The 68,035-nt window shown below is 51.8% G+C and overlaps 5 protein-coding genes and 1 long non-coding RNA gene across 9 annotated transcripts in view; 4 read left to right on the top strand and 2 right to left on the bottom strand.

Annotated features, from left to right (window-relative positions):
• S1pr2 (sphingosine-1-phosphate receptor 2) overlaps positions 1–29 on the bottom strand; it is a 10,270-nt gene extending 10,241 nt beyond the window's left edge. Inside the window, exon 1 of the mRNA XM_021652475.2 lies at positions 1–29. This exon is cut by the window's left edge and continues 169 nt beyond it. The gene's annotated coding sequence lies outside the window, so the exon portion shown is untranslated.
• A 23,520-nt stretch (positions 30–23,549) lies between these two features.
• Positions 23,550–29,644, top strand: Mrpl4 (mitochondrial ribosomal protein L4). The gene is made up of 9 exons (XM_021649211.2): positions 23,550–23,744; positions 23,837–23,906; positions 24,009–24,159; positions 26,245–26,296; positions 27,324–27,441; positions 27,951–28,057; positions 28,148–28,257; positions 28,342–28,418; positions 29,014–29,644. Exons 1-9 carry the CDS (start codon positions 23,688–23,690, stop codon positions 29,157–29,159), a joined length of 888 nt encoding a protein of 295 aa, XP_021504886.2. The 5' UTR covers positions 23,550–23,687; the 3' UTR covers positions 29,160–29,644.
• A 932-nt stretch (positions 29,645–30,576) lies between these two features.
• On the bottom strand, positions 30,577–35,377 carry LOC132648505 (uncharacterized). The gene is made up of 2 exons (XR_009586896.1): positions 35,250–35,377; positions 30,577–34,988 (listed from the first exon to the last, which is right to left on the bottom strand). It is a non-coding gene; the product is annotated as an uncharacterized LOC132648505 (long non-coding RNA).
• Positions 35,378–35,461: 84 nt separating this feature from the next.
• Icam1 (intercellular adhesion molecule 1) lies at positions 35,462–47,886 on the top strand. 2 transcript variants are annotated; one of them, XM_021649201.2, is made up of 7 exons: positions 35,462–35,669; positions 38,675–38,935; positions 45,020–45,334; positions 45,619–45,906; positions 46,157–46,411; positions 46,511–46,759; positions 46,849–47,886. In XM_021649201.2, exons 1-7 carry the CDS (start codon positions 35,603–35,605, stop codon positions 47,028–47,030), a joined length of 1,617 nt encoding a protein of 538 aa, XP_021504876.2. In that variant the 5' UTR covers positions 35,462–35,602; the 3' UTR covers positions 47,031–47,886. The 2 variants fall into 2 exon arrangements, with proteins under 2 accessions (XP_021504876.2, XP_060226080.1); XM_060370097.1 differs by lacking the exon at positions 35,462–35,669 and adding an exon at positions 36,895–36,928.
• Positions 47,887–48,024: 138 nt separating this feature from the next.
• Positions 48,025–49,798, top strand: Icam4 (intercellular adhesion molecule 4 (Landsteiner-Wiener blood group)). 2 transcript variants are annotated; one of them, XM_021649206.2, is made up of 3 exons: positions 48,025–49,014; positions 49,126–49,431; positions 49,582–49,798. In XM_021649206.2, the coding sequence occupies exons 1-3, from the start codon at positions 48,645–48,647 to the stop codon at positions 49,698–49,700; spliced, it is 795 nt and encodes a 264-aa protein (XP_021504881.1). In that variant the 5' UTR covers positions 48,025–48,644; the 3' UTR covers positions 49,701–49,798. The 2 variants fall into 2 exon arrangements, with proteins under 2 accessions (XP_021504881.1, XP_060226089.1); XM_060370106.1 differs by having other exon boundaries at positions 49,126–49,391; positions 49,582–49,705.
• Positions 49,799–50,777: 979 nt separating this feature from the next.
• On the top strand, positions 50,778–58,438 carry Icam5 (intercellular adhesion molecule 5). Of its 2 annotated transcripts, none has more exons than XM_021649204.2 (11): positions 50,778–51,450; positions 52,327–52,596; positions 52,766–53,086; positions 53,550–53,837; positions 54,039–54,293; positions 54,409–54,657; positions 55,638–55,880; positions 55,960–56,238; positions 56,344–56,583; positions 57,045–57,308; positions 58,045–58,438. In XM_021649204.2, the coding sequence occupies exons 1-11, from the start codon at positions 51,369–51,371 to the stop codon at positions 58,305–58,307; spliced, it is 2,754 nt and encodes a 917-aa protein (XP_021504879.1). In that variant the 5' UTR covers positions 50,778–51,368; the 3' UTR covers positions 58,308–58,438. The 2 variants fall into 2 exon arrangements, with proteins under 2 accessions (XP_021504879.1, XP_021504880.1); XM_021649205.2 differs by having other exon boundaries at positions 52,330–52,596.
• The last annotated feature ends 9,597 nt before the right edge of the window (positions 58,439–68,035 follow it).

Here is a 68,035-nt window from a genome sequence, read left to right on the forward strand (position 1 = left end):
CTCCCTGCTCGCCCCGCCCTCCTCTCCTCCTCTTTCCGGCGGCGACTTGCAATGAATTCCAGATGTGGCCAGCCAGTCAGCACAGGGGAAGAGCAGGGCCCCTTTGTCCGCACCCCCCCCAACTCCCGCCCTGTCCCTCCCAGCCCCCACCTGTGAGAAGAGCCGTCGCATGATGTCACAGCCTCGTGACGTCATAGCTCTCTTAGGTAGCTCTCCCAGGTAGCCTAGACCTGAAACAACTGTGTTCCTTTTGGGATATACTCAAGGCTTAGCTCCCGGCTGATGCCTGGGACCTAGAAATGGAGGAAATCATCGCTTACCTACTACATGAGGACTCAGTAAACCAGGATTAAGCACCTACTATGTGTTTCTACAAGAAATCAACTCCTATTTTGTGCCATGCCCAGGCCCCAAAACAGACCTGTTCTTTGACTTAGTAAGAACCTCAAAACCCAACTGGCTGTGGTCTGTCGTCCCAGCACCTGGGACGGGGGAGGTAGAGGGATCAGGAGTTCAGGGTAGTCCTGGAAGCCCTAGCCAGACTGACTGAGGGAGACCCTTTCTGGAAAACAACAGGCTGGAATGTGGATTCAGGTGATAGACTGTTTGCCTAACCGCGCAAAGCCCTGGGTTCCATCCTCAGCACTTCGTACATAAACAGGACACGGTAGCTTGGGCCTCTAATCCCAGTACCTGGGAAGTAGAGGCAGGAGGTTTGTTCTATAGTTTGAAGTCAGCCTTGACGACACCATCCTGCTGATTTCTTCCCTCCAAACAACTCAGAGTGAAACAAATTTCCAAAATTAAAGAGTAACACCAGGTCAGCTCACTAGGCGGGGGAAAGTGCTTGCCTGGAAGCCTGGGCTGAGTTCAGTCCCCGGAAGCTAAGTTGGCCTCTGACCTCCACAGGACACCATGGCACTGAGGCACCTGCATTCCCGATACATTTGCAATGGTAGTAAGTGCATTTTTAAAAAGACTAGCAGGCTGCTGAGCTGTCAGCAGTAAAGGCTGCCCGGGAACCACATGGTGGGAAGTGAGAACCCATTCCTGCCAGTTGTCCTCTGACCTCCAAGGTCTGCTGTGGCACACGCACACACACCCAGATAATAAAATTAAAATTAATATACTTTTTCAAGGTACGGTTTCTCTGTGTAACGGAGCCTTGGCTGTCCTGGACTCCCTACATAGACCAGGCTGGACTCAAACTCAAAGAGCTCTGTCTGTCTCTGCCTCTGGAGTGTTGGGATTGAGGGCAAGTGCCCCCATGCCCAGCTTAAAGTAATACATTTTTAAAAGGCGCTGAGGAGGCGGCTCAGTGCTCAAGAGCACTTACTGCTCTTGTAGAGGGCAGAACTTCCCAACAGTCACAGGCCTGATACCGTCTTGTGACTCCAGCCCAGGGGATCCAACACTTCCAGCCTCGAGCACCTGTACTTCCAGGCACATACCCACAATTACACAATTAAAGACAAAAGACATTAAACACGCAGAAAGGAAGGGTAAAGTGTACACCCAAACATAAACTCCACAAGAACAAAGAACGTGTTCCTCTTGACTTGTTCAACAGTACCCCTCATATCTGCGTGCAGACATTTGTGGGGGCACAAATGTTGCTCACTGTTGCAGCCCCTGCCTCTCGTGCACAGGGGCCAGTGTTCAGTCTCCAGCACCCCAAAAAAATAAATATGTACGCGGGTGACTGTTGGCAAGCCTATAATCCTAGCACACCAGTAGGTGGACACAGGAGGATCAGGAATCCAAGGCCTTCTTCTGTTAGCAGCAAGTTGTTGTAAGGTTCGTGACTTGCTAAACAGGTTAAGCCTTTCAATAGGGTACCAGAAACTGTAGAACAGTGGACTAGAATCTCCTGGTTGAGAGGCTGGGGGTGTGGCTCAGGGGTAGAACACCTGCCATGATTCATAAAGCCCTGAATTCTGTACCCAGCATGGAAAAGAAGATAAAGTGAAATCAAATAAATAAGTACCACTGTGCAGGTGAAACCGAGTCCTCGAATTTGCCAAGTAAGCACTCCCATGTTTCAGAAACTGAAGGCTGGAGGCAGAGCAGTGAACAGCATGTCCCCACAGAGCTGAGGTTCTATGTGAACATTTAAGTGCGGAGAGTTCACAACTGCACGGGAAAAAAAGTATTCAGCCTCCTGGAAGAGGAACTGCAGACTGGAGCTAGGATGGGAGGGAGCTCTGTCTGTGTTATAGAAATCCTTTGTGCTCGCTGGCTCGGCTGACAAGTGCACACACGTTATATCCCAGCAATAAATTAAAACTAAAGAATCGGAGGCAGCTTGGGAGCCAGGTGAGGAAAGCAATGAAATTAAAGGAGTGACGAGTTCCACTCCCAAACTTTGGTTAATAAATATATATATATATATAATATATGTAGTTCTTCCAGAAAGTACTTAATTTTTTTTCTTGGCCTTTTTTTCATTGTGTAATGAGTTGTTCGGTTTCCATGAGCCTGTAAGCTTTCTGTTGTTGATACCAAGCTTTAATCCGTGGTGGTCTGATAAGGGTACAGGGGATTATGCCAAATTTCTCGTATCTGTTGAGACTTGCTTTGTGTCCAAGTATGTGATCAATTTTGGAGAAAGTTCTATGAGGTGAAGAGAAGAAGGCGTATTCTTTTGTGTTTGGGTAAAATGTTCTGTAAATATCTGTTAGGTCCATTTGGTTTACAATGTCTGTAGGCTCCAGCATTTCTCTGTTTAATTTTTGTCTGGAAGACAAAAACTCATACATGTATCTGAAGCTGGACTTGGCTGCCTGTTATCCCAGCACTCAGAAGGTAGAGGAAGGGTCAGGGGTTCAAGGTTATCTTAGACTACAAACCTATTAGAAGCCATCTGGGCACCACCAGTCCCTGTCTCAAAAAAAAAAAAAAAAAAAAGAGTAGGGCCAGCTAGATAGCTGATCAAGTTTAGGCGCTTGTTGCCAGTCCTGACAACCTGACTTCTAGCCCCAGGACCCACATATAAAAGGAGAGAACCAGTCCTGCAAGTTGTCCTCTGACCTCCACACACACAAGAGAGAGGGGTGGCTGGAGAGATGACTCAGCGGTTAGAAGCACTGGCTGCTCTCGCAGAGGACCTTAGTTCAATTCCCAGCACTCCCATGGCAGCTCACAATTTCCTACAACTCCAGTTCCAAAGAATTCAATGCCCTCTTCAGGCCTGCAAGAACACGTGTGTGCACATGGTACATACACACAACAAACACATAAATGCAAGACATTTATATATACTTAGAATAAAAAAAAAATCTCCCAAACCAATAAATAAAACATTTTTTTTTAATTGGGAGGCAGGTGAAGCATAGCTCAGCAGTGTGCTTGGCATGTGCGGGGGGGGGGGGGGGGCGGGGGTGAGGGCACTAGCCTCTGTCCTCACATAGACAAAGGGGTAAATACTGAAGTGAAACTGGTACGGAGGACTATATCGGGAAAAGCAACCTGTAATTAATACGAATTGGTTTTCCTCACTTCTGAGGGTATTTATAAGAACGGTATAAATACATCCACATTTGCCTGTGTACTCATGCGGGGGAAAAGGCAACAGATGAATTGTCGTACTTGTCACCTGGGGCACGGAGGCTGGGGACAGGGAAACCAGGAGAGGACGAGCCACTTCTCAGGACACTAAAGGACTCTCCCAACACGGCCACTCCTGTAAACTGACTCCAAACTTTACAAACATGGGCTGACTGGATGACTCAATGGGTAAAGGTGCCTGCGACCAAAGCAGATGACCTGAGTTTGATCCCCAGGACCCACGTGGTTGAAGGCTGCTGGAAGCCATCCTCTGACCTCTGCAACTACACCATGGCACATGTGTGGGCGCACACACACACACACACACACACACACAGGAAAATGAGTATTAAAACATTTTAACCTCAAAGACGAAGAAAAGTATGAAACCATGAAAGACAAAAAGGAGCTTACTGGACTCCTAGTTACAGAATATTTGTAGCAATCACATTAATAACAAACCTTAATTACCAGCTTGTTTGCAGTGCTGCAATGGAACCCCGGACTCTGGCACACACTAGGTCAGTGCTCTACCACTGAGCAACCCACCCAGTCTGGAAACAGTGCTCATGTATTTTCATTTAACATAGTGAGCACTGGGGGCTGGAGAGCTGGCTCAGAGGTTAAGAACACCGTCTCTTCCTCTTCTGGCACACAGGTGCACATGCAGTTAGATCAGTCATGTATAAAATAAATAAATCTTTAAAAATCTTTAAAAAAAAAAATTGAGCATCTTAAAACTGAAGAGATGGCTCAGTGCTCCAGAGGACCTGAGGTCAGGAAGATCATAGCCAGCTTTGGTTCCAGGGAAGCCAGCGGCCTCTTCTGACTACAGAGAGCACCGGCACATACTCACATGCACGGGAATTTTTTTTAATTGAATATCCATTTTATGTGATTTTTTTTTTTTTTGAGACAGGGTCTTGCTATATTAAGAATATTTTAATTGATGATAGAAGAGCTGGGGTAAGGCTGACTTAGGGTATGATGGGCCCTGAGTTCTAGCCACAGCATTGCAAACATAAACAAACAAGAAGGAAATGGATATTAAGAAAAACAAGGTTGGGGGAGATTTACCTGGGGAGTGGGGAGGGATGACAACACAAAAGAAGAGGGGGGGGGAGGATACATGGTTACATGCCCCTAAGGATATTCGAGAAAGCCACAGGGAATCATGCTGTCTATGTTTACAATTATGTGTGTGTGTGCCTATGTATATAGTTTAAATGAAGTTACAGCACTAGACAAAAACAAAACAAAAAGCCACCCAGTGCCAGGTGTGGAAAACTCCCCTTCAAGTTGTTGGTCTGAGAAGGCTAAGACCTCCAAAACAATACAGGCTTTTGCCATGTCCCTTGGTAGCTGCCCAGATTGTGAGGGTACATCCCTATGGCACTTCAGACAAAGGACTTGAAGGACTCAAGCTGGCAGTGACCTAGAAGTGTCCTCCCCAACGACTGGCTCTTATGATACAGGAAGGTGATGTGCAGGCTGCCGAGGGAGAAAAGCAATTTAGAGTCCTATCCAGCCTCCGGGCGTGGTGCCTCTCACCTTTAATCCCAGCCAGCACTCAAGGAGGCAGAGGCAAGCAGAGGTAGCTCCGGTCCTGAAAGAAACAAAAAACAAAACAAAACAAAAAAGAGTCCTATCCGACAGTAAAGCCTATGAATCACAGCAATGGCCAGAACAGCAAGACATTCATCAAGATGCAGAAGTGGCATTTTCATCCTGGGCTAACCAATACCCATCTAATTGGTCCTAAGAACCACTTAGCAGGAGAGGATTCATGCCTGGTACTGTAACCTAACCTACCACCTGTGTTTGACAAAGTCACAGACTCTAGAAGGAGAGCCTATTACTTCCACTGCCGCGTTCCTAAAACAGTTTAATTCCTAACTGCTTTCTTTTATTATTAGTATTTTTCTTCTTTTGGTTTTTCAAGACAGGGTCTCTCTGTCTATCCCTGGCTGTCTATCCCTGCTGTCCTGGAACTCACTCTGTAGACCAGGCCGGCTTCAAACTCGCAGAGATCCGCCTGCATCTGCCTCCTGAGTACTGGGACTGAAGATGTGTGCCACCACCACCCAGCCCTAACTGCTTGCTGAACACTTAGCCTTCTACCCATGGAGAAGCTCCCACCCCTCTTCAGAGAAGCTTCTTTTTGCATCCAGCAGAGATCATCACAGAAAACCACAACTGGTCAAAATGCAGAGAACAGCTGACCTCAGGGTGCCCAGCCCTAATCCATGCATCTACAGTATAATCCTACCTCAAAAGCTCTGGAAACATTGCAGAAGAGAAGGTGGGATGACTGTAAGAGCCAGAGGACCAGGGCATCTACTGAGAGATAGTGTCACCCATACATGATAGGACAGCCGCACTCGTGACATCTCAGTGATAAGGTTACTTACCAGCACAAGGACAAGCCCAGCGGACAGTATGGGTCTCCCAGTAAGGAGCTGGGGACACGGCTCAATGGGAGAGCACCTGCCTAGAATCCCTCAGTTGAGGGTAAAAAAGTCAGAGTTAGTGGTTCTAGATTTTAGTCCTTGTCCTGAGCAAGTTTCAGGATGAGTGTGCTATCTTACCCCGAACCCCCAGCATTCAGGGAGGCAGGGGCAGAAGTGTCATGGATTTGAGGTCAGCTAGAGATGCACAGCAAGATCTTGGCACCCAAGGTGGGGGGGCGTGTGGCATGGGGAAAGGGCATATGTGATGTGGTGTGTGTGTGTGTGTGTGTGTGTACGAAAAAAGCCAGTCTTGGTGCAGGGACACGTAATCCCACTCAGGAGATGGGGGAAAAACATCAGAAGTTAAGGTCCATTAGCTTCAGCTCATTCCAGGCCAGCCTAGGCTACACAAGCCCCTGCCTACCTCAAGAAAACCAAAGACAGGGCTAAAAAGATGGCTCAGGAGTTAAGAGAACTTGCTGGTCTTATAAGGGACCCAGGTTCAGTTGCCAGCACCTACCTGGCAGCTCACAACTTTCCTTAGCTCCGATTCTAGGGGAATCGATGCTCTTTTCTAGCCTCTGCTGGCACCAGTCATATATGTGGTACCCAGGCATACATGTTGGCAAAACATTCATATATGTGTTTAAAGAAAGGATGAAAAACTAGGCAAACAAAACAAGAAAAGTTAAGCTCTCTTTTCTTTAACTGTATTTATTTTGGGTTGTGTGTGTGCGCGCATGTGGGCGAGTGTGCTCCAGCAAGTATGTGTGCTGATATGCATGGAAATCAGATGACAACTTGTGCACAGTCCCATCTGCTCGGACATGTACTTCCCACTGCACCACCCAAGCAGATGCACTGCCAGGACAGAGTCTAGAGTCCAGGTATTAACCAGAGAGCAAAGGGGGTGGGGGAGACTTGGGTTCTGTCCTTGGAGGAAGAGCAAAAAGCCTGGGTTCTGTCCTTGGAGAAAGAGCAAAAAGCCTGGGTTCTGTCCTTGGAGGAAGAGCAATTTGAACGGAAATATTGCACTCTGTGGGGGAACCTGTAGCAGGGAGGAAGTCCCCCCTCCACCCCCCATGCTAACCTCAGCTGGCTCAGCAATATACTATCTCCCTTGAGGCCTCAGGGTGGGGGTGATGTCAAGGTTGCAGACACCTCTGGCTGGCTATCAGGAAACTTTCAGACAAAGGTGATGTCCCCAGGGAGAGACAGACACTTCCTCCAGTTACCTTCCACCTGCACCTTTCACGTGCAGGTGGATAAGGTGTCACACAGGTCACTAGGAAGAGACTTGAGAACCTAGCTGCCCGGTAGTTTAGGAAGGTCAGAGAGGGAGCTGAGTGCAGGAGAAGGGAGCAGGCAGGGCTCTGTTCATTAAGAGCTTTCAAGTGGAGCAATAGAAACCAGGAAGAGCTTCCAGAAGCTTCTATTAAGAGCTCACCAATGGTTTTAGATGGTGCTATGTATGGAAGGAGGACTTTCAACTCCTCATTCTCCTGCTTCCATCCCTGAGTGCTGGGATCACAGGGGCCCTTCACCATGCCCAGTTTATGAGGTGCTCAGCATTGAACCCCGAGGTTTAAGCACTTACCCACTGAGCCATGTCTGAAGCCTGCTCCATCATCTTTTGCTTGTTTGTTTTATGTATTTTGTTTGTTTATTAAATATTTGTTTATTTTATTGTATTGTATATGAATATTTGCCCGCATGTATGTCTATTTATCTCCTTAGTGTCTGGTGCCCATTGAGGCCTGAGAGGGTATGGGATTTCCCCAGAACTGGAATTACGAGTGATTTTGAGCCACCATGTGGGTGCTGGAAACCAAATCCTTGTCTTCTGTGAGAGCAACCAGTGCTCTTAACCCCTGAACAGCTCGCCAGCCCCCTGTTTTTTTGTTTTTTGAGACAAACCCTTGCCATGTATAGTAGGCTGGCCTCAAACTCACAATCTTCTCACCTCAGCCTCCAAGTGCTGACATTACAGATGTGGGGCTGTCCTGCTATGGGGATCTTATTTATGTCTTTCCCTAATTGTTTAGTTTTTTTGAGTCAGGGTCTCTCTACATAGCCATGACTATCCTGGAACTCTGTAAACCACACTGGCCTGGAACTCACAGAGATCCTTCTGCCTCTGCCTCCCAGTGCTGGGCTTAAAGGCCCGAGCCACCATGCCCTGCCTGTTGTGTTGTAGTGCAAGCAATTCAGCTGGCCTGCCTTCAGGGGCCTCCAGAGTCCCCGCAACGTCTTATGTCATCATGACCTATGCCAGGCGCTCGGGATGTAACCAGCCCACCACCCTGCCATCTCTTCTTTCTGCCTTTCTCTCTCCTCCTCTTCTTTCTGCCTGTTCCTGTCTGTCCCTCTGATGCTCTGTCTGTCTGCTCCCTCTATTCTCTTCTCTCTTCTAAGCTCTCCCACTGTTTCAGTTTCGCCTTTTCTACAATAAACCTCTTTGTAACCACAACGTGTTGCGCAGCGTGTAACTTATATCATAAAACAGCCTCTTCCCCATTTTTTAGGCATCACTCCACTTAAAAAATGAGGAAAACAGCCGGACATTGTGGCCCACTCAGGATGTAGAGGCAGGCAGATCTCTGTGAGTTTGAAGACAGCCTGGAGCCTGGTCTACAGGGAGCTCCAGGACAGCCAAGGATACACAGATAAACTGTCACAAAAGAAAGAAAGAAAGAAAGAAAGAAAGAAAGAAAGAAAGAAAGAAAGAAAGAAAGAAAGGGAAAAAACAAACTAACAAAACAAAAAAACAAAACAAGCAAAAAAAAAAAAGCTGCTGAGCTATGAGCTAGCAACATGGCTTAGCACATAAAGGTGTTAAGACACCCACAAGCTGACAACTGACCCACGTGTGCACTGTGGCAGGCATGGGCCTGCTCACGAGGGTCACACACATACACACAGAGACAATAATAATAATTAATAAAGTGAAGTTTTGGATTCTGTGGTTTGAGCATGTTTGCGTGAATCTTTCAACGGTTCATTGTTAACATTTTTGGGAATTTGTGAAGAGAAGACACTTGATCCTGAGATGTCTACAGGTGCTGCCTGTGGGTAGTGACTAGGATTAAAAACATTAGTGGGGAGTCCCCATGAGTGAACTCAAGTGGCTTTATAAAAAGCGAGAAACAGAGGAAATATCTCAACAGGAAAATTTGTGCCCAGAATCCCTCAGTGAGAACCCGGGAGGGCAGCAGGGCAGGGCCTCGGAAGTGGACACCAGGAGGGTGGCTCAGGGTCAGAGACCCTGCCAAGAATTCCCACTGAGGGGCTTTGGGCATGGCTCAGCTATGAAGTGAAAAGCCTGGCTTGTGTTAACTCCTGGGATTCATCTGCCACATGAAGGAGGAAAAAGTGAAGAAGGAGGAGGACGAAGAGCAACTAGCAGAGCAGAACACACTCTCTTCAGGACAAATTCCCACGTCCTAGGACTTTATCACTCTGCAATCCTAGCCCTTGGCAGGCTGAGAAAGATGATGGTGAGGTAGATCCTAGCTACATGGTGAGATCCTGTCTCAAAGAAATCAAACAGTAAGAGACTGGTGAGACAGTTTAGCACATAAGGAGTTTGCTCAGGTCAGACCACCTGATAGTGGGAGGACAGATTTTATTACTACCAATTGTCCTTGACATCAACACACACACACACACACACACCACAAATTCTGATTTTGCAAAAGACCCAGGTTCATCTATATCTTCAGGGGATCTGATGCTATCTTCCAGCCTCTGTGGGAACCAGGCACACATATGTTGCACACACAGACATGCAGGCAGATACTCATGAAACAGAGTAACTGTTTAACAAAAATAACAGAAAAAAAAGAGGAGGATGAGAAGAAGAGAAGACCATCAATCTGTGTACAGGCCTGGCCTTGGACACATCATGCACCAGAATGAACACTCTTTCTTATAAGGAAGAGCGTTTGCACTGAATGAACAAGAACCTAAGTTACACAGAGGCGTTGGATTGGAAGAGCCATCAGGCTCTTTTTAACTCAGCATCCCTGGCTAGCTGGCTGTTCTCCAGCTCACCTGGCTTCCCACCCTGGTCTCCTTTGGTGGCTCCTGTCCCTGTCTCCAGTAGATTGTAACGGGAGCGTTGAGGTTAACATTCAGGACCACATGAGTTAATGGAGAAACTGTGGGGTGTTCTTCATAATCTAGGTTTACGGCTAATAAATTTGTTTATTCATTTAGAGACAGGGTCTTGCTGTGTAGCCTTGGCTGTCCTGAACTCACTGTGTTGTTAAGTGAAAATGTTCCCTGGAGGGTGCAACACACACACCTACTCACCCCAGAGAGGGAGCCCATGACAGACCCAAGTATGGACACCACCCAAGTCCAAGCAGTGGGTTTTCCTGGGGTTACTTACAGGAGTGAGAGGTATTTACAGGAGCAAAAGTGACTCAAAGACAGATGCATCACCAAGGCCCACCCCAGCATGAGTGACAGCTCAGGAGTGACCGGGAGCACACTGCACAGCCTGCAGGCTGCCCAGCAGGTTGGACACTGTCCTTTGCAGCTGTGCAGCTGCTCTGAACCTCTGCCGGGCAGCTCTGTTAGTTTCTGCTTCATTCCAGCGGCTGCTCTGGCCTGAGTCTTCTTTGCAGGTCTGAAGGGGATGCTCAGCTTTCATTACTTACTCTGACCTAGTGAATCTGGTCAGTTTCAGGGACTTCCTGAAGGTATTTTGAGTTAACTTTCTGCTTATGGAGATTCACCGGCAGGATGAACTGTAATGGGACTTTCTTTGGACCGCCAGCAGATAGAATGATGACACAGAGACTTTTTATTATTTATGAAAGCTTAGCCTTGCTCCCAACTAGCTTGTATTACTTAATTAATCCATTTATTCTACTCCACATTGACACATGGCTCCTTACTTCTCATCAGACCCTGTGTCTGGCTGGTGAATTTCTCACTCCTGATTCTTTCCACAGTTCCTGTCTCTGCCCAGAAGTCCCACCTTTTTTTTCCTGCCTAGCTGTAGGCTTCAGCTCTTTATTAAACCAATCAGAAAGTGAGGGAAGTGTGTTTACAAGACACTGAGACAGGTGATATTTCATAAAAATATCAAAATCAAAGTCTTGGTCAGTATTTAGCTCTCTGCTTAGTACAGAAATCATTTGAATGATAAAAAACTACCATCCACAGTGCATTAAAAGATTATCCAAAGAGTGGATGGTTCCAATTGCAGAGGAAACTCTTATAGAAGCATATGGAGACCATGCTGGCCTTAAACTCCTAGAGATAGACCTGAGCCTGCCTCCCAGCGCTGGGATTAAGGTGTGCGCCAACACTGACCAGCTAGTGATAAACCTTAATTGTCGGTTTGACAGGCCCTAGAATCGCTTGGGAGACAAACCCCTGGGCTTGGCTCTAGGTTTCCAGACCAGTTTGCCTGAGGCTGGAAGAGCCCACCTCCACGTCAGTGTCACCATCTCTGGCTGAGATCCTGAACTGAGTGAAATCAAAGCCATCTGTGCACTGGCTTCTGTCTTTGCTTCCTGACCGTGGCTGCTGCAGCGGCTGCCACCGTGCCTTACCCACCACCACCGACCATACCCTTGACCTGGGAGCCAAAGTACACCCTCCCTTCCTCGAGTCGCTTCGGTCAGGCCCTTGTAAAGTAACTAACATAGCAAATGCTGGGGAGCCCTTTGACTTCCAAAGTCCCACCCCAAGCTCAGCTATCACAAACTCCTCCAGATCATGGGGCCTACATCTGTTTTCCACCCTCTGCGGCCCCCACAGCCCTCCCACCCCTGTTTTTTTGGAGGGAAGAACTGGTTGGAGATGAGTCTCCACTTGGTCGTCCCAGCCCCAGTCTGAGGACAGAGGCCCAGGGCTGCAGAGAAACCTTCCAGATGTCGGCCTTGGCGGCTACAGAGCAGAAAACGCCTCTCTCAGCCGGCTGTGGGCTCGGTGCCCGTTTTCAACTGAAGAGTGGATAGAGACCAGTGTGCCACGTCCGCACCAGATTTACTCTTGGCCCTGGGAGCCCGGACAGGGTGGGAGTTCGTGTTCAGTCCCGGGGAGGTAGCAGGGAGGGCGGAGCAGAGACAAGGTTCCCAGTCAGTTCCCACCATCCTCACACAGTAAAAACAGCCAGGCTGAGAGGGGCTGGCATGCAGGTTGTGATCCTAGCACCGAGGAGGCTGAGGAAGGATTGTGAGTTTGAGTCGAGTCAAGCTACATACAGAGTTTACGCTCACACCTTGTCTCAAAAATTGAAAAGAAAAAGGGGTCGGGGGCAAAAGCTGGCATGGTGCTATCCCCCTTTAGTCTCAGCACCGGGGAGATGGGCACGCATTATCTCTGTGAGTGCGAGGCCAGCCTGGGCTACAGCTACACAGGTGAGTTCTGCACCAGCCAGACCTACGCAATAAGACCCTGTCTCAGAAAAAGTGAATGCGTTTTAAGATTTGCATTTGTGTGTGTCTGTGGAGGTGTGTGGGCGCTGGTAGCACAGGGCAACTTTCTGGAGTCACAGATGGGTCACCGGGCTTGGAGGCGAGCACCTTTACCCACTGCGTCCCCTCCCCAGCCCAGGAAAATCTGACTGTGCAGACACCTGGCTTCCCAAAACCACAGAGCCTTTCAAGGCCCCTCTCCGCCTTGCCAGTTGCTCACAGAACCACAGACAAAGGAAATGATTATGCAAACAAGCCCCTCCAACTCCTGGCTGGCCCTGAGGGAGGCTCCCCCCACCCCATGTTTGGCAAGTTACCCACAAACGGTGCCCAACACAAACCCACAGCAGGTGTTCCCTGTGGCTGATGGGGGAGGGGAGCTTTTAGGCCAAATTGTCTCTCCTGAGACCCACACCTCCTACCTAGTCCAACCTAGTCCCCAGTGTCTCAACTCTGACCTCTCATTTGAATGAAAGGATACAGGAAACTAAAAGAGGCCAGAGGCTAAGGGTCCCTCTAGTTTCCAGTGAGAACCCCTAAATGGCTGTGATGCCCACAGCCAGCACAAATGGACAGTCTGAGAAGTCAGATAGCATCTGGCTTCTCACCAACAGAAACAGAGGTCATCTGCATTTGAGCCTTTCACCCACAGGATGAGCCTGGTTGTCACTGCCTTTAACCTACTTCCCCTCTACCAGGCTTGAACCAAAGTGGTCAAACTTTGATCACCACCTCCTGTTTGTTTATTTATCTATTTATCCATCCATTTCTCCATTCTGCCGGGCTGGCTGGCTAGTGACTCCCAGCGATCTTCCTGTCTCCACCCTTTACCAACATGGGGTTCCAACCATGTACTACCATACCAGGCTTTTAATCTGGATTCTGGGGATCCCAACTCAGGTCCTCATGACTGTGGATCAGGCATTTTACCTGTAGAGCCATTGCCTCAGCCCCTATGTACAGCCTGATTTTTTTTTTTTTTTTTTTTTAGTTTTAAAATTTTTACTCCTAGCTGGCTTAGAACTCACTATGTAGCCCAGGTTGGCCTCAAGCATGTAGATCCACCCGCCTCTGGCTCCCAATTGCTGGTATTAAAGGCATGCACCAGCACACCTACCCGTATTTATGAAATTTTTGCGACAGGGTCTTGTGTAGTCCAGAGTGGACACAAAACTCACTATATAGCCAAGGCTAGCTTGGAAGGCCTGCTCTTCCTGCCGCCACCTCCTATGTGCTCATGAGAGCTGAAGATGGACCCAGTACTCATTCCAGCGAGGCCAGCACTCTACCAACAGAGACACACCCACAACCCATGTTTATTGTCATCATTGTAGTTGTAGGGGACATTTCTCGTTTTGTTTTATTTCTGAAGGCATTTATGTGTTTGATGTGTGCTTGCCACAGTGCAGGGCCAGAGCTCAGAGGATAACTCAAAGCTATTGGTTCTCTCCCTCTTCCATGTGGGTCTCAGGGATCAAATTCAGGTCACTGAAATCGCTAAGTGTGCTCCCTACACGCACAAAAACAAACAAGCAAACAAACAAACACAGGAAAGGGCCAGACATCCCAGCACACGTGGTCATTCCAGCACTCCAGAGGCTGAGGCAGGAGGATTAGCAGGTCTAAGGCAGCCTGGGCTACTGAGTAAAGTTAAAAAGATAGACCAGAAGATAGAGATGGAAGGAGGAGAAGGAAGAGAAGACTAGGCTGGGTTAGTGCCCATTGGCAGAGCACCGGCCTGCCATGCACAAGGCCCTGGGTGCCATGTGGGGAGATGGTTCGGTGGGTAAAGAGCTGCTGTACCGGCCTGTCAGCCTGACGGTGGTACACACCCAGCATTTGGCAGGCTGACAGGTGGATCTCTAGGGCTGACTGGCAAGCCAGTCCAGGCAAAAAGAGGCTCTCCGGGTTCAGTGAGAGACTGAATTGAAATGAATAAGATGGGGTCGGGGCAATGGCCCACTGGGTAAAATGTCTACCTAGCAAACCCGACGACCTGGATTTGGACATCCAGAACCCACATAGAAGCAGGACACAGCAGAGTTGTCCTCTGGCCTCTGTAAGCATGCTGTGGTATACAGACCCACCCATGAATACAACTCACACACGCAAGATAAATATCAATAGAGAATGGGCTGGAGAGATGGCTCAGACGTTAAGAGCACTGGTTGTTCTTCCAAAGGTCCTGAGTTCAATTTCCAGAACCAGCTCATAACCATCTTTAATGAGATTTGGTGCCCTCTTCTAATGCACAGACAGAACATTATATAAATAATAAATAAATCTAAGAAAGAAAGAAGAGAACAATAGAGAAAGCACATAGCGCCATGCATGCCACAGGTGATTTCTCCTGCACATGCACACTAACAAATAAAGTGAGGGTCAGCAAGATGGCTTAGTGGTAAAGAGACTTACCACCAGGTCTGACAACCTGAGAACCAGTTTCCAAAAACTGGTCTCCGACCTTCAAATGAACACCATGACACCAAAAATACGCACTAAATAAGAACACCATGACACTAAAAACACATACTAAATAAATACATGTTAAAAAACAAAACAAAACAAAACAAAACAAAAAAACAAAAACCCAAAAACTAAAGCAGAGCTAGTAGTGGGGATGCAAGCGTTTAATCCCAGCACCCAGGAGCCAGAGGCAGGCAGGTTTGAGGTCAACCTGGTCTGCAAAGAGAGTCCAAGACAGTCAGGGCTACACAGAAAAACCCTATCTCAAAAACAAAACTAAACAAAAAACAACCAAACAAGTAAACAAAATAATGTAAGCCCAGGCCAGCTCTGTCAGCATGTACCTCTAATTCTACCACTCAGGAGGCAGAGGTAGGAGAATCTCCATGACTTCTAGGGCAGCCTAGTCTTCATAGAGAGTTCCAGAACAGCCAGGAATAAAGAAATAGAGAGCCACTGTAAAAAAAAAAAAAAAAAAAAAAAAAAAAAAAAAAAAAAAGCCTATCTGATATTTAAGAACATCAAATCATCAAATCGGGGCTGGAGAGATGGCTTAGAGGAAAAAGAGCACTGCCTGCCTTTCTGCAGGTCCTGAGTTCAATTCCCAGCAACCACATGGTGGCTCACAACCATTTGTAAAGAGATTTTGTGCAGTCTTCTGGCATACAGGTGTGCATGCAGATAAAACATTTATACATAATAAATAAATAAATCTTAAAAAAAGAACATCAAATCGACTGAAGATGGAATTCTAAAACATTATTGGTTAAAATAAAAATGAAAATCCTCGAGAGAAAGTAAGCATGGATGGCAATAAAAGCTGTGGCAGGAAGAGGAGGGATTTCAGCCAAGTGGGCCAGGTTCCAGCCATAATGGAGAACGAGTGGACCTGCTCCAGGTGGAAAGAACTCATGACCAGGACAAACACTAAGGCTGAAATGTTAGTGGCAGAAGTAAGAATGGATTCAGCACTGAATGACTGAGCGAGGGGGTGGGAGGAGGGAAAGGTAGGGGCCTGGGGCTGTCAAAAAGGAGACGTGATCTTGCATGAGCATTCATGGACTCCTTGAGGGTAAGGAGGGAGGTTGGAGGGAGGCTAGGCTGGGGAGGATTGGTGAGTGGACCTTTGAGAGATCAGGAAGCCAGGGGCTGGGGAGATGGCTCAGTGCTTGCCAAGCAAAACTGAGGAGCTGTATTTGGATCCCCAGGAACCACACAACTATGACATGGGCATGGGGACCTCAGAAAGTAGAGAGCAAGCTGGTTAGGGAGACTAACCATATCAAGGAACTCTGGTTTTGAATGACAGAGCTTGCCTCAAGGTATAAGGTAGGAAAGCCACAGACATCAACCTCCACAGGCATACATACCCCACCAACACACACACACACACACACACACACACACACACACACACACACACACACACATTAAAAACAGACAAAACAACCAGAGCTCCAAGCTTACCACTTTTTCAGAGGCCCCAGCCAATACGTGGCAGGCAGTCTCCTGGGTTTGTCACTGTGTCTATAAGACTTAAGGGCCAGTCTGGACACTGGTGGTGCATGCCTTTAATCTCAGTACTTGGGAGGCAGAGGCAGAGGCAGAGGCAGAGGCAGAGAGATCTCTGTGAGTTCGAGGCCAGTCTGATCTACAGGGTGAGTTCCAGGACAAACCAGGGCTACACAGAAAAACACGGTCTTGAAAAACTGAAACAAACAAATGAACTTCAGGGCATTGGTTCATATTTATTTGGGTGAGGTGACAGCTCAATCAGTTAAGCACCTCACAAAAAATGAGGACCTGAGTTTGAATTCCCCAAAAGCTGGGTATGGATGCTGAAGAGACGGCTCAGCGGTTAAGAACAATGGCTGTTCTTCCAGAGGACTGGGGTTCAACTCCCAGCTCACATGGTGACTCATAAACATTCATGGCTCCAGTTCCAGAGGACTGGATGCCTTGCCTGGCCTCCCAGGGCTAGGCATGCATGCGGCATACATATACATATGCAGGCAAAACATCCATACACATAAATGTCTTTCTTTCTATCCATCTATAAAATGGGTGTAGTGGCTCCTGTCTGTAATCCCATGTTGGAAGACAGTGGCAGGCAGGTCCCTGAAAGCTCTCTGGCCAGCAAACCTAGCCTGCATGGTGAAGTTCCAGGCCCATGAGAGAACGTGTCTCAAATATGAGGTGCCTGAAGTATGACATCCTGGGCTGTCTCCTGACTGCCACATCCATGACACACACATGTGTGCACTGCACACAGACATGTGCACATATACCTAAGTAAGTTATTCACATCTTACTTGCTAAATGACTACAGAGGTAACAGGGGTTTGAAAGCTAGGCTCTTGGGGCAGTGAAAAAGGGATAAGGTGCTTGTCCGAAGCATGACCTGCGTTAGGTCACCCGGTGGAGGGAAAGCCATGACTCCCGCAGGTTATCCTCTGGCCTCCAGAGAAATTACCCTTCCTTTTGCCTTTAAGGGGAGTGCCACCATGCTGCGCTTTATTTATTTCTCTACATTCACTTGTATGGTGTGCGTGTGTGTGGTGTGTGACCTGATATGCATACAGGCGCACGCACCTGCATCCTCCCATGTACCCAACTGCAGAGGCCAGAAGAGAACGCTGAGTGTCTTCCTCTATCACTCTCTCTGCCCCATTCTCTTGAGACTAACACACAGAACGGGGAAGCTTACTTACCATTTCCTCTAGGCTGGCCTGCCAGGGAGCTCTTGCGCCCCACTCATCCCTCCCTCCCTCCCTCCCCTCAGGGCTTGGGTTGCAGGCATGAGCTGCCATACCCAGCTTTCTGCATCGGTGCTGGGCATTTGAACTCAGGTCTGGCAAGTGTTCTTACCGGCTGGATCACCTCCCCAGCCCCTCACAGCTGTGTCCATTCCCTCAGGCAGGCAAACATTTTACCTTCAGGTCAAAGTCCTCATCATGGATGTGGAGGGGAGGTGTGCGGGGAAGGGAAGCAGCGGGACTGAAGCAGCTGGAGCAGCTAGGGTCCATCACCACGATTGCCAGCGTGGTAGAGAGGGCTCCTCTCACAGATCCTTAATAGGCAGATGTCATTATGACCCAGGAAAGGCTCCCTACTGCCCTGTTGCCCTGCATGACCTCTGAAGAGACCTCACCCCCTGCCCCCACTCCCCCCCCTACCGCAGACTGCACTGAGGCCTCCTCTCCATTCTTCTCCCTCATTCTTCCCCGGTAGGTCACAGCAGGTGGCGGACAGGTCATTAACCCACTGCTTGACATTCTTCTGTGGGACAGGAAAGCAAGATTTTCCCAGCACAGGCAAACATGCCAGTCTGTATGGGAATCAACTGGTGACGGGCATGGTGGCACTAGCCTGTCATCCCATCCCCGAGGCTGGAGAATCACTGAGTTCAGGGCCAACCTGGGTCAACTTGATCCCATCAAAAACAAAGGCAAAAGCCAACAGTGACAACAAAATGAACTGGTGGAGCTCACCTGTGATCCCATGGGGAGGTAGAGGTAGGAGGATGAAGCCTTCAAGGCCAGTCTAGGCCTTCATGAGACCCTGCCTCAAAATAAAAGAACAGAAAGGGCCTGCCACAAGTCTAATGAGCTGAGCCACTTGCCTGAGACCCACAAAGTGGAAGGGAACCAACTCCCACAGGTGACCTCTGACCTCCATGTGTGCTGCGGCCTCCATATCCACATACATAAATACAGGTAATAAAACTGTAAGGTTCGTATATGTACATGTGTCGTTAAGTATTGAGTGCCTACCTGTGAAACATGCAGTAATTAACGTGTTTAATTTTTCACAAACTAGGGAACGCAGGAGAAGGCACGAAGGGTAAGATGCTTGCCACATGAGCAAGACCCGAAGCTGGATGCGGTGTCACATCTTTAATCCCAGCACTGGAGAGACAGAGGCAAGAGGATTTCTTAGTTCTGGGCCAGCCTGTCTACATAGCTGAGTTCCATGTTAGCCAGGGCTACAGATAAGACCCTGTCTCAGAAAGAAATAAGCTGGAGAGTGACTGGGGAAGACATCGGATGTCAACCTCTGGCCCCCCCCACACAGACAAGCATGCACACCTCTAAACACACAATCACATCTTAAGGGACACAGATGCTTCCTACGCTGGTTGGGAAAGAGACTCATAGCTCTTTATGATGTAGTCACAGAACACGCCATAGAAGAGGCAGGGTTTTCATTCTTTTTGTTTTGTTTTGTTTTTTTGAGACAGGGTTTCTCAGTGACCACATCATTGGGGACACAGAGGCAGGAGGCCAGCCTGACATAGATAATGAGTACTAGCTCAGCCTGAGCTGCAGTGTGAGAACCTGTCTCAAAAAATAAAACAAGGGCAGGTAAGATGGCTCAGCAAATAAAGGTGCTAGCAGCCAAGTCAGGTGACCTGAGTTCAATCCCTTAAACTCACGTGGTAGAAAAGAAAGAACCAACAACTCTCTCAGGTTGTCCTCTGACCTCCACATGTGACAAATAAAGAGCAGACACAAACAAAGTACAAAGAGCATGAGTCCAGCACGCACACAGACCTGGCCCTGGGGTCCAACCAGTGATAGAATGAAAACCCTGAGGCAGGCCTTGGTGGCTCATACCTTTAATTCCAGCACTGGGAAGGCAGAGTCAGGAGGGTCTCTGAGTTCAAGGCCAGCCTGGTCTACTGAGTGATTCCAGGACAGCCAGATCTACATGGAGAAACCCTGTCTTGAAAAAAAAACAAAAAACAAAAAACGAACAAACAAAATTTTTAGGGGATGGGAGAGATGGCTCAGAGGTTAAGAGCTGCTGCTCTCCCAAGGGAACTGGGTTCAATTCCATGCACCCACATGGCAGGTCACAATGTTTGTAGCTCCAGTTCCAGGGAATCCAACACCCTCACACAGACAGACATATAGGCAAAACACATAAAATAAAAATAAATTGTAGGGGCTGGAGAGGTGGCTCAGCGGTTAAGGGCACTGAATGCTCTTCCTTAGAGGACCTGGGTTCAAGTCCCAGCACCCACATGGCAGCTTACAACTGTCTGGTAACTCCAAAATCTGACACCTTCACAGGTGGGCATGTGGGCAGAATGCCAATGTACATAAGATAAAGATAAATAAATTATTTTAAAAAAATAAATAAAATAAATTGTATATGAAAATTTTAGATTTATATTCTTTCATATGCATGGATGTTTTTGCATGCATGTATGTCTGTACACTGCGTTTATGAGGTTTCTGAATCTCAGAAGAGGACACTGTATTTCCTGGAATTAGAGATAGAGATGATTGTGAGCCACCATGTGGTTGCTGAGAACTGAACCCTGGTCCTCTGGAAGAACAGCCAGTGCTCTTATCAGCTGAGTCATCTCTCTAGCCTCTAAAAGAACTTTTAAATCACAAACTACTGGGGCTGAAGAGATGGCTCAGAGAATAAGAGTGCTTGCTGCTCTTCCAGAGTTTGTTGGATCCAAGTTTGGTTCCCAGCCCCTATATTGGGTGCCTCACATCCATCTATAACTCCAGTTTCGGGAGGTCCTGCACCCCATTCTGGCCTCTGTACCCACTACACTCCTGTGCATAAAGAATCACTCATACACACATAATTTAAAAGCAAAAATAGCAAGGCGTGGTGAGACACACCTTCAATCCTAGCACCTGAGAAGCAGAGGCAGAGGCAGGCAGATCTCTGTGAGTTTGAGACAGACCTGGTCTACAGAGGAACGACAACAAAAAAGCAAAGAAAAAAAAACCTAAAAATACACAAAATAAAATAAAAACCACAAGGTAAGCCGGCACACAGTATAGATGAAAGCGTGTTCGCTGTCGGCAATCAGACGCAAATCAAAACCACAGAGGAGGGAGGGTATCACTCCTCAGACAGAGGGACCACAGGAGAAGAAAGCAAGAGAGCTGCTGAGGATGCAGAGGAAGGGGAACTCCACAGTGGGGAAAATGCAAATGTGCAGGGCTTTTATGGAAAATAGAAGGAAGGTTCCTCAAAACACTAAAAATAGCATTAACATATGACCCTGCTATCCTACACTGCATACATGAGCAACAAATCTTAAATTGCTGTGACAAGGAGATCTCTCAACGTCCACGTCTGTTTGTGTTTGTTCCTAAAATGCATTTAATGCTACTGTATGTGTGTATGATGCTGGGGCTGGGGCTTAGTGGGAAGGGTGCTTGCCTAACAAGCAGGAGGCCCTGGACTCCAGCCTCAGCACCGCATAACACAGCAGAGTGCCACAAGACAGCCATGTCAACACTGGGGAGGTGGAGGCAGGAGGATCAGGGCTTCATGTCTGAACCCAGCTACATAGTAGGTTTCAGGCTAGCCTGGGCTACAGGAAATCAGTCTCAAAATAAATAATAATAAATGCAGAAAGTACAACAAAAGCCAGAAACACATTTAGCCCAATAATTAAATTCTCCAGGGTCTGAGCCACTAGTGTGTCGTGCCTCTTGTTTCGTTGTAGTGGTTGTCGTCCCCCCCTTTGGTTGTGTGTGTATGTGTGTGGTTGGGTTTGGGAGTTTTGTTTTGTGTTGTTTGGGACAGAGTCTCATTGTGTAGCCCTGGCCTGGAGCTCACTATGTAGACCAAGGTGTCCTGAATGCAAGATCTACCTGCCTCTGCCTAGGACTTCTCTTGTGTCTTTGATCACAAGACTCCTTTTAATATTAGAATCAATAATGCTGGTTCTTGAATTCTCATCTTGTGCCAGGAATTCCACCCCTTTGTATTCCTCACTCACTAAAGTTTCAGAATGTCGCCATTATCCAGGTGGTGAAAAGGAAGTTGGCTCAGAGACCACTGTCCAAGTTCCAAGTTCTGTCCAGACTTCATAGTGGACGGCCGGGAGCCAGGTGTGAGTTCTCAGCGCCCCCTGAAGGTTAAGTGTGGAACAGAGACCAAACCATCACCTTGATCATTTAGATTATTTTTGGAGAGGTTCTTAGTGAGGTGATAAAGATCTGTTCATCAAGTGACTTTTTTCCAGTCCCTGGGGAGTCCTAGAATGTGTGAGAGGGGGTAGGATCCTGGATTGGATGTGTGTGGAGAGATACAGAACTGACGGGAGGAATTCCAGAGGAAAATATTGTCCCCTGGAGAATCTAAATAGGCCAAAGAAGTACTGAAAGCTTTCTGCCAGGAGTCTTTCATTTAAAGCATCAAACACGCTTAGAAAGAGGAGGCTGGAGGATCTCAAATTCAAGGTTACATACTGAAGTCCTGTCCCAACAAATAAGAAAAATCCACAGGGGCCAGAGAGATGGCTCAGCTGGTAGAGGGCTTGCCTAATATTCACAAAGCTCTTGAACTCCAGCACCAAATAAACGGGCACGGAGGCACACACCAACAATCCCAAGGCTCTGGAACTGAAGGCAGCCAGAACCAAATGTTCAAGGCTATCCTGAACTACACAGGGTTTAAGGCCAGCTGAGTCTGACTCCTCACACACCAGAAAGAGAGAACAGAGAAAATTAGATTCAGACAAGCACGTGAGCAGAGGCTGAGGGAGGCAGACTCTGAACTCAAGGTCAGCCTTGGGTACATAGAGAAGCCTTGTTTAAAAAGAAGAGGAGGAGGAGGAGGAGGGCTTTTGACAGGGCTCAGCAGATTAGGTGGCTTGCCACCAAACCAGACGACCTGAGTTCAATTCACAAGGTGGAAGGGAACCTCCAACTCTCTGTCCTCTTCCTTAAACACACACACAAATATAAATTAGGCTGCGTGTGGTGTCAAATGCCTAATCACAGCATTCGGGAGGCAGAGGCAGGAAGATCTCTGTGAGTTCGAAGCCAGCCTTGTCTGCAAAGGAGTTCAGGACAGCCAGCGATATTTCACAGAGAAAACCTGTATAAAACAACAACAAAAAAGAAGTACATATATATCAAAAAAGCAAAGAATAGAAGCCAGATGTTGTGGCACACACCTTTTTATTTTATTTTTTCCTTAATTTTCCAGACAGGGTTTCACTCTGACTGTCCTGGAATTCACTTTGTAGACCAGACAGGCTTCAAACCCACAGAGACCCACCTGCCTCTGCCTTCCGAGTGCAAGGATTAAAGGGAGGCAGGCCTACCACTGTCCGGCCTGGCATACAACTTTAATTTCAGCACTCCGGAGGCGGAATCAGGTGACTCTCTGTTCAGTTCGAGGCCACCCTGGCTACGCAGCGAGTTCCAGGCTGTTCAATAGTGAGACCCTGACTATAAAAGACCAAAAAAGAAAAAAAAAAAAATCACAACAATAACGGTAAAGGAAAAGAAAGACGCCGAAAATAAAAAAGTTGTAGGCAAAATAAGGAGAGCAGCCGGGGGCTTGTCCAGTGTCAATGAAAAAAATTAATGCTGCCGGGCATGGTGGCGCAAGCCTGTAGCCCCAGAACTCTGGGAGGCTGAGGCAGGCGGATCTCTGCAAGTTCGAGGACAACCTGGTTTACAAAGCGAGGGCAGGACAGCCAAGGCTACACAGAAAAACTCTTGTCTCGTAAAAACAAAACAAACAAACAAAAAAGGCTAATGCTTATTGGCCAGGTACTGGCTAAAGCGAAAGCTCATCTCCGGGCTGGAGCAACTTCACCGGCTCGCGCTCTGCTCCCTGGGGGCGGGGCTTCCTGCCGTTAAGCGGCGCTCACAAGCCTCAGCAGGCTTTGCGTTCTGGCGCGGAGGGCCGAGGAGTCGTTTTCGTGACATGCGGCGTCGCACGTGTGGCGTCATCAGTCATCGCCGCAAGCGTCCGCAGACGCCGCGACCTCCCGGGTTGCGGGGTTTGATCCGAGATGCTCCGATTGTACCGGGCCGCTTTGCAGGCCTGTCTTCGACCCTCTGGCTCCCGGGTAAGGGCACCGAACTGAGGTCAGGGTAGGGTCGGAGGTCAAAAGTTGAGACCTTGCGGGAGCATCTCTAGTCCCTGCCTGTCGTTTTCCAGGCCCTTAACTCGCTAGCAGAAGACGCGGCGCGGCCGGACGAGTTTTCGGAGCCGGGAGATAATAGCCCAGGTGACAGCCGGGATTATACCTTGGCACAAAGTTGGGGAGGATGGCACGGAAGGTGTTGACTTTTGATCCTGACCCTTGAGAGCTCCTTCCCCACCCCTCAAGGTCTCCTAAATCCGGTGTTGCGGAAGTGTGAGCGCCGGATCCCAGCGCACCCACGCCCGGTGCAGGCCTGGGTCGAGTCTCTGCGAGGCTTCGAGCAGGAGCGCGTCGGCCTGGCGGAGCTGCACCCCGATGTGTTTGCCACGGCGCCCCGGTGAGTGGGAGGACCTTGCCTCGGATTCTCTACGTGGAAGTTTCCCCACTGCAGGGCGGGAGGGCGAAGGACACAGCCCTGCTACCACCCTGGCCTATTACAGCCTGCCTTGCTCTGTTGTGCTTGGGTCCCCGTTTTGTCAGAACTCAAGAAGTCGGTTGATGACCAAGTTGGTTGATGATTAATCTAGCACGCAGGGAATTCTCAAGAATTCATCAGGGCTGCGGATGTGCACAGTTAGAGGGCCTGCCTAGCACGCACCAGGCCCTGGTTCCCTTCCACTGTCAACACAAAGGTCGTGGTGACACCCACACCTCTAACCCAGCACTGTGGAGGTGGAGACAGGAGCATCAAGAAATTAATGGTCAAGGTTGCATTGTGAGTTTCAGGCCAGCCTGTGCTGGTTTGTGGCGACACCATAAGTAAAAAATAAAAATACTGTTAACATGAACTATCTTTTTCAAAAACGACTGCTAAGAAGGCCAGACTAGTTGGCATGTGCCTGTAGTAACAGTCCTGAAAAGGCTGAAACAGGATCTCAGCACCCATATGGCTGCTCACAACCATCTGAACTGCGGTTCTGTAGGCACTGATGCCCTCTTCCGGCTTTAGAGACACCAGGCAAACATGTGATGCACATATATACTTATATATGCAGGCAGAGCACACAAATACATAAAAAGTTTTGGGTTTTTTGGTTATTTGAGACAAGATTTCAGCGTTTATCCATGGCTGTCATTTGCAGATATGTCCCTGTCATGTAGACCAAGATGGCCTTGAACTTAGAGATCCTCCTGCTTCCGCCTCCCATGTGCTGGTATTAAAGGTGTTAATCCATGCCAGGATGCAACTTTCTTCTTGCCATTTCCATAATGAACTTCGGGTTTTTGTTTGAGTGCATGTGTCACAGTGAGGGGACAACTTGCAGGAGCTCAGTTTCTCTTTTCACTGTGTGGGTGTGGCTTGGCTACAAGTGCCCCACCCACTGAGCCATGTCATTCGCCCACAGGATTGCTTTCATTCGACATACTGCCCCACACAGTTGGCACGAGTAGCATTTGGCCACTGTTTACCTGAAACACATTTGGTGTTGAATACTGAAATGACAAAACGCATAGACATATCAGGCTAAATATATTATAAAGGGCTGGGGAGACAGCGCCGTGCGTAAAGTATCTGCCACATGAAAATGAGTCCCTGAGTTTGGATCCCAAAACCCATGTAAAGGCACGTGTGGTGGAGTGTATCTGTAATGCTAGCACTCCTGCATGGACATGGGAGGCGAAGACAGGAGAGTCCCTAGAAGCCCCAAGGCCAGCTAGTGTGACAGTAGCATCAGCAGGAAAGAGACCCTGTCTCAAATAAGGTAGAAATCAAAGACCAGCACCCAGGGTTGTCCATGTAATGCCAGTCATTTTCACTTGTATTTCTGGGTTCTGTATTATCTGTTGCTTTTGTTTACTCAAAAAATATTGAGACTTTTGTGTGTACAAATGTTTGCCGAATGTGTGTGCCACATGTGTGCAGTACCCTCAGAGGCCAGAAGAGGGAAGATGGCAGAAATGCAGGAAAACAAGCTGTGAGCTATGGATTCTGGGAATTAAACCTGAGCCTCTACAAGAGCAGCAAGTACTCTTGACCACTGAGCCATCTCTCTAGACCCCCTCTCCTCACACACACACACACACACACACACCTACCTACCTCTTGAGTACTTTGAGCTTGAACCTGCAGGAACCAGCCAAGAACATTTCAGTGAGAGAGAGAAAGAGAGAGAGAGAGCAAGTACAAAGGTCCTGATGTTCAACTCCACACTTTGGTTTTTAGAGGTGGAGTCTTAGCGTAAATGACAGGTAGACCTTTAATTTTCCATCCTCCTGCCTCCACCTCCTGCGTGCCAGGAGGTCAGGCACAGGGACCAACCTTGGCCAGCTGGACCCCGTAGTACAGAGACCTGCTTGAGTCGAGGTGGTGTCAGCTGTGGTCTTCCTCCTTTGGGGGGAGAGCCAGGTTTGCTTTACTGGGATGCAGGTGTGGGAGAGTTTGAGCTGGCTGTCCCTCTCAGGGCTCCCTTCCCTTTTCCAGGCTGGACATTCTGCACCAGGTTGCCATCTGGCAGAGGAACTTCAAGAGAATCGTGAGTGCCCTGAGTAGCATGGCAGAGTGTCCCAGTGGGCTCAGAGGGCTCTGAGTGTGCTCTCTGGAAAGAACCCAGCTCAAGCCTTGTCTGCCTGGACCAGTCAGTCACCCTTCGGGTCATAGTTCAGCACCCATCACTGTAGGTATTGTGTTAGGGAGCTGCAGCTCCCCAGATCCCTGCCCTGAGGACTCACAGTCTAGTGGGAGAGGTGGCTGAAAATCAGTAGTGAGACCGGGCACACAGCACTGGGAGCATTCTCCCAGGGACAGGCACTTAGTGAACATGCACTGGGTGATGAGCCCAGGGCCTCAGTGGCCCGGCAGCTGCCCTGTTAATAAGCCAGCAACACCCCACTTGGGGATTTCTACTGCTTAGCCATGCTCCAGCCACAAAGGGACATTTAACTTATTCTGTCTATAGGTCCGACTTAGCTAGCTGACAAGGTAGAGCAACTAGAGTAGAGATTAATAGGGACAGCGTGTGTTAAGGCTCTGTGCGGGTCATAGTTCAGCACCCATCACTGTAGGTATTGTGTTAGGGAGCTGTAGCTCCCCAGATATCTGCCCTGAGGACTCACAGTCTATTGGGAGAGGTGGCTGAAAATCAGTAGTGAGACTGAGCACACAGCACTGGGAGCATTCTCCCAGGGACAGGCACTTAGTGAAAGACCACACAGAGCCTAGCATTACCATTTAGTCAGTGAGAGCAGAGCCAAGAACATTCAAGAGTCAACAAGGAGGCAGGTGGGACGGCTCCTGCCTGTAATTGCAGCACTGTAGAGGCTGAGGGGGAAAATTGAAAGTTCAGTCAGCCTGGGCTATATAGTGAGGCCTTGGTCTCAGCCCAGCAAGGTAGGACTCAGAAATCACAGCTCCTGTGACTGGGACAGCAGAGCCCTGCTTCACAAGGGGGAACTCTGGTCCCTTCACTCTCCCATTGCCTCCCTAAGTGCCCCACACTGTCCCCTGGACAATCTTCACTGCCATTTGTCTGAACCTCACCCCCACACCCTTTGTACCCACAGAGCTATGCTAAGACCAAGACCAGGGCTGAGGTGAGTGGTGGTGGTCGCAAGCCCTGGCAACAGAAAGGCAGTGGCCATGCCCGGCATGGCAGCATCCGTTCCCCCCTGTGGCGGGGAGGTAAGTAGGGCCCGGTTGGAAGGGAGTTCTGTGTAGGTGTTCACTGCCATTGTAGGGGACTCCTGAGTCCCCGGCTTATTGATCCACTGAGGCATTGGCACTGGAGCTCAAGCATGAGAGCCCTGCACCATCAAGGGTGGTTCATGCGGCACCGGATGGAAGCCACATTTCTCTGCACACTAAGCAAGCACTGTCTTTCTTCTTTGAGACTGGGTCTTGCTGTGTGTCCCAGGCTGCTCTTGAATGCTTACTTTTTCTACTTCAGCTTCTTGAACTAGAGTTGGGTGACTACCTTCATGCCTGTCCACAGTCCATGTCTGCCCCACCTCCTGTCCAGTCCTTCTTTGCCCACTCTTCCCATGGTACCTACTGGGATTTTCTGGCCCCTACCAGCTCCCCTGGCTCCTATTCATCACCTGCTCCACCACCTTGTGCCAGCCATCAAGCTGATGTCTGATGTCCTAGAGCAGCAGTGGTCAGCACCTGCTCACAAACCACTGTCCCTGCAGGAGGCATAGCCCACGGTCCCCGGGGCCCTACAAGTTACTACTACATGTTGCCCATGAAGGTGCGGGCACTGGGCCTCAAGGTGGCCCTGACGGTCAAGCTGATGCAGGTATGCTGTAAGTGCCTGGGAGGGAAAATGGCTGCTGGCTGCGGTTGCTGGGCTCTGCACTAGAGTCCAAGGTCCTCCTTTTCTCCACAGGATGACCTACACATTGTGGATTCCCTGGAGCTGCCCACTGCAGACCCCCAGTACCTGACAGAGCTGGCCAAATACCGACGCTGGGGGAGCACTGTGCTTCTCGTAGACTTGTGAGGATGCAGGGCAGGGTGAGGAAGTGGGGGCCAAGTCCCCCTGTCCTGCCAGGCTCACCTCTCAGCCTCATTCTGTTCTAGGACACATGAGGAGATGCCCAAGAACATCGTGGCAGCCACCTCAGGCCTCAAAGCCTTCAACCTGATCCCTGCAGTTGGTGAGTGATAGGTCCAGCCCTTACCCCAGAACCTTGCAACAAACTGGCACCGATCCCACTGTTAATCTTGGGCAGTTCAAACCTAGCACCTCTCACAACATGGTTGAATGGTGTGTCTAAGAATTTATCATTTAGTTGTGATGCTGGGTTGGAAGCCAGGGCCTGGGGCCTCCTGTGCTAGGCTTGGGCTCTGCCCAGAGCCACTCCTCCATCCTTCAGCTGCCCCTTCTGAAGGAAGCACTCCAGGGTCATGTCCATTAAAGTCTGTTCCACATACAACCTGAAGAGGGTGCCCATGAGTCCATAGGTGAGAGCTGATCCTGCTGTCCTCTCCTTTGATTCCTGTCACACTAATTCCAGGTGCTTCTGGTTTCCCAGTGATACAGTTTCTCCACTTGCTAGGTCTTCCTCATTGAAGTGTGACATGGGGTTCACGGGCCCTGGGCAGATGTGAAGGTGGTTAGTTGCTCAGCAACTGATATGGGATCTGAAGACTAGCAGTGTACCCAGAGAAGGGCAAGGGTACGGGCTTAGATAAGATGGGTTGGGGCAGACTCGAGGACAGTGATGCTCTTACCATGTCCTCACATCCCAGGCCTGAATGTGTACAGCATGCTCAAACATCAGACGCTGGTCCTCACCCTGCCCTCCATCGACTTCCTGGAGGACAAGCTACTCTGGCAAGATTCAAGATACACAGCACTCTACCCCTTCCGCCTGCCCTACAATGACTTCCCCTAACCCTGCCCTGGCCACCCACGGGGCTGTCTCCCTCGGCAGCCAGGTTAGTGTACCAGCCATCCTGCAAAAAAAAGCTGTTCCCTGGACATTGCTGGGCCTTTTTGCCACAAGGGGATAACTGCACAGAACCAGGATGAGTACCTGCCTGGGAGCTCTTTTGTTACGTTAAAAGTAAGCCTTATTTTTCACAAGACTGGAATGGAGCTGGTCCCTGCTGTGGGATTCCATCAGCTCTTAGGCTGGACATCCTTGGTACCTCTCCTCCAGGGCGCAGCCTGCTTTGATCTAAACTGCCAGGAGGGATTTCTCCCTGCTGAGGCAGGTGCTGGAGTTTGCTCAGATGCCAAGCCAGCAGCCTGCACTCTCACCTCTCTGAGGTCTGCTACCTGGATGCCAGGCACACCTCCTTATAGCTCCCTTCAGGCCCAGAATCAGACAAGCCAATGGCTTTTGTTCTTGTGATAAATAAACCTGTTTAAAGAGGCCTCTCCAGTATTTTCAGGGTTTTTTGTTGTTATGTTTTTGTTGATGGTGGTAGTGTTGTTTTTTTTTTTCCACACAGGTTTTCTCTGTGTAGCCCAGCTGTCCTAGAACTCCTTCTGGCCTGAAACACAGAGATCCACCTGCCTCTGCCTCCCAAGTGCTGCGATTAAGGAGTGAACCACCCACCACCTTTTAGCTATATTCTCAGTTTTAAAAATGTGGGCTGGGGCTGGAGAGGTGGCTCAGAGGTGAAGAGCACTGGCTGCTCTTCCAGAGGTCTGGAGTTCAGTTCCCAGCAACCACATGGTGGCTCACAACCATCTATACTGAGGTCTTGTGCCCTCTTCTGGCATGCAGGCAGACAAAATGTTGTATGGACAATAAATAAATTAAAAAAAAAAAATGTGGGCTGGAAGACTGGAGTTAAGAGTCTCAGCAGCCACACAGCAGCTCCAGCTTGTAGCCATCTTCAACTACAGTTCCAGAAGTCAGATGCCCTCTTCTGGCCTCTCTGGCACAAAGCACAAACTTGGTGCACAGACATGGCATGTACCCAGAGTACAGAAAACAAATTACTTAAACTTAAAAGGGCGGGCTGGAGAGATAGTTCATAGGTTAAGAGCACAAGCTGTTCTTCCAAAGGGCAGTTCAATTCCCAGCAACCACATGGTGGCTCACAACCATCTATAGTGAGATATGGTGCCCTCTTCTGGTATGTAGGCATACATGAAGGCAGAATACTATATAAATAATAAATCTTAAAAATATTTTTTAAAGGGCTTATGAGAAAAAGTTTCCTGTGGCATTAGGGGTAGAGCCAGGGTCTTGTTACAGATGGGCACTGTAACCCTGAGCTACAACCCCAGCCCCTCCTTGAGTTCTTTGCAGGGGCTGTATCTCCCAAGTACAGAGATTACAGGCATACACAGCTATGTCCGGTTACACATACATAATTTTATTTTTACCAAAGATAACAGAATTATAAGTGAAAAGTGAGGGCTGGAGAGAACCCTCACCAGTTAGGAGCACTGAGTGCCCCTCCAAAGGATCTGGGTTCAATTTCTAGCACCTATGTAGGTGTCAGCTCACAACTGTCTGTAGCTCCAGTTGCAGGGGATCAGACATCCTCACACAGACACACACGCACACACAAGAATCATTTAAGCTGCACAGTGGTGAAACGCACCTTTGATTCCAGCACTCAGGAGGCAGAGGCAGGTAGATCTCCAAGTTTGAGGGCAGCCTGGTCTATAGAGCAAGTTTCAGGACAGACAGGGCCACACAGAGAAACCCTGTCTCGAAAGCTAAGGCAATATTTTTTTTAAGTGAGGAAGATGTGAGGTGGAGGCCCCCAGAGAATGGGCAGGTTTCACAAAGAAAACATCCAGCACTATCTGGCCAAACAAGGACCGAGGCTGACCGGGACAGCTTTCTGTTGCTGTGTGTACAGCTAGGCAGCCTCAGTCACACCCTGCGTCTGCCAGCCCTCTTCTGGCTGAACATATCCACACTGCAACTAGAAAAACAAAAGCCACAAAAGCCGGGTGTGGCACGTGCTCCATGGCAACGCTTTGGAAACAGGCTGGAAAACTGTTATTTTAAGGATAGCCTGAGCTACAAAGTAAGGCCACGCAGGCATGGCTCACTCCTGTCATTCCAACATTGAGGCAGAAGCAGGAGGGAAGGTTGAAAAAGTTACCCTTGGCTACACAGCTTGAAGCCAGTCTGAGCTACCACAGACTTTTTCAAAAACTAAAGAGTGTTCCAGTCCTGGACTCCTCACCCTTGGCGGTTCTTATTTCTTAATAAACTTAAGTTTCCTCTGCTCAGAAATAAACAAGCCAAGTGAACATCTTTAATCCCAACACTCTGGAGGTAGGCACATCTCTGAGTTCAAGGCTAACCTGGCCTACAAGTGTGTCCAGGACAACCTTGCTACAGAAAACAAAAACCCACCAAACAAGGCACTGGAATAAGTCACAGGTGTGCTGATGCTAGCCCAGTCTCTGTTGTGTCTTGGGCGGCTAAAGGTACCCAGCCTAAGTGGAGAGCTGTATAGACACACAGCTAGTTCCGCCCACACTAGAACTTGAAGGAAACAGATCCATCAACACCCACACTGAAAAAAATAAAATAAAAAAGAAGTCAGAACTTGTCCCTCCACACAGAGATCTTCTGCCAACGCCAGGAGGGAAAAGGCATCCTAAGAAAGTGATACTAGGTCTCTAATGTACTTTCTTCTGTTTTGGTTTTTCAAGAAAGGGTTTCTCTCTGTAGTCCTGGCTATCCTGGAATCCCTCTGTAGACCAGGCTTGCCTTGAACTCACGGAGATCCGACTGCCTCTGCCTCCCTGAGTGCGGAGTTTACAGGTGTGCACCCCTACACCCAGCTTCGAATGTAGTTTCAAATTATTGGGATGCAGCCAGACAAGATAGTAAATACACTAGAGAAGTCGAGGCAGGAGGGTTGGGAGTTCAGCCTGGGCTACATATTAAGTCTGAGTTAAAAAAAAAAAAAAAAAAACAAAACAGAGCTGGGCATCCTAGAATGCTCACTTACACCACAGATCGGTCCAGGACAGCCAAGGCTACAGAGAAACCTTGCCTCAAAAACAACAGCAACAAAATACATTCACTCATTAAGCTAAGGGAAATACAAGCAGGGTGTGTCAGTGCATGTCTGTAATCCCAGCTCGTGAGTGTCGGAAGCAGAAGCCGAGGAGTTCCGGGTCATCCTGGGCTACAGACCAAAAGCCTATCTCAAAGTAAATAAATAAAAACTGAGCCGGCTCGGGCTCCAGAAAGGAGGACAAGCCATGTTGACATGATTGGGAAAGCAGGGCAGATTGGGGGAACTACAAGGTATCCCCACCAGAACTCAGAGGGTAACGTCATTCATGGACTAAGTCTGGGAAGGTTCTGATCTACAGAACATCCCTTAGTCTGTGTGAGACCACTTGGCACCAGGGAGGAAGACATGCCCTTCCTGCAGACTGAGGCACAGGGCAGGGGAGGAAACGGCAAAGGAATGCAATTCTAGAAAACGATACTCCGAATTCTGTTGCCTCTTTCCTTCCCACCCCACCCTAGCCAATGACCCTCCAGGATCTCAGGGCTGCACCAAGGGATCATTGTTGACCCTGGCCCCAAACTGCAACAAGTCCAATGGGTCTAGTCTGGGAGGCAGGGTTTCACTGTGTACCAGTTTAGCCTTTTATATAATATATATGTGTGTGTGTGTGTGTGTGTGTGTGTGTGTGTGTGTGTGTGAGTATTCTATCTGCACATACACCTGCATGCCGGAAGAACCACTGATGGTTGTGAACTACTATGTGGTTGCTGGGAATTGAACTCAGGACCTCTGGAAGAACAACCCAGTGCTCTTAACTGCTGCACTCTCTCTCCAAAACCACCACCCTCTTTTCTTTCCTGGAGATGAGTTTCTCTGTGTAGCCCTAGCTGTCTTGGAACTGTCTGCTGGGATTACAGGCATGCACTGCACCTGACTTGATATCTGACTTGATACTGGCCTCCCTGGCATGTGTCTCCCCAGCAGACACATGTCACACACACCTTTAATCCCAGTACTTTCGAGGCTGAGGCAGGTGGATCTCTGAGTTTGAGGTCAGTCAAGGCTACACAGAGAAACCCTGTCTGGAAAAACAAACAAAAAAGAACAGTTGTTCAGTTCCTAGCACCCACATGGTGGCTCACAACTGTCCACAACTGGGAATCTGGTACCCTCACTAGCCTTCATGGGCACCAGCACACACTCAGTGTATGCACACACATAAAGGCAAAATACACACATAGAATCTAATTTTATATTTTATGCTTATGAATGTTTTGCTTGCATGTATCTATGTAGCATCTGTGTGCAGTGCCCATGGAGGCCAGAAGAGGGCATCAGGTCCGCTGGAATTAGACTTACAGATGGTTGTGAACCACCATGTGAGTGGTGGGGATTGAACCCCGGGTCCTCTGGAAGAGCAGTAAGTACTCTTTAACTACTGAGCCATTACTCTAGCCATATACCTATGCATATAACAAAGCCCTGGGAAGGCGGAGGCAGGAGGTTCTCGGTTTCAGGCCAGCTGAGCGACCCATCCAGCCCCCAATTGACGGTTCTCGAAAACAAACTCTCGCGGGGGGCGGGGTGGGGGCGGCCTTAATCGCACTGTGTAGCCGACGCTGACCTCGGCCATCCGGTCTCCTGAGTCGATTCAGGCTGCTGTGTGCTGCTGAGTTTTTCGGTTGAAGTGGAGTTGAGTCCTGCCCATCTCCGCTCCTCTGGGGATCCCGGCAGGATTTTCCACTCTTCGGCTGCGCTCGACGGCGTCCTGAACCCGGGAGGCGCTGCTTAAACAATCGCGCTCTCGCGGCTTGCAAAGGGAACTTGGGGCTGAGGGCTCACACACATCAGGTAGGGACCTCGAGAAAGATCCTCTCCGAGGGTTTCCCCAGACTGCCCTGGGGTCACCCTGAAACTCCAGCACAGTGGTCCCGGGGTCCCCCAGGAACAAAAGGTCCCCGTGGAAATTCCTTAGGAATACCCAGGTTGCGGGGGGCGGGTGAGAGGAGCCGCCCGGGGAGGAAGAGCGCGCGTCGAAGTCCTCTCCCTTCCGCCTCTGCAGCACGACCTCCTGGCCCGGAGCTGGTCTCCACGGCAACTGCTCAGGCTTCCCACAACAGGAAGCTTGGGGCGCGCAAGGTCCCGCAGTGCAAGCTCCCGGGTCTCGGAAGACTAGGGTTTGAGAGCTCTCTTGGCCCGACCTCGGGGTTCAGGGTCTGACTCGGTTTGCCTACTGAAAGCAAAGGTTAAAATAACCGAGCGTGGTAGAGCACAAGGAAGGATCTCGAGTTCAAGGTCATTCTCTATCCCGGAGCGTTTGAGACCCGCCTGGGCTACTTGACCGCCTGGCCTCAAGAAAAGCTACGGATTGAGGGGTCGAGGGGAGAGATGGGAGGGGAGAAGAAAAGGAGGGGGAGGGGAGGAAAGAGAAAGGGGAGGAGGGGACAGGAGACCAGAGCGGGGTTGGGTGGGGGCGGGCACCTCTCGGCCCTCCTCCGTTGCTCTCAGTTTCTCATCCAGCCGGGCAAAGGACAGCGCAGGGCTCCCAGTCACAGGACCAGACTGCTTCCTTTCGGTGGGGCTGTCAAGACGCCCCAGCGGCCAAATCACAAAAGGGGAAGTGAGGCCGCGGGGGCGGGGGACTCGGGGGCGGGAGGAGGGACGCGAGGACGGCGCAGCGCCTCTCTGGCAGGACCCACTGTCGCCGGGCCTGTCCGGGCCTGCTTGCTTCGCTGTTCCGAACAGCCCTAGCGTCGGGTGGACGGAGCGTGGCCCTGGGGAGAGGGGCCCCTTTGAGTGGGTGGCGCCCCCAGCGGTTCCAGGGAGCCTTTACCCCTGGCAAGGGCTTGTCCCGTGGGTTAAGGCGGCCCTGCAGAAGTTTGGGGAGCAGGACTTGATTTCGGATCCCTGCGAAACGCGGAGCCTCAGTTTGTCCCCTCCGGGCAATGGCCGTGCTGATGGCTCAGGGACCCAGCTAACCAATTAATCCGGAGGCGTGAGCCCTGGAGGTCCGGCGCCTTCTTGCCTGGACTCACCTCTGATCGCCGACACCGACCGTATCCCTCACGCGCCCCCCGCCCCCTGCGTGTCATGACTTCAGTTTGGAAATTCCTGGGTCACAGCGGCCGGGGCTAGCGAGGTAGGGCCACCCCTCCAGACCAGGGTAAACTTCATCCGGAAATACCGAAGTCCTCGTTCCGGAGGGGAAGGCGCGAGGTTTCCGGGAAAGTGGCCCCGCCAGCACCGCCCCTCAGCCCCCCGCGGCCAGCGACTATAAAGGCAGCCGCCGCCTGGGCTGCGCCCCGCGCTGGTGCCCTGCTGCGCGCCACCTGCCCTCCGCCCCAGCCGCCCCGCGCTGGTGCCCTGCTCCGCCGCCACCTGCCCCGCTATGGCTCCCACCCGCGCCGGGCTCCTGCCGCCTCTGCTCCTGGCCCTGGTCGCCGCTGTGATTCCAGGTGAGTCCGAGATGGGGTCCCTTTGGGGGACAGGTCTCCGGACTCCAGTTGGACACCGAAACTATGGAAAGCCCTGCTCCCGGGCCAGCGGAGCATCACATGGGTCATTACTAAAGCGGCTGTTAACGGGAAGTGGGAGTGTGGACGTGAAGGGTTGAAAACCAGCAGCCTGGAGTTCGAATCCCGTGTCGCATTACTCCGTGGGTGGGCTATAGAACACAAGTGTTTGTCGCTCCTCTCGTTCTCTTCCCTCTCTCCTTCCTCTCCTCTCCCCCCGCCTCTTTCTCTCTCTCTGTCTCTCTCCTTCCCTTCTTTCGTGTTTTGAGAACGATGCCCTGACATGTAGCCCAGTCTGGTTTTGAACTCTCCAGTCCTCATGGCCTCCCAGCCTTTCGTCCTTCAGTCTGGGATTACAGGCTCAAGACACCCGACTCCTCTATAAATTTGTACGTTTAGAACCTGGGTTCCTGTTCTGTGCAATGGGAGCTGTGGTACAAAGCTGAGTCTCGAGGTCCCGTTCTCTTCCTACAGAACACCCTGTTCCTCATCTGCACCGCTGGGGAAGTCCAGGCTGCTTCTGCGTTGGGGAATTCCAGGGCTGGTGTACTCAGGAGCCAGAGGCTGAGAGTGAAATGCCTCAGGACTCCCCTGCTGCCCTCCCTTGCCGAAGCCTAAGGCAGCCTCTGCCATCCTTCTAGGAGAGGAAGATTCAGAACTTGTTCAGCAGCTCACAGGCCGCTTCTGACCTGGATTCCGAGAATCCATTACTCCTATCTCCATCACCTCTTAGCCTCAGGGTTCTCCGTGGAGCCCAAATAATTCCAGAGGTGCCTGGGAGAGTCTCCAGCTGCTGTACTGCCAACCCAGTTCATCAGTCACAGCACTGGAATCTTTGGGGGGAGGGGAGAAAGCTGAGCTCACAGGCTTTTGTTGTTTTGATTTTTTGTTGGTTTTTGGTTTTTCAAGACAGGGTTTCTTTGTGTAGCCTTGGCTGTCCTGGACTCAATTTGATGTCAGGTAGTCAGGTTGCTTGCAAGCCTTTACCTGCTGAGCCATCTTGCCAGCTCCTTTTAGTGTTTTCACATAGAAACTCCGTGTATTGGCCAGGCTGGTCTACAAGTTGCTCTCCGGGACAGGCTAACTTCGAGCACATGGATCCTCCTGCTTCTGCTTCCCAAGTTCTTGGTTTACCGGCTCCACACCCAGCTGCCCTTCCTCCTCCATTTAGCCTGTGGTGGGGATGGACCTCAAGTCTTTGCGTAAGTTAGTGAAGGGCTCTACTTCTAAGCCACCCCCTAGGGCTGAGGGGCACCCCCCCCAAAAAAAAAAATAAAAACCACCAAACAACAAGACAAACAAAAAACCCAGGATCTCACTCGGTAGCTAAAACTCACTATGTAGATCAGGCTGGCTTCAAACTCACAAAGATCCTCCTGCCTCCTGAGCGCTATGATTTAAAGGTGTGCATCACCACAAATGTGTCTGATGTCAGGGACACATTTTTTTTTAATTATATTTATTTATTATGTATACAATACTCGAATGTGTGCCTTCACATCAGAACAGGGAACCAGATCTCATTATAGATGGTTGGGAGCCACCATGTAGTTGCTGGGAATTGAACTCAGGACCTCTGGAAGAGCAGCCAGTGCTCTTAACCTCTGAGCCATCTCTCCAGCCCCCAGGGATACGTTTTTAATGTGACCACCACTACCCAGAGGATCTTCTCATTTCATTCCCTTCCTCTTTTTCTCTGACAACTCTTTCAGCTCCTGCCTTCCTGCCTCAAGCCATTTGCACTCTGTTCTTTCTGTCTGGAATTGGCTGCTTCTTTTTTTTTTTCTCTACTCAGGCTCAAATCCAGGAAACTATATGAGTTTTCTTTATTGATTTTAAAAATGTTTATGTGTACTAGTGTTTTACCTGCATGTATGTCTGTGCGAGGGTGTTGGCTCCCCTGAAATTGGAGTTATAGACAATCGTGAACCACCATGTGGGTGCTGGGAATTGAACCCAGATCCTCTGGAAGAGCAGCCAGTGTTCTTAACCTATGAGCCATCTCTGCTGAACCCAACGAGCTATATGTTATGTCTCATTCTGTTTTGCTTATGCCAAAACTCTTCTTACCAGCACTCCTGGAGTGGTGGCACACTCCTTTGGTTCCAGCACTCAGGAGGATAGAGGCACAGGCAGATCTTTGTGAGGCCAGCCTGGTCTACAGAGTTCCAGGACAGCCAGGGCTACACAGAGAAACCCTGTCTCAAAAACAAAACAAAACAGAATAAAACCATAAACAATAACAAAAAAAAAAAAACACACACACACAAAAAAAAAGGAAAAATAAAATAACAGCAAAAACTCAACCTCTGAGGCTGGTGCTGGGCTCAGCGCTTGCCTAGCGTGCCTGAAACCCTGGTCTCCTTTCCTAGCACTGCATTAAACTAGGTGTGGCAGCATGTCGGCCGGAGAGATGGCACAGCCCTGTAGTACTGGCTGTCCTTACAGAGGACCAGGGTTCAGATCCCAGCATCCACATGGTGGCTCACAAAGACTCTAACTGTAGTTTCAGGGGGTTTGATGGCCTCTTCTGGCACCTATATGCATGTATCATACATGCATATGTACACACACAAAATAAACGTTTTTTTGAAAGAAAGAGAACCAGTACTCAGTGGGGGAGGGGAATCCCTGTATCCGAGGCTGCCGTTGGATTCCATCTGACACCCAGGATGGTGATCATTTCCTGCTGGAATTACAGGGGTGTGCCACCACACCCAGTTTCTGGGGTGCTGGGGCTGGAACTCAGCTTCAGGCATGCTAGGCAGGCACTCTGCCCATAGAGCCCAGCCCCAGCCCCTCTACACTCATAATTTGTTCTTTTGTGAACTCAGGTAGGACTGCCTCCCACACGGAGGGCAGAACTCTGCCTGGCTCGGGGCTGCATGGTCAGCACCGAGCCCCAAAGTCACGGCTGGACCACCCATCCTGTCTCTCTCTGTCTCTAGGTCCTGGTGGTGCTCAAACTTCCATCCACCCCAAAGAAGCCTTCCTACCTCGTGGTGGGTCCCTGAAGGTGAACTGCTCTTCCTCTTGCAACGAGAGCCTTAAACTGGGCTTGGAAACCCAGTGGCCAAAAGTCGAGCTAGAGGGTGGACAAGGCTGGCAGCTGTTTGAACTGAGCAACATCGAGGAAGACAGCGATCCTCTGTGCTATGCGAACTGTGGCGAGGTTCAGTCCTCAGTGTCTGCCAAAGTCCTCGTGTATTGTGAGTGGCGTGGCCAGGGGCAGGGAGCAGGGGGACTCGCTGGGGACATGACAGCTGGCATGGGGAGGCTGTAATGTTATGGGACATATTAAATAATGACGATTAGACATACAACAGATCTTATATGAAAGAGGTTTATTAGAGGGAGAGAAGGGAGAGCAGAACATGATGGGGGAAGAGGGAGGGGGCGAAAGAGAAGGGGCGTCCGGATAGAGAAAGGGGAGAGCAAGAGAGGGCAAGAGGGGGAGAAAGAGGAAAGAGGCCAGAAGCAAGAGAGACCAAGAGAGGGACCACATGGCCAGCTGGTCCCTTTAAGGGGAAAGGTAACCACACCTGCTACCTGACCAGCGACATGATGACATCATAAGTTGCTAGGCAACCCAGGAGCAGGTTTAGATCCAAAATCCTAACAGAGGCAGCCTTGGAAAGTCCCACTGTCACTTAGCTCTTTAAATCTCGCCAGGAGAGTGTACCATAGGAACTTAGGGCATTGCAGAATGCTCCCATTTGATGCCTGGATTGGTCTGCTTTGCTTACCGGTACTCTATCTATTGTTAATTATTTCTAATGTTTTGGGTTTTTAAAACTTATTTTTTATTTTATGTGCATTGGTGTTTTACCTACATGTATATCCGTGTGAGGGTGTCAGATTCCCTGAAACTTGAACTAGACAGTAGTGAACTGCCGTGTGGGTGCTGGGAATTGAACCCAGGTCCTCTGGAAGAGCAGCCAGTGCTCTTAACTGCTGAGTCATCTCTCCAGCTCCAGTCTTTTGATGTTTCATTGTTGTCAATGTTTTAGGTTTGTTTGTTTGCTTGCTTCATACCAGGCTGGCCTCAAGCTCACAGAGATCTGCCTCCATCTGCCTTCCGAGTGTTGGAAGTTAAGGTGTGTGCCGATGCCCCGCTTTTTGGTGTTTTTAAAGATAGGGTCTCATGTAGCCCATGCTGGCCTTGGACTCACTCTATAGCTGAAGGGGTGTCTTTGCATAGACTCCTGAATTGATCTACTTCTGAGTGCCGGGATGGGACGCTGGTACCCCACACCTAGTTTATCTGGTGTTGGGATTGAACCCAGGACTTAGTGATTTCAAGGCAAGGACTCTGCCACTGTGCTCTAGGCACATTTTTAAACAAGAGGTCCTAGATCTGACCCTTAAATACACCTGCCACCCAGCACTCCAGAGCAGAAATCACAAGGGGCTTGGCAGTTCACAGTCATCCTTGGATACCTATTGGATACCTAATTTGGGGCCAGCCTGGACTACGTGGGACATTGTCTCACAGAAAGAAAGAGAGAGAGAGAATTCTAGCCCTGAAGTGACTTTTTTTTTTTTAAATACATTGGCAACAAGAAGGATTGCAGGACTCTGGAGACAGGGGGCAGGGGTCATAAACCGCCCAGGCAGGAATTTGCACTGCACTTTAAAATTCTTAATTTATTTTTAAAAGTTATGTCAGGTGCAGTGGCACGTGATTTTAATTCCTGCACCTGGGAGGCAGAGGCAGGAGGATCTTTGTGAGTTGAAGGACAGCCCAGTCTACAGAGTTCCAGGAAAGCTGGGGCTACACAGTGAGACCCTGTGTGTGTGCACATGTGCCAGGGTCAGAGCACAACTTGTGGGAGTCATTTCTCTCATTGCACCAGGTTGGTACCAGAGGACTGGAACCCAGGCCATCAGGCGTGGTGGCACTACGTCCCTTCACTCTCTGAACCATCTTGCTGACTGACCATCTTGGTTTTGTTGTTGTTTTGTTTTTTTCAAGATAGGGTTTCTCTCTGTAGCCTTGGCTGTCATGGAACTTGCTCTATAGACCAGGCTGGCCTGGAATTCAGAGATCCACCTGCCTCTGCCTCCCCAGTGCTGGGATTAAAGGTGAGCACCCCCATTACCCAGCCTACTGGCCCTATTTTGTTGTTGTTTTGTTTGTTTGTTTCAAGACAGGGTTTCTTTGTGTAGCCCTGGCTGTCCTGGACTCACTTTGTAGACCAGGCTGGTCTTGAACTCACAGAGGTCTTCCTGCCTCTCCCTCCCTGAGTGCTGGGATTAAAGGTGTCCATCCCCATAACCAGGGCTGGCCCTGTATTTATTTATTTATTTTTAAAGACTTTGTGTGTGTGTGTGTGTGTGTGTGTGTATGTATATGTATGTTTGAGCCTGCATATATGAATGTGTCTACATATGGAGGCCAGAAAAGGGCACTGAGACTTCTGGACCTGGAGTTACACAGGTGGTTTTGAGCCACCGTGTGTGTCCTGGGACACTAATCCTGTTCCTCTGTAGAGCAGCCAGTGCTTTAACTGCTGAGTCACCCCTTCAGCCACCTGTTGCTTTATTTATTTATTTTTTTAAGTAAGCTGGCTTTGCCATCTTGCTCTTCGCCCACCTCCCAAGCACCCAGATTCTAGTTGCGTGCCTCCAAGCCTGGACTGGACATCAGTTCTTTATATGAGATATATTTGTGTGTCCTGCACTCTCCAAAGTCCAGTCTTGGAAACTGTAGATCCATGGGTCCTGTTCTGAACCTTCGGGCCGAGAATGGGACCATCAGGGTTTTGCACATGATTAGGTATGTACTGTGCTGCTGAGCTGCACCCTCAGTCGAAGTGCAGCTGTATTTGAAGGTCAAATATTTACAAACCACTCAAGATAGAGGAGCAGAGAGATGGTGAGATAAGGTTTGGTTTGGGCATACCATGGAATAGTATGCAACTGTATAAAGAATGCAAAAAGTCTCTGCTTGCGCAAAGGAATGTCATACTGATCAAAAGGCCATGCTTGCTGCTTGCCGAGGGGTGCTGTGACAGCTTCTGTGTTGAGAGCAACAGGGACAGTATGAGGGAGGTTATATAGGTGGAACTGAGGGCCTCAGGTGCTATGCCAGCATTAGCTCCAACCCTTTTCGCAGTCTCTCTGGGCATTCTGGGGAGGGGCTCTTTCCTTGAGCCGGGCGCCCAGCCCCTCCCGGAGGAATTGTAGGCGGAGGTTACACGCAGCTCGATTTGGCTTTGGAATTAGCCCGGAGGAACTGGGTGACCCTTGGGCATTTGGCATGGCAGTGTATTTGTTGACCTCAGATTGGTAAGACACAGGGAAACCTACAGGCCATCCATCCTACAGGCCACACACCTACAGGCTGTGCACAGTGGCTGCGCCTGTGATCCCAGCGCTCAGGGAGGCAGAGGCAGGCGGATCCCTTTGAATTTGAGGCCAGCCTGGTCTACAAAGCTGTCCAAGACAGCCAAGGCTACACAGAGAAACCCTGTCTTGGAAAAAAAAAGGGGGGGGGGCATCCATCTTAGTGGTGGCTGGATGGAAATCTCAGCCTTTGGGAAATCTCAGCCTAGCTTGTGGTTTGGAGGATGGGGGTATGTGGGCCAGTGCCGCCCTAGAGGGAGGGAAGTCCCCAAGCATTCCTGGTGGCCTTGGGAAGTCCCCCCTGATGAGCCTTCCCCAGGGTACCTGATCTTGGAAACCCTGGCTTTGCTGCCTCGCCTGTCACTTCACCTGTTCAGCTGAACCTGAGCCGGGTGTGGTGGTGGTGCTTGCATTTAATCCTACTTGTGCTCCCGAGGTGGCAGCAGAGTTCAAAGCCAGCCTGGTCTACATAGTGAATTCCAGTTGTGTGGGTGTGGGTGTGGCGGGGATCACTGACAAACAGCAGCCCAAAATCCATGCTGGGGCGGGGTGGGGTTTCGAGGCAGAAGAAATGGAGGGAGCGAGGCCAGCGGAGGAAAGCCCCACCTCCTGGGCGTGAGGAGAGCCGAGCATGCGTGTCGGCGTGGATGCCGCTGAGAGCTGGTGCTTTCTCTTTGGGGAGCCAGGGAACCCCGGACGGTGTGGAGAGGGGATCTGGACAGCGTAGAGCTGCATTCCCGGAAGCTGGCAGCAACGGGATCCAGCGGCGGCCTGGCGGCGCTTGCTGCTTGTGATGGCAGCCTCCAAGGTGGGAGGGGCGGGCAAATATTTGAAGAATGCAGCAGCCAGGATTTTGTGAAAGACTCAAGTTCAGGGTCAAGAAGTAAGACCGAGAACCTTGCCCTCCCCCGCGTGCCTGTGTTTTAAGACAGGGAAGCAGGCTTGGTCTGTGTGGAGAGTTAGGTCTGAAAGGAGCTCAAATTCTACATGTTGAAATGAATGAAATGAATGTTCTACATTTTCATTTTTATTTACTTTGTATGAAGAGGGGTGGCACAGTATGTGCGGGGAGGTCAGAGGTCAATTTTGGTTGTTGTTTGTTTTGTTTTGTTTTAATTTCGAGACAGGGTTTCACTGTGGAGCCTATCTCCCCTGGAACTTGCTCTGTAGACCAGGCTGGCCTCGAACTCACAGAGATCCGACTGCCTATCCCTCCCACGTGCTGGCATTAAGGGCGTGTGCCACCACTGCCCAGCTTAGAGGATAATTTTTACACTACGACTTGGTTTTGTTTTATGTGTATGAATGTTTTGCCTGTGGCTGCGCCAAGCTTGTGCCCGCTGCCTGAGGAGGCCAGAAGAGGGCGCCAGATTCTCTGAGCCTGTGAGCCGTGGCGTTGGCGCTGGACCTCTGTGAGACCTGCTTTTAACCCCTGAGCCAGCTAAGCCACGAGATCAAGTTTTGGGAATCTGTGTTCTCTCCCACCGTATGGACCCCTCCTAGTGAACTGAGGCCATCATTCCTGGGTGGCAAACATCTTTAGCTCCCGAATACTTTCTCAGCCACCACCCTTTGAGGTGTGTCTGACCTAGCCCAGGCTAGCCTCTTGCTTCATAGGGATGGCGACAGGTCTGAGGCCAAGCTGACTCCTGTGTGTGAGCTCCTACACCCCCCCCCAAAAAAAGGGGGGGGGGAAGAAAAGGAAAAATATAGGAAACAAAGAAAACTAAGACTGGAAAGAGAAAGAAGGGAGGCCAAAGCTTTATGATGAGCTGGGGCTCCACCACAGAGACGTCCCCTCAGCCCCTCACTAGGCAGGGGTCTTACCAACTGGGCTGCAGCCTTAACTCTTAAATTTGGAGACAGGGTCTCCAGTAGCTATGATACCACAAAAACACAGTATTGACCCTGAGTCGGCAACATTCCAACTCTTTATTATCATGAAGATTTAAATCAGTCGTGTAGAAAACTTTAACACACGTGTGGCTTCAATTTTCATACTTCGGTTCTCTTAGTGTTTGCTGGGCTCGGAGTTGCCACCCTCCTGCTTCTGTTGGGATTGCAGGCTGTGCCACCACCTTGGCTTTTATTTTTCATCTTTATTATTTCAGGGTTTCTCTGTGTAGCCCTGGCTGGTTTGGTTTTCTCTATAGACCAGGCTTGCCTCAGACTCAGAGATTTGCCTGTCTTTCTGCCTCCAGAGTGCTGAGATTAAAGGTGTGTGCCACCATGCCGGGCTTACTGTGTGTGTGTGTGTGTTGAGTGCATGCCAGGTCTGCATATGGAGGACAGAGGACAAATCTGTGGAGTTTATTCTCTTTTCTAACATTGCATGGGATCCAGGGATTGTTTGTTTGTTTGTTTGTTTTTGAGACAGGGTTTCTCTGTGTAGCCCTGGCTGTCCTGGAACTTACTCTGTAGTCCAGGTTGGCATCAAACGCAGAGATGGTTTGCCTCTGCTGGGATTAAAGGCATGCACCACCATACCTGGCCTGGGATCCAGGGCTTGAACTCAAATACTCAGACTTATGTGTCGAGCATTTTTACCCACTGAGCCATCTTGTTGGCCCATATTAATTTAATTTAATCTATTTTATTTGTGGGGGCGGGGATGGAACCTGGGGCCTCCTGGTAGGCTCTCTAAGGCTGAGCCATCAGCCCCTCAGTCCTGAAGAGTCAGATCAACCTCTAGCACACCCAGCTACTTACAGTCCTATTTATTTGCACATTTGCTGGTGATGGAGTTTCTCAGATATCGCTACCGGGAATGGCTGACAATGCTCCTGCAAACACTCCTGGCCTCCTCTCTAGCTTTCCCAGAGGCTCTCTGCATTCCTGGCTGCTTAGGTGGTGGGGTGTGTTCTGGCAAGACCGAGGTCCTCAGGCAGGTGTGGGTCTGTCTGCAGCAGTCCAGCTGAGGATCCCCAACCCCCGTCTCCCTGCAGCGTTTCCGGACCGCGTGGAGCTGGAACCTCTGCCGGCCTGGCAGCAGGTGGGCAAGAACCTCACCCTGCGATGCCACGTGGAAGGCGGGGCACCGCGGGCTCAGCTCTCAGTAACGCTGCTGCGAGGGGAGGAGACGCTGAGCTCGAAGCCTCTAGTAGGGCAACCCAGGGACCCCGAGGAGATCACAGCCACGGTGCTGGTCAGTAGAGGCGACCACGGAGCCAGTTTCTCATGCCGCACAGACCTGGACCTCAGGCCGCAGGGACTGCCGCTGTTCTTCAACGCCTCGGTGGCCAGGCAGCTGCGGACTTTCGGTGAGGCCCTCTGCCTGCACAGGTTCCGGTGGGTTAATGAGAGGTGCTGAGAAAGTTTTGGGGTTGGCAGGATGGCTCAGTGGGCAAAGGGGCTTGCATCCAAGCTTGATGACCCGAGTCCAATGCTCAACTTCCAAAGGAGAAAACTGACTCCTGAAAGTTGACCTTTGACCTCCACAAGCGTCACGTACACATATACACACAGCAAAGAAATGAATAAAAAGAAAGAAAAAGGGGTTTGCGAATAGCCGTGGCTCTTGCTCATGCCTGCCTTCTCTCCCAAGATCTTCCTGTGACCATTCCGAAGCTGGACGCCCCTGACCTCCTGGAGGTGGGCACCAGGCAGAAGCTGGTCTGCTCCCTGGAAGGCCTGTTTCCTGCCTCTGAAGCTCAGATATCCCTGGAGCTGGGTGGCCGAAGGCTGCCCCACGAGATGACGAGCGGCAGAGACTTTGTGTCAGCCACCGCCTTGGTGGAGGTGACTGAGGAGACGGACGCCACCCAGCAGCTGCGCTGTGTTTTGGAGCTGGGAGACCAGAGCCTGGAGGCGCAGAGAAACTTGAGCATCTACAGTAAGGAGGGGTGGGCCTTAGTTCAGGGAGAGCGGGTGCTGGAGACCCGACTGACACCAGAGGAGGGGTACTGGACGGGGGAAGACCCAGTTCAGGGGAGGAACTGATAGCATAGGTGGGGTAGCCCCTTCAGAAGTGAAGACTGGCACCGGGGGGCGGAGCTTGGAGTAAGGCCCATCCCTACTCGAGGCGGAGCGGCCAAGGGCGGGGCTTGCGCTGGGCGGGGCCTCACGGTGTGTTTCACCCTTAGACTTTCCAGCTCCGGTCCTGACCCTGAGCCAGCTGGAGGTGTCGGAAGGGAACCAAGTGACTGTGGAGTGTGAAGCCCGCGGCAGGGCGCAGGCGCGGCTGAGTGGTGCTCTACCCGGGCCACCGTCCGCGCGCGTCCAGCTCACCCTGAACGCCAGTGCCGAGGATCACAATCGACGCTTCCTTTGCTCTGCGGCCCTGGAGGTGGCTGGGCAGCTGCTGTTTAAAAACCAGACCCTGGAACTCCATGTGCTGTGTGAGTGGGGCTGCAGGGTAGTGACTGACAGCCCCTGATGGCCTACGCACCGCTCCAAGCCCTCCCTGACCTGTGTCCCTTCCCCTGTTATTTCTCCAGACGGTCCCCGGCTAGATGAGAGCGACTGCCTGGGAAACTGGACCTGGCCAGAGGGGTCTCGGCAGACTCTGAAATGCCAAGCCTGGGGGAACCCATCCCCCAACCTGACCTGCAGCCGGAAAGCGGATGGCGCCCTGCTGCCCATCGGGGTGGTGGAGAATGTCAGACGAGAGATGAACGGTACCTACGCGTGCCGTGCTGTGAGCTCCCATGGGAATGTCACCAGGGATGTGACCCTGACGGTGCTTTGTGAGTATCCCAGGATATGGGGCTGGTGAGGGGTGGGCTAGGCGCCAGGTCCTCAGCTCTTCACCCGTCCCTCTGTCTCTATCACACAGACACAGACTACCACCGGAATAACTTGGCCATCATCATCGTTCTGTTGACCCTGCTGGCCACTTTGGGCCTTGGGGCCTGGGCCTTTTATCTTTATAACCGCCAGAGGAAGATCAGGATATACAAGCTACAGAAGGCTCAGGAGGAGGCCATGAGACTCAAGGCACAAGCCCCACCTCCCTGAGCCCCCAGGATACCCACACCTCCCTGCCCCCCTCGAGGGGCAGCAGCTGCTGATTTTGAACAGAGAAATTTGCCCTCACCCACCTCCTCAGGCTGTGACAGGACAGGATGGTGGCCTCAGGTCGTACTTCCCCCTGCCTCAGGACTCGAAGCCTCAGGCCTAAGAGGAGGAGGACAGGACGGGTAAGACTATGAGGGTGTGTGTGATCTGGACATACCCACAGCCATGTTGGGCCTTCAGCCAGGAAATGCTGACTTCATTCCCTACTGCCCGTCCTGAGGGCCCCTGCCTGAGGAAGAAGTGATAGTCAAGAGACACAAGCACGAGTCAGAGAAGCCCGAGACCGTCCTTCCTCTGACAGACAGGAAAACTGGGACATCGTCTCTTCGTGATGATGTATTTATTGATTCACAGTTTTACCTGCTATTTATTGAGTACTCTGCACAGGAGCTAGAGCGGTGAGCTGCCGAACATACAGGTTCCCGTCTGGACACCGCTTCTAGGGCTGCACACAAAACAGCAGCCCGGGGAAATGAGGGCACAGGGCTAGGGTTCTGTGTGGGCCAGCGGGGTGCTCTCCCCCAGGCCTCCGCACCCTGGATGCCCAGCACCAGCATGGGCAGCCACCTCCCATGGCAGACATTCTTGCCTTTGTTCCCAGCGGCAGCCACGGCCTTGGCAGATGAACAGTGGAGTCTCATGCTCATGAAATTATGGTCAATCTTGCATGGCCTCACCCCCCCAGAGGAAGTCCGGAAGGAGATGCGCCACTTTGGAGGGTCTTGGGAGCTGTGGGGGCCGCCCCTCCCAGCACAGAAGCCTTCCCTTGTCTCAATAAAGTTTTATGTTGGCCTCAGCCTCTTGTGAGTTTGCACACAGACATCCCATCACTTGGCCCGAGCCCTTCCTCAGTATTCCTGACTCCTCCGTTTCCTCACGAGAGTTGCCTGTGAACCTAACCCCGAGTTTGCGGTGCAGTCCCCCCCCCTTGCTTTTTGTTTCCTTATTTATGTTTTTGTTTTTTTTAATGTAGTTCTCTGTCCTGCATATACACCTGCATGCCAGAAGAGGGCATCAGATCCTTTTATAGATGGTCATGAGCCATCCTGTAGTTGCTGGGAACTGAGCTCAGGACCTCTGGAAGAGAAGCCAGTGTTCTTAACAGCTGAGCCATCTCCCCAGCCCAGGGTTTTTGTTTGTTTTGTGTGTGGGGTTGGGTTTTTGTTTTGTTTGAGACAGGGTTTCTCTGTGTTGGCTGTTCTGGAACTCTTTGTAGACCAGGCTGGCCTCAAACTCACAGAGGTCCGACTGCCTTTGCCTCTCCAAGGGCTGGGATTACAGGCGTGCACCACCAATGCCCGGTTATTAAAAAATAAAAATAAATTAAAATTACCTTTTGGGGCTTAAGTGAAAACTGAAACTCAGTTCAGAAAAGTGCAATGACTTTTGGTTGATGGTAGGGTCTGATGTGTCATTTCGCAGAGGAGGCAGTTATCTTCAACAGAGCTTCGGGGGGTGGGGACCCTCTGGGGTGTGGCTAGGGAGCATTCTTATCTCCCTGGCCAGCCTAAGCTCCCTGGCGCCCGTCCTGCACCCAAGCGTGGGCTTTGTGCCATGGAGTCTGTCTTTCTGCTCCCGTTGCTCTTGCTGGTGGCCCTCTACCTGAGGGGTGGGAGCCCCGAACATGAGTGGATACAAAGTTCTCCCGTGCCTTCCGTGACCTCAGCAACTTTCTGGGTGCGTCTCAGTCCGGAGCTGCATGCGGTGCCTCCCGGGGGCTCGGTGTGGCTTAACTGCAGCCACAGCTGCCCCCTGCCGGCGCGTTCCAGCCTGCACACTCAGCTGCGCCAGGGAAAGACACACAATGGATCCGGCTGGGTGTCTTACCAGCTCCTGAATGTGAGGGCCTGGAGTTCCAAGGTGCGCTGCGTCGTCACCTGCGCGGGAGAGACGCGGGAGGCCACCGCCAGAATCACCGCTTACAGTGAGGGAGACCGGGGCTCGGGCCGCGCGGGGTGAGGGGAGAAGGGTGGAGGGAGTGGGTAATTGGCAGTTGCTTTACGGGTGCCTTCCGGCCTTACCTTCCTTGCCTCAGGACCGCCCAGAAGCGTGATCCTGGAGCCTCCCGTCCTAGTTGGTCACAAGTACACTTTGCGCTGCTATGTGACACACGTGTTCCCCGTGGGGTTCTTGGTGGTGAGCCTGAGGCGAGGTGGCCGAGTGATTCATTTTGAAAGTTTGGAGCGCTACACCACCTCCTACCTGGCTAATGTCACTTTGACCCACGTGATGCGGGCCGGACCCAACGACCTCTTGCAGCCGCTCACCTGCCATGCGCGCCTCAATCTCGACGGGCTAGTGGTGAGCAGCAGCTCCGCACCTGTTATGCTGACGGTCCTGGGTGAGGCACCCGCAACGCCGGGGGTGGGGTGGCGGGACGGGTGAGGGAGAGGGGGTGCCGCCATTCCACGAGGGCCTGCAGAACAGGCGTGGGCTCCGCGCTTGGCGGTCCTCAGACCTCCCCGGTCCTGATTTTCACTCTTGCTCCCAGCTTTGAGCCCAGCCGCGATAGCCTTGGCCTCTACCTCCATTGCAGCCGTGGTGGGGGTCCTCCTGGCTGTGGGGACCGTCTCCTTGCGCAAGTATCGGGCCCTGAAGACACAGTTATAGACAGATGTTCGCTGCCTGACGAGAAGGAGGGGAGAAGAAGTCCAGAGTAATTAATTCAGTCACAATCCCGTTGGAATAATAAAGCCTTCTCTCTCGGTCTCGGCCCTACGGTTCTTGGAGGAAGTGGTTTCCTTCTTAGGGGACGCTGCTTTCTCGAAGTTCTTTGTCTAGGGGCCGAAGACTTGTAGATCAGGAATAGTACCTTTGCCTGGCCTTGGTTTCAAACCCCGGTACTGGTAGAAACAACACCGCGTGTGTTTAAAGGCACCTGAGGTTTCTCCTTCGAGACCTGCTCGAGGCCCTAGAACACTCTTAGCGTAGAGTTTTGTTATCTTTTTCCCTGCGGGGCAGAAGAGCTAAAGCGACCTCTCCAGGCCCTGGTTTGGGAAGGGCTGGCTCTGGGTATGGCTTTTTCTGACTGGCTCCGCTGACAGGCGCCGTAGCTCTGACTGGACGCTAAGTTTCTCTTCTTCCCCCCTCCCTTTCCACTACAGCTCCTGCGCCTTACTAGCGGAGGCCAGCGGGTGGAGCTAGAGTCGGTCGCTCGCGGTTGTCATTAATGGGGGAGGGGGAAAACACCAGAGTGGGCGGGGCCTCCTCCGAAGTAGTAGCGAAAGCAGATACCCAGCTAGGACCTAGCAGAGCAGCGAGTTAGAGGCCGTTGCTCAGGCCACGAGGGCTGTCACGGACTTGCATCCTGGAAACGCGCTGGCTGTCAGCGAGAAAGGTAGGCATGTGGGGAGGGGTGTCAAAGGTTGAGGTCGGATGCGAGGTCAAAGGTGTCCCCAGTTGATCTGCTAGTCCAGTTTGGATTGCAGAATCTCGGACTAGCCGAGGCGGCGGTGCTGGTGGAGTAGAGCGGACGGATGCTCCCCTGAGAAAATCGGCTCACAGCAGCGTTGTAGACACATTCCCGCTGCACGCTGGGTAAATACAGATCTGGTGCCGAAGTCGACTCTAATTCAGACGCCTGCGAAAGCTGCGCACACGCACACGTGTCGGAGACTCGCTGGCACTTGAGCTCCCCTTCCTTCGCCGCGTGCGCGGAGGAGGTCTCAGGGGCGTGGCTCCCCTCCTCAGTCTGCTGGAGGTCAAAGCGAAGCATCAATTAACCGAGGCATCCTTACCTTTCCTGCCTACTACGACTCCCCAAGCTAACCCCAGCAACCTCACCACCCGGCCCTCGCTCCAAGGGGCGCCGGTGGGAGGGGCCCGGGATGGGCGTGGCTTGGAGCCTCAGCGCGTTGCCTCTGAATCTCTATCTAAGGTGGTGGAGATTTGGGCAGGGCCTCTCAGCATCCCTCCCCTCCTTCGCCACGGATGACGCGGGAAAGCATGGTCGACCCCAGAAGGCTCTAGACCATTAGGCCGACCTCCACGTAGACCCCCTCCCCCGCCGGGGGACCGCTCTTGCCTGGCCAGCTCGCCTGCACTAAGGCGGGGAGCAGCCCCTGGGCGCGCTCGCCTCCCGCCAGCTCGCCCCCCATCACCGCCTCTGTCGCCGCCCCCTCCTTGGAAACCAAGTTACCAACGTTTAAACCAATCCCTGGGCGCAATTCTGCCACCCCCACACTCCACCCGCTGCGCTGCGAGGTCCTCCCAGCCCGGCTCTCCATCGCTCGCGCTCCGCTCGCCTCCTGCACTCTCCCCTCCCCGGCAGCGGCGGCGATGCCGGGGCCTTCGCCAGGGCTACACCGAGCGTCCCTCGGCCTCTGGGCTGCCCTGGCCTTGGGGATCCTCGGCATCTCAGGTAAGAAGAGCCCGCCCGCGGAGCCAGGTGGATAAGGCGGGGGCGGAATCGAAGGACCCAAGAGGGCGGCCCCAGTGTCCCCTCCAGGCTCCGCCCTCTACTCGCTTCCCACGCTTCTGCCACCACCTGGAGCCTGGGGCTTCTCCCAGTCCTCCCTCCACCCCAACACACCTCGCTCTATCAGCTCTGAACCCAGCACCTTTTCTGGATCCGGGGTTTTGCACCCCAAACTCAGGAGTGCTCAGGAGACACTGTGGCTCTACTGTCCTCTCCTGCCCTGTGGTGCCCTGTGGTTCACGGACTGGCATCACCCCAATTCATGGTCCTCAAAGACCCCCACCTCAACTGTCATCACTCAGAGACTCTGCTCCCCCTCCAGCTGGGGCCCTAGCAACCGGCTTTCTGGGGCTTTCCCCGCGGTTCCCCCCCGGAGTCCAGCCTGGTGGCTTGGAGCCCGAGTTGCTCGAGTTTGGGGACAGTCTCATTTAAGCCTTTGACTCGGTCTCATTTCGGCTTCGCTTTTTGCCCCTAGCCTCAGTGTCTCTCCCCCATTTCCTGACGATCTGTCGGGGTCTTAAAGAGTCACTGGCTTCCCCCTCCCCCACCCCACCGGAGTCTCCTCCTTCTTACTGTTGACGTGTGCATCGGAGACCCCATCCTCCCCGCGCCGAGTTTCCCCATCTCTGCCTTAGGGAGCCAGACTTCCAGAGACGCGCCTCTGAGGGTGCGCCAGCCCGGAAGCTTGCGTGGGAACGCGGGACTCCCGCGGCGGTGGTCTCTCCTCGTCCCTGCAGACACCCCTGGTTTGGGATAGAGGGCCGCTAAGAGTTCTAGAGAAGGGGGTCCCCCAGGCTGAGCCAGCGTTTTCCTGGGCAGCAGTCGCTCCAGAACCTTTCTGGGCGGACCTCCAGCCCCGCGTGGCTCTCGTGGAGCGCGGGGGCTCGCTGTGGCTCAACTGCAGCACTAACTGCCCGCGGCCGGAGCGCGGCGGCCTGGAGACCTCACTGCGCCGGAACGGGACCCAGAGGGGTCTGCGCTGGCTGGCTCGGCAGCTGGTGGACATCCGAGAGCCGGAGACCCAGCCCGTCTGCTTCTTCCGCTGCGCGCGCCGCACCCTGCAGGCGCGCGGGCTCATTCGAACTTTCCGTGAGTCCTGGGTGGACACGCCCCTCGGGTCCCCGGACCGCCCCTCCGAGCTCCGCCCCTCCGAGCCCCGCCCCTCCGAGCCCCGCCCCCCCCGTCCTCAGGCCCTTCTTCCCCAGCGTAGCCCTGGAGCGCCACTGCTGGGTAGAACCGAGGTTTTGGTCCCTTGCAGAGCGGCCGGATCGGGTAGAGCTGGTGCCGCTGCCTCCTTGGCAGCCCGTGGGTGAGAACTTCACGCTGGGCTGCAGGGTCCCTGGAGCAGGACCTCGAGCGAGCCTCACGCTGACCCTGCTGCGAGGCGCCCAGGAGCTGACTCGCCGCAGCTTCGCGGGCGAGCCACCCCGAGCGCGGGGCGCGGGGCTCACCGCCACGGTCCTGGCGCGCAGGGAGGACCACGGGGCCAATTTCTCCTGCCTCGCGGAGCTCGACCTGCGACCACACGGCCTGGGGCTCTTTGCCAACAGCTCGGCCCCCAGACAGCTCCGCACCTTTGGTGAGTGCGGACCCTAACGGACAGGCTTTGAGAAGTTTAGGGACAGCCAGGCACGGTGGCTCGGGGTCCCAGCCCTCCCCAGGCAGAAGCAGAAGGAAGGCGGATCACTGTGAGTTCAAGTTCAGCCTGGACTACACAGCCAGGGCTGCCTAGTGGGATACCCAAAATTTTAGCAGCTAGCCCTGACTTCAACAAGAGTACTAACTCTGCTCCCCCCCCCTTTGCATTTATTTATTGAGAAAGAGAGCTTGTGCGCATGCGTTTACGCACAGGCCACGGTGCGTGTGTGGAGGTTAGAGGATAACTTCAGTGGGAGGTGGTTCTCTCCTTCCACCAAGTGAGTGCCGGGGACCGGATCAGGTCGTCAGGTGACAGGCCGTCCCACCAGCCCCTCTATTTTTAGGATGCATGCAAATTGCTCGGTCCACGCATACACTCGAGCTCTGTTCTTTGTCCACCCCAGTCCTGCCTCCACTTGCCCCGAGCCTGGTGGCTCCCCGATTCTTAGAAGTGGGCTCCGAAAGGCCGGTGAGCTGCGCTTTGGACGGGCTGTTTCCTGCCCCAGAAGCCGAGGTTTCGCTCTCGCTGGGAGATGAGAGGCTGCATCCGGATGTGACCCTCGACGGGGACAGCCTCGTGGCCACTGCCACAGCTACGGCAAGCGCCGAACAGGAAGGCACCAGACAGCTGCAGTGCAGCGTGACCCTCGGGGGCGAAAGCAGGGAGGCCCAGGAAAACCTGACCGTCTACAGTAAGGGGGACGGGGCGGGGCTTCAGGGACGGGGCGGAGTCACGCGAAGGCGGGGCCTATGAAGTGGGTGGGACCTCCGCATCGGAACAGGCAGGGCCGGGGAGTTCCGGGACAGGAGCGCGTGGAAGCGGGAAAAGAGTGGATGGGGATGTTGCCTGGAGGGGAGCGGCCGGTGAAGCCCACCCAATGCTCTGCCCCCAGACTTCCCCGTCCCTCTTCTGACTTTGAGTGAGCCCGAAGTTCCTGAGGGAAGGACGGTGACCGTGAGCTGCTGGGCAGGGGCTCAAGCCCTTGTCACCTTGGAGGGAGTTCCAGCTGTGGCTCCGGGGCAGCCCGCTGAGCTCCGGGTAAACGTCACGGAGAACGACGACAAGCGGGGCTTCTTCTGCGACGCCGCCCTCGAAGTGGACGGGGAGACTCTGCGAAAGAACCAGAGCGCCGAGCTCCGTGTCCTGTGTGAGTGGGCGCCCACGTTACCTCTGTGCCCGCACGTTACCTCTGTGCCCGCCAAGAACCGTATTTCCCGCCCCGTCTTTCACCTTATCGCACCTCCTCCGCCTCATGCCCGCAGACGCACCCCGGCTGGATGACCTGGATTGTCCCAGGAACTGGACATGGCCAGAGGGTCCAGAGCAGACCCTCCACTGCGAGGCCCGTGGAAACCCGGAGCCCTCTGTGCACTGCGCGAGGCCTGACGGCGGGGCGGTGCTGGCGCTGGGCCTGCTGGGTCCGGTGACCCGCGCCCTCGCGGGCACTTACCGATGCACAGCTGTCAATGGCCAAGGCCGGGCGGTCAAGGACGTGACCCTGACCGTGGAGTGTGAGTAGGGAGAGGTGTGCATGCTCATCTCTCTCGGTTCTCAGAGTCGCAGGAGGCTGGCCTACAAGGGAAGGGAAAGAGGCCCGGGTCCAGCAGGAACCGGGCAAACGTTGAAGGGAGGTGGCAGGCTGTTCATAAACTTGGTCGCGGTGACTGGTCATGTCTGGCAAGAACAGGCAGTCAAGACAGTGTGTCTGGGAAGGTCCCAGGGGCCCTTTGTGGGAATCAATCAAAAACGCTCTGAGACTTCAGGAAAGGTAGGAGGGAGCCTCCCGCCTTTACATGCTTCCCGACACACACATCACACAGACTAAATAAACAAATAAATAATAAATAAAATGGTTCAAGCCGAGCTAAGGAGATGTCTCCCGCCAAGCGGTGGTGGTACCGGCCTTTAATCCCAGCACTCAGGAGGCAGAGGCAAGCAGGGTCTACAGAGTTCGAGGCCAGCCGGGTCTACAGAGCAAGTTCCAGGACATCCAAGGCTAAACACAGAAACCCTGTCTCAAAATACAAACCGGGGAAAAAAAGGAGATAGAGGGGGAGTGGAGATTTCCTATATATAGCTTGCCAAACCCTTTCTAGAAGCAGAAGGCAGAAAGAAGATCCTTAGGAACATCAGATGGGTCTCCAATCCAAACCTGGGCCTGGGGCTGCAGCTCAGTTGGTAGAGTGTTTGCTTAGCAGGTATGAAGCCCTGGGTTCCTTCCTCTACATGGCATAAACAGGCGTAAGCCCAGATCCTGGGAGAAGTAGGCAGGAGGCTCAGTTCAAGACAGTCCTCAGCTACATAATGAGTTCGAGGCTAGCCTGAGCTATCTGACATCCTGCCTTGAAAAACAAAATCTGATCTGCTGGGTGGTGGCCCACGCCTTTAATCTAACACTTGGGAGGCAGAGGCAGGTGGATCACTGAGTTCGCGGCCAGCCTGGTCTTTACAAAAATCTTGTTTCTAAAAACAAAAACAAAATCTGTTCCAGATGCCCCAACACTGGACAGCGTAGGCTGCCCGGAACGTATTACCTGGCTGGAGGGGACAGAGGCATCGCTGAGCTGTGTGGCCCTCGGGGTCCCACCGCCTAGCGTCAATTGTGTGCGCTCCGGGGAGGAGGAGGTCATGGAAGGACCGCTGCGCGTGGCCAGGGAGCATGCTGGCACCTACCGATGCAAAGCCATCAACGCCAGAGGCTCAGCGGCCAAAACTGTGGCTGTCACGGTGGAATGTGAGTGGGCGTGGCTGGGGAAAAGCCCACACCGGCCTCCTCCGCCCTCGGTATGAACTCCTATTTCCCTGCCCCCTAGATGGTCCCAGTTTTGAGGAGCTGGGCTGCCCCAGCAACTGGACGTGGGTGGAAGGATCCGGAAGGCTGTTTTCCTGTGAAGCTGACGGGAAGCCAGAACCACGCGTGGAGTGCCTGGGCTCCGAGGGCGCCAACGAAGGGGCGGTGCTGCCCCTTGTGTCCTCAAACCCCGGTCCTAGAAACTCCATGAACTCTAGTAACCTGTCACCGGGAATTTACCTCTGCAACGCCACCAATCGGCACGGCTCCACGGTCAAAACTGTCTTCGTGAGCGCCGAGTGTGAGCGGGGAGGGGGCGGGGAGGAGGGTCAGGTGGGCGGCAAGTCCTGGCGTCCCAGGGTCCCCGCTTTCCCTGACGCGCCTCCTGCTGGTGGTTGATCTGCAGCGCCACCGCAGCTGGACGAATCCGGCTGCCCGAGTCACCAGACGTGGCTGGAAGGAGCCGAGGCCAGCGCGCTGGCCTGCAGTGCCAGGGGCCACCCCTCTCCTCAGGTGCTCTGCTCCCGGGAGGGTGCCGCCCGGCTGGAGAGGCCGCTCGTGTCCAGAGAGGACGCGGGGACCTACCACTGCGTGGCTACCAACGCGCACGGCACGGATTCGAGGACGGTCACCGTGGGGGTGGAATGTGAGTGGGGATAACGCTGGAGGGAGGCCACACAGACCGCCGGGAAACGAGCCTTGAGGTCTGGGGTCGTGGTCCAATGGGTGGCCGGCTCAGCTGGCGCACACAGAGCTTTCATTTTTAACCCTTGAGAGGCAGAGGCAGGCAGATGTCCGTTCCAGGAGAGCCTGCTCTCCATCCAGGACAGCTTGGCCCACGAAGGGGCTTCCCATCCTCCAAGGTTCCATAGGCCCTGTCGCTTGTTCACGGGCTGGCCTGCTCGCCGGCTCTCTCCACCCCCAGCCCAGCCGTGGGAGGGGGTAAATGCATACCCACAGGGATTCAGAGGGACTTCTCAGTCCCCTTCAAGCCCCTTTGTTTCCACAGCAGCTAGGTGGTGGTGGTTGGGGGCTGTCTTGGGAGGCAGCGGTGTGCGGCCTCCTAAGGACCCTTGAGTGCTAAGCAGCCTCCCCGCACCCCCGCAGACCGGCCTGTGGTGGCCGAGCTGGCGGCCTCGCCCTCCAGCGTGCGGCCCGGAGGCAACTTCACTCTGACCTGCCGAGCTGAGGCCTGGCCTCCAGCGCAGATCAGCTGGCGCGCGCCCCCGGGGGCCCTCAACCTCGGCCTCTCCAGCAACAACAGCACTCTGAGCGTGGCGGGCGCCATGGGCAGCCACGGCGGCGAGTATGAGTGTGCAGCCACCAACGCGCACGGGCGCCACACGAGGCGCATCACAGTGCGCGTGGCCGGTGAGTGGTGGCTCCCGGGGTGGAAGTGGGAAGAGGAACATGCAGCAAGGAGTGACCTGGGCTTTTGGGTGACTGACCCCGACTCTGCCTGCAAGACCAAAAGGGGCCTCATGGGTGGGGCCGGTGGTGACAGGTTAGGGGAAGGGATCGAAGGCTGAGGGAATGGACCCAAGCCAGGGTAATGCTGCTCACCTCTTGTCCTAGCACCTGGGAGCTGGAGGCAGCTGATCTTGAGCTTAAGGTCATCCTCAGCCATACAGGGGGTTCAAGGCCAGCCTATGCCACATAGACCCTAATTTCAAACACTCACATAAAGGAACTCCTAGGACAGATTTGTGGGAGGTCCCATTGGAGCGGGTGCTAGGAGCGAAGAAACACTGGGCCCAGTTCACTCTCCACCGTGTCACCGCGGGGAACTGGGGTCAGAGATGTTGTTGGTGGCCCCAGTTCATGACTGTTTGGGGGCTGGGAGCTGTCACGGCTAGAGGTGAGCGGAGCTGGTCCCTCCTAGCTGTCTGTCCTCTTGGGATGATAAGAAGAGTTGAGTCATTAGGAAGATGTGAAGGGAGTCAAGGGCTTATAATCTCCTGGCCTAAGAGGGGTGTACATTGGTATTTGGGGGTTCCCCTGATGCTGGAGAGGCCTTCGTGGGTCCTCTTCTTCCATCGGACAGGTGCATGGAGGGCTTAGGGGAGACTGGGGCCTTGCCCACCCTGGCGAGGGTCTGCGCCCACAGGTCCATGGCTATGGGTCGCTGTGGGCGGTGCGGCAGGGGGCGCAGCGCTGCTGGCCGCGGGGGCCGGCCTGGCCTTCTACGTACAGTCCACGGCTTGCAAGAAGGGCGAGTACAACGTCCAGGAGGCCGAGAGCTCGGGCGAGGCGGTGTGTCTCAATGGCGCGGGAGGGCCACCGGGCGCGGAAGGCGGAGCAGAGACCCCTGGCACCGCCGAGTCCCCTGCAGATGGCGAGGTCTTCGCCATCCAGTTGACAACTTCTTGAGCCTGCGCTCGGCTCCCCCGGGGCCTCGCAAGCACGGGGGTGGACGTATGTATGGTTTGCTATTTATTCAACTCCAGGGGCATCGCCTCCATTTTCCACCCATTCCCTTCAATAAAGTTTTTATAAAGGAGTGTAGGGCTGTGTCTGATTACAATCTGATTGCTGTGCGTTAGTATAGCAATGGGGTCGAATCTCAGTCTCAAGGTGTATGTGTGTGTGTGTGTGTGTGTGTGTGTTCTTATATATGTATTTTTTTTCCTCCTGAAGATTTATTTATACACAGCTCAACACCTGTGCTGCTGATAGGAAGCTTATTGTCTCCAGTGGCATAAAAATGCCTGTATTTCTTTCTTTTTTGTCTGTTTTTTGAGACGGGTTTCTCTGTGTAGCTTTGGCTGTCCTGGACTCACTTTGTAGCCCAGGCTGGCTTTGAACTCACAGAGTCCCACCTGTCTCTGCCTTTCCGAGGCGTCCACCACCAGGCCGGGCTTCTATATTTCCTTTTTGTAGTTTTCAAAACAGGAAGACAGGGTTTCTCTGTGTAGCTTGGGAGGCAGAGTTAGACAGATCTCTGTGTTCAAGGCCAGCCTGGACTACCATGTGAGTTCCAGGACAGCTAAGGCTACACAGATAAAAAAAAAAAAAAGTTTCTCAATCAAAGCACTTCCTTTCTTCTGTCATTATGAATTCCCATGTTTCCAGCCTGTTCCAAGTCCTCTGCGAGCCTGAGACCTGGAGATGGAGCGTGACCTCCTGGTTCTACACAGCTTCCTTCAACCAAAGGACACTTGGGCAGGGTGTGGACCAGCTCCTTTTCCCTCAATACCACACACACGCACACACACACACACACACACACACACGCACACACACACGGCAATGGGTCCTAGCCTTTGGGCCGTTCCTCCTCTTGAGTGAAACACTGCGCACTCTGAACACCTCCTCCTTCCCATGTCCACCTGTGTCTGTTCGTTTGCAGACGTGCCTGTCCACCCTGCTCATCACAGCTCACTGCAGACAAGCACGGGGATCAGCTGCAGCCCTCACAGTGCAGCCCCTCCCTCTCCCCCTCCGAGAGCAGAGGCAGAAGGGGAGAACAGCTGGGCCTTCTCTCTGCAGCCTCCTCCTCGTTTTCTGCTCCCTGAAAAGCAGGAACACACAGCTCTGGCGAGGGAACTGGGTCTCGAAGCTCCTACCTCCATTGGCTGCTCCGATGCAAACATTTAATGAGCAAAGATGAGAACAGGAAGCAGAGAAGGAGACAGCACAGCTATGCCAGGGACAGAAACAAGACAGCACAGCTAAAGTGTGAGCCTCTCTGGACCCTCCCCCACCTCTCCATCATCCCTTCACTCCTCCCTGCCACTGCAGGCTTTCTTGAGGCTCACAAAGGCCTACCATCTAGGCCAGTTCATGTTGGCTTGTTTGTTTTGATTTTTTTTTTTTTTTTTTTTTTTTTTGAGACAGGGTTTCTGTTTTGTTCTGTTGTTTTCTGTGTAGCCCTGTCTTGGAACTTGCACTATAGACCAGGCTGGCCTTGAACTTACAGAGAAACAACTGCCTCTGCTTCCTGAGTGCTGGGATTAAAGGTCTGTGCCACCACTGCCCAGCAAGCTGGAGCGCCTGAGGAAAAGGTTGATGGAAGTCAGCCTGTGTGCTGAGGAGCTTCCGAAAGGCTGTGAAGCCTGGGGAGCAGTTCCCAGAAGACACCTGTGCTAGAAAAACACAGGTGAAGACGAGCAAGCCTGTCCTGGGGCTGGTAACTATCCTGAATTCTAGGGAGGGTACATTTCTCTCCAGCAAAAGGTTTTGTTAGAGGAGGAGATGACTTGCCCAGTCACAGAATCCCTGAAGAGCCAGGTGTGGTGAATGGGGAAGCTACAGCTACTTCCAGAGTGCCAACCCAGGGCCTGTGTAACCCAGGGAGCCAGCGGGCATAGCAGGGGAGAGCAAGACCGTGTTCCTCTCTGTCTCCGATTAGGTCAGAGCAGAGTGAGGCTCAGTGGGTTCCTGAGGCGCGGGGAACGTAGGGGGGCTCTGGGGAAGAGCTCTAGGATTTGGAAACATAACATCCAGAGAGAATGACTGAGGTTACAGGAGCTGAGTAAGTCAGCGCCTCCCATCCATGCTCTGTGCCCACCCTTGATCTGCGGAGGAAGCCACTGACACAAACGGATGGAGCCTCGTGCTTCACCAGGCCTTGCTTATGTTTGACTTTAGTTGTGAGCCTTTGGGATCACCTGACACCTGCTGAGGACAGGAGGCGACTTTCAGAGTGCTTCCCCAAGGTTGTCTTGGTAACCCATTGTTATGGGATGGTGGCTCGAGGTATCAGCTTGTCCTATCCTCTAGAGGAACTAATGTGTGTGTATACCTATTTGTAATATATATTGTATATCAAGGTGCATATGTATATACTTACACTTAACATACATAATCACACACACATTCACATAAAGGGGATTATTGGAGTGGCTTACAGGCTGTGGTCCAGCTCGCATAACAATGGTCGTCTAGCAGCTGAAGGTCCAAGGATCCTGTAGTTGTTCAGTCCACGAGGCTGGATGTCTCAGCTGGTCTGCAGTAGACGCCAGAACCTTGAAGAAGCAGGCTCTAATGGCAGTGAAGGAATGAACTGGTTCTAGAGTGAGGACAAGCAGGCAAAAGGTTTCTTCTTTCCACGTCCTTCACAGAGGCTGTTAGTAGAAGGTGCGCCCTGATTAAAGGTGGCTCTTCCCACCTCAAAGATCTGGACTAAGTCCAGTGGTGGTGATGCACACTTTTAGTCCCAGCACCCGGGAGGCAGAGGCAGGCGGATCTGTGAGTCCGAGGCCAGCCTGGTCTACAGAGAGAGTTCCAGAACAGCCAGGGCTACACTGAGAAAGCCTGTGTTGAAAAACAAAACAACAACAAAATCTAGATTAAGAGTCTTCTGCCCGCCATTCAGTGGGCCCAGGAGAGCTCGAGTACTCAACAGCCATCTGGGCCCAGATCCAGCGCTTTGAGTCAGTCAACCCCAACCCCTACTCCATCTAAGAGCTGCTGGACTGTGAGGAGGAGCCGTGATGCAGAGCCAGAACCAGGAGCACATCATTGCCACCGGAGAGGAAAACCTGGAGGGCGGCTGCGATCAAAACAATGCCAGCAATGTATTTAGGACGCTTCAGAGACCGAAGGCTTTGAGTGTCTGCATGTAGAGCTGCGTGAGCAAAAAATACACTGAGTGACATGCTGAAGTTTCCTGTGCCGCAGTGCCGCTGCTGTGAATTTGCTTTGGAGGGGTGGGAAGGATGGAGGAACGGACAAGCAGTGCGTATGTGGTGGAGGGAGGCTGAACCACCACCAGGAGGCGGTGTTGATGGACGTGGCCTGTACTGTCGCCTGAGGCCGGGGTCCCTGCCGCCGCTGGGGGCCAGGTTTTGGTTTGTGCTCCTGTTGCAGCGGGAGGTCACGTTGATGTCTGTGGCCCGCCCACGCAGATGTCCGAGGTCTGCAGTGCTGTGTGTAGCCATGGCAGCTCAGGCTGCCACCACGACTGTGTCGGTGCCGTAGCCCATACTGCCACCAGAGACCGTGCTGAGAGGTCTGTGGCAAGCGCTGACGTCAGAGGCCAGGTGGACGTCTGTGGTCGGGGCTGTCTCTGTGCTGTCAGCAGATACCACGTTCTGTGCCCCGCTAACTGCTAAGGGCGAGGAAGCGTCTTCTGCAGAGGTGTCGATGACTGCAGACTCAGAGTTGAGAAAGAGACATAGAAGGATTCTGTGACATCTCCTACCCCTCCCCCCAAAAAATAAATAAATAAATAAAGAGAAATCTTAAAATTTGTGATAAGGGGGCCTGGAGAGGTGGCTCAGAGGTTGAGAGCACTGGCTGCTCTTCCGAAAGTCTTGAGTTTGATTCCCGGAAACTACATGGTGGCTCATAACCATCTACAATGAGATCTGGCGCCCTCTTCTGGCATACAGTTGTACATGCAGGCAGAACACTACAAATAGACCTTTAAAAATAATAAATAAATAGACCTTTAAAAAAACTGTGATAGGGATCCTGAAGTGTAGCTCTCCTAAGCTGATGGGAGGGGGTAGTGGGGGCGGGGAAGGACTCACTTTTCTTTAAGGGGCTGGCCACCAGGACTTTGACCATGCTCCAGAGACTATATGAACAATACAAATTGGACTTTTTTTTTGGGGGGGGGGGGAGGTGTCTGGCTTTTTTAAAAAAGATTTACTTATGTCTTTTATGTAGATGACTGCTCTATCCGCATGTGTGCCTGCATGTCAGAAGAAGGCATTGGATCCCAGTAGAGATGGCTGTGAGCCACTGTGTGGTTGTGGAAATTGAACTCAGGACCTCTAGAAGAACAGACAATGCTCTTAACCACTGAGCCATCTCTCCAGCCCTGGTTTGGATGTTTAAAATCTTTTTGGGGGGGGAGAAGAAAGAGGGTGGGGAGCAGACCTGGGAAAACTAGGAAGTTAGGGTGACTGGAGTGCATTATGTGAAATTCCCAAATAATAAAATACATGTCAAAAGTGAGTCTTCCTACCTCAAGTGATTTAATTAAAAAGAAAATTCCTAAACTGCATTGAAAAAAAAAAGAAAGAAAGAAAAGAAAATTCCTCACAGGTGTGCCCAGTCACTCAGATTTTAGTTAACTCCAGATGGAGTCAGATTGACAAACAAGAGCGGCCATTTTAAACGCACACTTTGTCAGTTTGACACACAGACCTCTCTCTTATGCTATGCTTAATTTCCAAATGAAAACAGTCAGCATGTCATGATTGCATCTAGCGTCACATAACTATCCCTTGTACAACTGAAAAAAGCATTATAAATTTACAATAGGTGGTGATGTCCCTTGAGGGACTTTTTTAAATTATTTATTTTTATTTTATGTGCATCGATGTTTTGCTTTCATGTGTGTTTGTGTGAGGCTGTCCGATTCCCTGGAACTGGAGTTATAGACAGTTTTGAGTTACCAAGTGGGTGTTGGGAGTTGAACCCGTTTTCTCTGGAAGAGCAGCCAGTGCTCTTAACCATCTCTCCAGCCCTGAGGGATTTTTTTTTTAATATCTTAAACTTAAAATGATAACCATTGAGATTTTCTTAATTGATGCAACATTCCATAATAAATCTTGAAAAGAAAACACAAATATCTGAACAAATGCATTTTCTCCCAATGTAGCCTTGGTTGTCCCAGACTCATTCTGTACACCAAGCTGGCCTCAAACTCAGAGATCTGCCTGCCTCTGCCTCCCTGAGTGCTGGGATTATGGGCCTATGCCACCACACCCAGCACATTCTTAACAAAATAGGACAGAAACACTCTTGTCCATTATAAACCTATAAACCTAGCTTCTGTAACTGTCACGTGGCCTCAGCTGGCATTTATAACTACCTTCCTCTGCTACCCATTCTGTCTGTCCTCCACCCTCAGCAAGCGCCTCAGGTGTCTCCTTTCCTGGAGGAGAGACCCCGTCTTCATTCCCGAAGGGCCTGTGCCCTTTGTCAGCCTGCCTGGATTAGGCTGTTGTACTTGCCCACTGGCTTACTCACAGGGCGTGGTAGCACCAAGAGACTCCCTAAAGGATCTCCCGCCCTCCAGAGACAATCTGCCTTAGCTCCACTGTGGAGAAGCCATCACTTCCCCACGGCAACCTGGACCAGTCACCTCTCCTGACACTGTTATTCCTCTCCTAGCTGCTGGCTTAAGGGCATCAGACGCCCAGGCCAGGGGGAAGGAAGCCTGAGCTTCCAGGCCAGTGGAGCTGGTTGTGGCTCCGGGAAGGAGTGCTCCCATCTGGAACCAAAGCTTCCAGGCCAGCAGAGCTTAACGCTGTAGGCACAGGAAGCAAAAATCCTCCTAGTGGGTCATTAGGAGGACAGTGAGCGGAACTGTTTCTTTCTCTACCCCTGGATCCCTGCGTCTCTGGATCCTGGCCATGGTAATACAGTGTACCATGTATTAGATGCTGATTCAAAGAATACACCACCTTCCGGAGAACCTGCCCCAGCCCCCCAGGCTGCGATTAAAGGCATGGAACACCAGGCTCGTAATGCAATTCCATTTTTCTATCAAGCCAGCTGCTTCAGGATAGTGGGGAGTGTGGTAAGACTAGTGGATTCCATGAACACAGGCCCACTGTCACACTTCTCTGGCGGTGGTGTGAGTTCCTGGGTCAGAAGCTATCCCGTGTGGAAAATCATGGCAGTGAATAAGGCACTCTGTAAGTCCAGGGATGGGGGTCTTAGCAGAAGCATTCCATGCAGAAAAGGCAAATTCATAACAAGAAGAAGTGTCTACTCCATAAGGACAAAGCATTGTCCTATCTACAGAGGAAGTGGTCCAGTGCAGTCAGCCTGCCACCAGGTCACTGTCTGGCCACCTTGGGAAATGGTGCTATATCCGGAGCTCAGCTGTTGGCAGATCTGGCTTCCCACAGCAGCTGCAGGCAGGTCAGCCTTGGTGAGCGGAAGTCCATGCTGTTGAGCTCATGTATAACTTCCATCTCTTCCGCCATGGCCACTTTATTCATGAGCCCCTTGGGCAAAGACAGGAGTGGCTGGGGAAAGAGGCCAACTGTCCACAGAATGGCTCATTCTATCTACCTGATTACCGAAAGCCTCCTCAGCTGAAGTCACCTTTTGATGAACATTTGCATGGGGCACAAATGCTTCCATGTAATAGTTTTACATCATTTGCCCATTTGGAGAGATCCAAATACTTCTTCCCCAGGGGTCTTTCTCAGCCGTTTTCCAATCCTGCTCTTTCCAAGCCCCTGGGCATCCAGCCAATCCATTGTCTACAGCCCACGGGTCAGCGAACAATCATGTACCTGACCATTTCTCCTTCCAGACAAAATCTATGACCATGTGTGCTGCCCGAAATTCTGCCCTCTGTGAAGAGATCCCTTTGCCTGTGTCTTTCAGGAGCTGTCCACTTCTGTGTGGTGCCTGCATACACACAGAGCCACCAGTAAACCAGGCCCTGGTCGTGTCTTTCTCAGCTAACTGATCATAGGGACACCCATGAGGCTATGGATGCATATTTGGCAGCAGACAGCATCGTAGTAGGAGTAGAAGCCAGAGGCATTTGGGCAACTTCTTCATGTAACTGGCTTGTGCCTTTAGGATGTGCTGGGGCCTGATGTACACCACTCCCCTTTGATGATAGATTGCTGCTGTGCATGTCCTACTTTGCAACTTGGTGGGTCAGATAATACTTCACGATGGAAGCTCAGGTCACGTGGTAACTTGGTGACCAATTGTCAAATGTTCAGTTTCCACCAAGGCCCAATAGAAGGCTAAGAGCTGTCTCTGAAAGGACAATAAATTGTGTGCAGATGATGATAGGGCCTTGCTTCCAAATCCCAAAGAAAGGCCTCTCCTGTGATTCATCTCAAGGGCCTGTCAAAGGCTCCAAACAGCATCCCTGTCTGTACTGACCCCTCAAGGACCATGGGTCTGCTGGATCATATGTTGAAGTGGTGGAGCAGGCTGCACATCTTGAAAGAGCCTTCTGCTCCAGGCCCCATATAAAGCCAGCAGCTTTCCGAGTCACTGGGATGTGGGCTAGAATAACACACCCAAGGGAGGAATATGTTGTCTTCAGAATCCAAGCAGGCCCACTAAACTCTGTGCTGCGTTCTTAGTGATGGGAAGGGACAGGGGCAGTAACTTATCCTTCACCTCAGAAGGGATAGCTCTGCATGCCCACACCACTGTACTTCTAGAATTTCACTGAGGTAAGGCCCTTGAGCTGTGTGTGGTGGCACACGCTGTAATCCCAGCACTCAGAGAGGTAGAGGCAGGCAGATCTCTGTGAGTTCGAGGCCAGCCTGGTCAACAAAGTGAGTTGAGGACAGCTAAAACTACACAGAGAAACCCTGTCTCAAAAAACCTAAACAAACAAATAAATATAAATAAAAAGAAGGCCCTTTGTTGTAGTAAATATTAAATGAGTGTTGGGCTATATAATAGTTATGATAGAGGCCTGCTTATTATTATTTGCCCTATGAATATCATGGCAATATTATCTAACCTGCTAACAAATAATAAGACACAGACACCTGTTAGATTCAATGGAAAGACAGGAAGAAGGAGGACACCACGATGGGTTAGCCTGGAGAAGAAAACACGTGGGGCTGGGAGGAAGGACTCCAATAATGGCATGGAAAAGCCCAGATGAAGAGTAAAAGCAAGTATTTATAAGAATATGGATGGATCCTAAAGAAGCTAAGCAAGAAGGAGGACCCTGGGTAAGATCCTCACTCAGAAAGTCAAACAGGATGGACATCGAAAGAGGGAGAAAACAGGGAACAGGACAGGAGCCTACCACAGAGGGCCTCTGAAAGACTCTACCTAGCTGTATATCAAAGCAGATGCTGAGACTCATAGCCAAACTGGGCAAAATGCAAGGAATCTTATGAAATAAGAGGGAAATAGAAAGACCTGGAGGGGACAGGAGCTCCACAAGGAGAAAAAAAATAAATCTGGGCACAGGGATCTTTTCTGAGACTGATACTACAACCAAGGACCATTCATGGAGATAACCTAGAACCCCTGCACAGATTGTAGCCCATGGAAGTTCCGTGTCCAAGTGGGTTCCCTAGTAATGGAAACAAGGGCTGTCTCTGACATGAACTCAGTGGCTGGCACCTCCCCTTGGGGGGTGGGGTGCAGCCTTGCCAGGCCACAAAGGAAGACAATGCAGCCACTTCTGATAAGACCTGATAGACTAGGATCAGATGGAAGGGGAAGAGGACTTCCCCTATCAGTGGACTCTGGGAGAAACATGGGAGAAGAGAGGAGGGAGGGTGGGATTGGGAGGAGATGAGGGAGGGACTACAGCTGGAATACAAAGTGAATAAATTGTAATAAGTAAAAAATAAATTTAAAATAAAAACAAAACAAAACAAAAGAATATGGATGGAAAATAGGCTGGTTGAGGAGGATGGCATTGGATGGGGGCTGGGAGATGGATGGTGAGGTGATTCAGACAGCGTAGGTAGGAATATCTGCCCGGTCCAAGGTAAATGAGGCCATTACAAAATCTAACAGGTGTCTGTGTCTTAGTATTTGTGATAGCGGGTTAGATAATGCCACCGTGATAATCATAGGGCAAATAATAATAGTAAACATTATACAGCCTAACACTCATTTAATATTTACCACAACAGCCGTTGAATCTTGTTTGGATTTAGTTGTATATAATTCCCACTTTCAGATGGGCATGTGTGTTACCAATGAGTTCAAAGCGGTTGCTACCTCCTGCTCAGCTGGCCCAGTTAACATGTCATCAATATGGTGCGCCAATGTGATTGCTTGTGGAAGAGACGGGTGATCGAGATCCCTTCTTAGTTATGACACAGGCCTGAAGAGTTAATACACCCTTGAGGTAAAACTGCAAAGGTGCGTGGCTGGCCTTGTCAGCTGAAAGCCAATTGCTCCTGGTGCTCCTGGTGCCGAGAGAAAGGCATGGCTAGACCAATAGCTGCATGCCACGTGCCAGGAGATGTGTTAATCTGCTTAAGAAAGGGTGCCAGATCTGGTACAGCAGCTGAAATGGAGGCACTACTTGATTGAGGTCTTTTGTTTGTTTGTTTGCTTGTTTGTTTTCAAGACAGGGTTTCTCCGTGCAGCCTTGGCTGTCCTGGACTCATTCTGTAGACCGGACTAGCCTCATTGATTGGCTTTTTGATAGTCACTGTCTGTCTCCATGATTCATC

Source organism: Meriones unguiculatus, chromosome 1 (genome assembly GCF_030254825.1).
Source record: "Meriones unguiculatus strain TT.TT164.6M chromosome 1, Bangor_MerUng_6.1, whole genome shotgun sequence".
Lineage (NCBI taxonomy): Eukaryota > Metazoa > Chordata > Mammalia > Rodentia > Muridae > Meriones > Meriones unguiculatus.

Excerpts from the sequence above, each read along its gene's own strand:
- Icam1 (XM_021649201.2), top strand. The coding sequence starts at position 35,603 with ATGGCTCCCACCCGCGCCGGGCTCCTGCCGCCTCTGCTCCTGGCCCTG. Across the intron at positions 38,936-45,019 it reads TGCCAAAGTCCTCGTGTATT|CGTTTCCGGACCGCGTGGAG; the intron begins GTGAGTGGCGTG and ends GTCTCCCTGCAG. Across the intron at positions 45,907-46,156 it reads GAGAAACTTGAGCATCTACA|ACTTTCCAGCTCCGGTCCTG; the intron begins GTAAGGAGGGGT and ends TTTCACCCTTAG.
- Icam5 (XM_021649204.2), top strand. The coding sequence starts at position 51,369 with ATGCCGGGGCCTTCGCCAGGGCTACACCGAGCGTCCCTCGGCCTCTGG. Across the intron at positions 55,881-55,959 it reads TGTGGCTGTCACGGTGGAAT|ATGGTCCCAGTTTTGAGGAG; the intron begins GTGAGTGGGCGT and ends CCTGCCCCCTAG. Across the intron at positions 57,309-58,044 it reads CATCACAGTGCGCGTGGCCG|GTCCATGGCTATGGGTCGCT; the intron begins GTGAGTGGTGGC and ends CTGCGCCCACAG.
- Mrpl4 (XM_021649211.2), top strand. The coding sequence starts at position 23,688 with ATGCTCCGATTGTACCGGGCCGCTTTGCAGGCCTGTCTTCGACCCTCT. Across the intron at positions 24,160-26,244 it reads GTGTTTGCCACGGCGCCCCG|GCTGGACATTCTGCACCAGG; the intron begins GTGAGTGGGAGG and ends TCCCTTTTCCAG. Across the intron at positions 28,258-28,341 it reads ACTGTGCTTCTCGTAGACTT|GACACATGAGGAGATGCCCA; the intron begins GTGAGGATGCAG and ends ATTCTGTTCTAG.
- Icam4 (XM_021649206.2), top strand. The coding sequence starts at position 48,645 with ATGGAGTCTGTCTTTCTGCTCCCGTTGCTCTTGCTGGTGGCCCTCTAC. Across the intron at positions 49,015-49,125 it reads CGCCAGAATCACCGCTTACA|GACCGCCCAGAAGCGTGATC; the intron begins GTGAGGGAGACC and ends TCCTTGCCTCAG. Across the intron at positions 49,432-49,581 it reads TGTTATGCTGACGGTCCTGG|CTTTGAGCCCAGCCGCGATA; the intron begins GTGAGGCACCCG and ends TCTTGCTCCCAG.